Raw genomic sequence first — 62,222 nt, forward strand, 5'->3', positions numbered from 1 at the left:
GGACGAGGTGTCAAATAGTGATTTTGGGGAACTGTGGAACGATTCTTGGCACGTTCAAGGACGGACATATGTTTAAGTGGAGGAGAATGTAATGACCCTACCGGTCATTTTGAGCTCTAGCGCATCGTTCAGCGGTTTGAGGCCTTGAGTAGTTTCACTTCATGTTTTATGACTTGTACGCGAGGTCGGAATTGGATTTCGGGAAGTTCAGAGTTGATTCAAATGGAAAATTCTCAGTTTAGAAACTTTAAGTTGGAAGAGTTAACCAAGGTTTGACTTTTGAATAAATGACCTCGGAACCAAGATTTGAAGGTTCCAATAGGTTCGTATGATAATTTTGGACTTGGGGGTATGTTCGGGTTGGTAACGGATGGTCCGGGAAAGTTTCGACGCTTATTGTGGATAGTTGGCATTTTCAAGGTTTATAATTTCTTAAGTTTGGTTTGAATTAGACTATGGTGTTATCGATGTCCGTTTGGGATTTCGAACCTTGAAATAGGTTCGTATCGTAATTCGTGACTTGTACATAAAGTTTGGCTTCATTCAGGAATGCTTAAGTATGATTCAGACGCGTTCGTCAAAGTTGGAATGTTTGAAAGTTAAAAGAAGGATTTTGACCATCGATTCATAGTTTGGATGTTGTTTGGTGTGATTTGAGGCCTTGAGCACGTTCATGTCATATTTTAGGACTTATTAGTATGATTGGACGTGGTCCCGGGGGCCTCGGTTGTGTTTCAGGATGGTTTCAAACCATTTTCCTTTGTTTTGATTTTGCTGGTTGCTGGTGTTGGTGCTGTGCTTCGCGATCGTGAGTGGGATTACACGATCACGAAGAAGGATTTTTGGATGGTTGGGAAATGTTCATCGCGAAAGCGACGAGGTGGTTACGAACGCGGAGAAGGAGCTGTGTTATCCTTTGCGAACGCGACAGGGAGTCATGACCGCATAGTAGGATGGGGAGCTGGGGAACCTGGAGCCGTTAAGCCTTCGCGAACGCGATGCTTTTACCGCGAACGCGAAGCAGTAGGATCTGAAGGCTTCACGAATGTGGCCCTGTGGTCGCGAACGTGTATAGGAAATTTTGGAGGCAGTGATTTTGGTCTTCACAATTGTAATGGTTCTTCCGCGATCATGAAGAGGAAGGACGTGTGTAGACTTGATTTTTATACGGGATTTGGTTCATTTCTTTCCCATTTTCACTTGGTTGGGCGATTTTTAGAGCTTTTCAAGGGGAGATTTTCACCATCTATGCCAAGGTAAGCAATTCCCACATATTGTTAGTTAATTACATTGGTTGTACAAGGATTTAAACATGTAATTTTGTAGAAATTGTTGGATTTGGAAGAAAATCAAGAATTTTGTATTTTCGGATATTGATCACGAAATTGGACATGGAATTGGAAATAAATTATATATTTGAGTTCGTGATGTTATGAGTAATGTTTATCTTCAAAAACTTTCGAAATCCAGGCATATGGGTCCGGGGTCGACTTTGTTGACTTTTCTAGCGGAGTTGAGAATTGTTATAAATTGATTAATTATGAATGTTGGATTATATTTTTATTGGTTTTCATGATTGTTTGACTAGTTTCGAATCGATAGCATTGGCTTGAGGTGCTAGAGAGGTGTTGGAGCCGGTTATGGAACTCTTGAGCGGGTAAGTATCATGTCTAATCTTGTGAGGGAGAATTTACCCCGTAAGTATTATATTCTTATGTGCTACATGTTGTGGGAGCTACACATGTATGAGGTGATGAGTGTCCGTGTATATGCTAGGATTTCTAATTATGTCCAAGTAGACTTAGACTCATGCCAAACTTAAATTGTACTATTTGAGTTATTCTTGCCTGTTCAAATGCTTTAATTTACATTTAGCATGAGACTAGAAATTGTACTTGATTAGCCGTAGAAATTGTACTTCCCTTACGGATTTCTCCCGCGTTGTGCGTATCCATTGAAATATTTGTCTTAAATCTCATAACTCACACGTATATTCGTGAGTGGGTCCAAAGACCCATAAAAGCTTCATATTCTAATGGGATCGGGCTGAATGTCCCTGCAACACTCTCATAGGATCGGGTCATTCGCCTCGGTAGTATCATGTAACACACTCTTATGGGATCGGGACATTCGCCTCGGCAAGATATTGTAACTCACTCTTATGGGATTGGGCCGTTCGTCTCGGCAGTATCATGTAACACACTCTTATGGGATCAGATCATTCTCCTCGATAAGATATTGTAACACACTCTTATGTGATCACGCCTTTCGCTTCGGCAGTATCATGTAACACACTCTTATGGGATCGGGTCATTCGCCTCTGTAGGATATCGTAACACACTCTTATGGGATTCGACCGTTCGCCTTGGCAGTATCATGTATCATATTCTTATGGGATCGGGCCGTTCGCCTCATCATTTCTGTAAAACCACTCTTATGGGATCAGGCCGCTCGCCTAGGCAAAATCGTAATACTTGATTAGAAGTCTGCGTACTCATGAATTTTTGAAACTTGAGATGTGACCGTTGATCTGGTGTTGACCATTACGTACTCCATTTGAGAGATATCCAGTATTTGAGGAATTTGTGTTCACTGTTCAGTTGTAGACCATATTATTTGCCTATATCTGTATTCATTGTTTACTTACCATATTTCATACTTGTCTACTTATTTATATTTGCTTTACTGGACCACTAGTAAGTGTCAATGTCGACCCCTCATCACTGCCTCTTTGGGGTTAGGCTAGATATTTACTCAGTTCGTGTTGATTTACGTACTCATGCTGCACTTCTGTATTAAATGTGCACGATCTGACAGGTTCATTTGGTGGTCATTTGGGCGCGTAGGTGAAACTGCAGAGAAGATTTATGGTGAGCTGCATTTCCATGCTACGATTCGCAGCACACCGAGTTTCCATCATAAATATTTACTTTATCATGTCTATCTTGTATTCCAGACAGATGTTGTATTGTTATTGTACTTTCTAGTAGATGCTCATGCATTTGTGACATATGATTTTGGGGGTTCCTAGTGGATGTTCATTGTAGTTCACGTTATTAGTGTCATTTCACTTTATGATTTATATTCGGAATTTGGTAAAGGAAAGCACAGGTTTCTAAGAGTGCCGGATTTTATCCTATTTATTTAATGAAATTTCTGATTTTAAGAAAAAAATTTAAAAGGGATAATTAATTAGATTGTTCACTGTTGGCTTGTCTAACGACGACGTTGGGCGCAATCACGGCCTATAGTGAATTTTGGGTCGTAACATTAAACATGTCACAATGTTCGAATGGCTATAAAAGCTTTTCATTGAGAATAGAATTGAAAATTTAAGTTAAATAATTTTTAAATTTAAAAAGAGATCATTATTTTTGGAATGGATTAAAAAGAAAATAGGTTCACATAAAGTTAAACGTATGGAGTAGAAAAGATCACTGCCTTAACGAATAATAGCTTCAACCCGTATTCTCCGAGCATAATACATTACGATTCAATATCACTTAATAAATTAAATAATGCAGCATTAAAATATGAAGTTTCTTAATCCATAACAGCGAAACTATTATCACTCATACACATGAAATTTCACCTAAAAATGATAATGTTTCATACTAACGGTTTAATATTTTTAACCATAAAACAAAAAGAGGAGACAACGTCACTTGTGACAATAGAAGTGGCAACTACTTATTGAAGTAAGGTCGAAAGTATTACTGTCCTGGTCTTTGAAGAATAGTAAAACCCACCGTAAATATATAATACCCCAACCCGCTACTAATGATATTGTTTGCTTTGAGGTTAAATTCGTGCGTATTTAAAATGCGTCACTAAGGTTTAAGACTTGTTAATTTATATATACTCAACATTCTACTTGTGTTTTGCTGATGTGGTACTCTGTCTAAAATATGGGGTATTACATACACCCTCTCTTATGTACTCAACGTTCTTGCTGAGGTTTGCTCCATCACATGGGATTCGTCTAGAGTCAGCACTGAGGTTTACCCCGCCTAACCGGGATTCGCCTAAACTCAGTTGAACTCTAACCTATCATCGGCAAGGCTGACACAAGAGTGGCTCTGATACCATCTGTAACACCTCATCCCGCTAATGATATTGTCCGCTTTGGACCTAAACTCGTATGGCTTTAAAACGCGTCACTAGGATCTAAGGCTTGTTAACTTATATACCCAACATCCCTCTTGTGTTTTGCTGATGTAGGACTCTGTCTAAAATATGGGGTGTTACACCCACATCCAATTAGGTCAAGATAACTTCTTCAAGAAAACGAATATTTCCTTTCTAATCCTAACATATTACATTTACACAGTTTATATAATTGTAATAGCTCAACTCACTAGTGATTATTCGCTTTGCCCCTGTATCTCACACAAGGTCTAAGGCTTGTTTTTTTGTCGAATTTGCTTATATATGTTGACCCTCTCTTAGGGACTGAATGTCCTTATTGTTTGTGTCCACCACCCTCTCAAAGACGTGAGATTTGCGTAAATTCGGTTAAATATTTAGGTTTACCCCATTATCATCCAAAGTTACACACAGAGTGACTTTGATGTCATCTTTAATTGATAACTCACTAGTGATATTCTTCATTTTGAATCTAGGCCAACTCGACTTTACAAAGGTTTTAACACTTTTCTCCCTATATTCCCGACATCTCGCATATTAAAATAACCTAATTACTTTATTTCTTTTCCATTTCAAAGATCTTCATCTTTTTTTCCATATACCAAACATCTTCATCTTTTTTTTCCTCACACCAAAGATTTTAATATTGACTACACTTTTTTCAGCATTTGGGCAAATATTTCTGTAAAATTAGGAACACGTTGGGTAGACTATCTGACTTTTCATAAAAGATCATTTACCTTATATGAACATTTGTTTTAATGACAAATCACTCAAAATTAAATAACAATAGTGTTTTGACACGTTTAAAATAGTTCACCAAGAAAAATTACGTATACGAGTAAAAGATAGAATTTGCCTTTTCCATATTTAAATAGTAGGTCAATACTTGGTAAGAATGGCGGCCGCGCGTCTGCATAATATTTTTCTTATATAAATACTACGAAGGATAACTCATGCTACGCATGGGCCCAATAACACTATGCTTAGATTGTGCTAATTAGTATGTGTATATTTTCTTCTTAATTTATATGCACGGGTAATATAAAATTTTACTTAAAATATCAAGTTATTAAAATAGTTATGGATAGTTTCTTAGACGATGCTATCTCGTTCAAAATAAGTGTTTTTAAGTTTTTGACACACTCATTAAGAGAATAATTTAATAGCATTAATATAATCGTTATTTAACTAAGTTATCCTTCATATCTTCTTTAAATTAGTCTTTGTATATCATCATATTTTGTAGATCATTTATTGGTTCAAGGATAGTTTGAAAAATTGCCTTCTTGGATTTTCAAAGTGATAATTACTTTTGCCAAATTATTTTAGCTAAAATAAAATATATTTTTGATCATAGGGATATTTACAACTTAAATATTATCAAATTTATATTCCATTCTTAGAAATTGAAAGAGCATAATCCAGATTGCCATCTTTTATGACAAATATGTTTTCAAGACAAAACAGTATAAAAATATTAATATTTTAGGAAATCAGATAAAAATTTAAACAAATAATTTTCGGTAATTAATGGTGCTGCAAGTTAAAACGTTGTTGCATAGTTCAGTGGGTGTGACAGAGATGGTGCAAACCGTTATGTTGAAATAATAATTACTCAATTTTTTCTTTTCAAATAGAATTTATGTGCAAACACAATTTTAACTTTCAATTATATTTTTCTAACTTTAAGTAATTTATTTTTCAACTTTGTGAAATATTTGTCCAAATGCCAACAATAAATGTGTGCTTATACAATGCTTCTCTCATCCCCAAATAAAATTTGATTGATAAAAAATTTATAGTAACAAATAAATGATATTATTAAAGTACATAAATATTAAAAAACTACATAAAATAAAACTATAAAATATAACTTGTAAAGCTGAAAAATAGAATGTCGTGCCTGCATTTTGGGCCAAATAGTGTACAAAAGTGTGATGATAATTGATGTAATAATATACAAAAGCAGGGGCAAATAGATGTTCTATTAAAGCAGGGGCAAAACTATTATTGGTGAAGCAGGCATGTCAGCAAAGTAGAAACGCAAAGGGTATTTTTGTCAATTCACTGGACGACCCTAAGCTCCTCTTAGCCGCTTCTATAATAGTAAGGTAATGTGCTCTCTGCTGCTACTTTCATAATTATCTATCCCAGAATCATACAAAATACTAGCAAATATTGTCCTATTAGCCATGGCTTTTATGTTGCCAACAGTGATTTTTGCTCTTGTTATATTATTCATCTTCCATAAGTTACTAAATATCAAGAACGAGAAGAAACTAAATATCAAGAACAAGAAGAAACTTCCTCCTGGCCCAAAAGGGCTTCCCATATTAGGACATCTCCATCTTTTAGGTGAAAATCCAACCCAAGATTTCTACAAATTATCCAAAAAACATGGTCCTATTATGTACCTTAAATTAGGATTAGTACCAACTTATGTTATATCTTCTCCTGAATCAGCTGAAAAAATCCTCAAAACATATGATCATGTCTTTGCTAGTAGGCCTCATAATGAGACAGCTCAATACATCTCTTATGGCCAAAGGAATTTGATTTTTTCTAAGTATGGAGCTTATTGGCGTAACATGAGAAAATTATGCACAGTTCACTTGTTGAGTAACCACAAGATTAACTCGTATCGATCAACTAGAAGTGAAGAAGTTGCCCTTATGATCAAATCAATTAAACCATCAGCTCAAGATGGTGTTGTTGTTGATCTTAGTGCAAAGGTTTCATCATTGAGTGCCAACTTGAGTTGCTTAATGGTTTTTGGAAAAAAATTTATGGATGAGGATTTAGACAAAAGGGGGTTTAAATCTTTAGTCCAAGAGGTTACACATTTAGCTGCAACACCAAATCTTGGTGATTTTTTCCCTTTTTTTGGTGTTATTGACATCCAAGGACTTACGCGTCGTATGAAGGATATTTCTAAGGTATTTGATGAATTTGTTGAGAAGATTATTGATGAACATGTCCAGACTACAGACCAGAAGAAAACTAAGGATTTTGTAGATACTATGATGTCCATTATGCAATCTGGAGAAGCAGAGTTTCAGTTTGATCGTCGCCATGTCAAAGCTGTCCTGCTGGTACGTTCATTTACAATCTGAAATTTAAATTGTACTATAGCACTATTTTTAGTCAACTTAACTCGTGTAACGGTCGACAATCAATCAACAGAACCTCAATTGCTACGGCTATATGAATCCTTTATATTTGTAGATAATTCGTCATAATTAAATTATTTTCAATGCTAACAGTCAACTTACCTCAACTCTAATCCTTTATCTGGACTTGGAAGAAACATCGGCAAAACATGTTTAATGGTACTGTAATAATTTTTTTTTATTCAGGACATGCTTGTAGCATCAATAGATACATCATCAACTTCAGTGGAGTGGATGCTCTCGGAACTTCTCAAGAATCCTAATGTAATGGAAAAACTCCAAAAAGAGTTAGAAGAAGTGGTTGTCCTAGACAGAATGGTAGAAGAATCAGACTTAGACAAATTGAAATACTTAAACATGGTATTCAAGGAGTCATTTAGGTTACATGCTGCAGCCCCATTACTACTTCACGAAGCAATGGAAGATTGTATGGTAGATGATTTCTACATACAAAAAGGATCACAAGTTATTGTCAATTCATACTCAATTCATATGGATCCTAATGTTTGGCCTGAAGCTGATAAATTTTTGCCAGAAAGGTTTCTTGAAAGTAACGTAGACGTTCGTGGACGCGACTTTCAACTTTTACCATTTGGCTCCGGCAGAAGAAGTTGTCCGGGGATGCATTTGGCGTTAATTATTGTACGTCTGGTCGTCGCGCAATTAGTTCACTGCTTTGATTGGAAACTCCCAAATGGAATTCAGCCTAAGGATTTGGATATGACTGAGAAATTTGGTATTGTGACTGGTAGAGCCAAGAATTTGATGGCTATTCCTACTTATAGGCTACACAACTGATTTTGGGAAATAGTTTTTGGTACATCTAGTTTTATGACGTTTCACCTTGTAATAAAACACGTTAGTGTTTTGATTGAGTAACCTTTTTTGTGTGCACTTGTAATAGTACGGGAAAAACTAGAATAAATATGTTATCGTTTTTCGTTACTTCTAATAAATATATTTTAGAGGTGGAATCTTCTAGCTCTTCCTATTTGATCCAAAATCGATCAATCTAAGTGAGCTCCTTATGCTTCTGGTCCATATTGTTGTATGTTTTTCTAAGATTTGTGTATACCTCTTAAGAAAAATCTATAATAATAAACTTACGAGGTAAAGAGTGTTTGTCAAAATTATCTTTTATCTATCATTATAAATAAGGTGGATTTTGAGAAAAATAATAAATATTTCTTATTTTCTCTAACACGTCAAATATTTTAGGACAAATTCAATTGCTAGAAGATTAATATTTGGGACCAGAGGGAAAATTTTTCTATTGTAAGAGGAATGTATGTGTGTGTATAAATTTTTCATTATTTTACAAATTATTTGATTGCCTCATGTTTATCTGCTAAGATAGCATCTTGACTCCTATTAAGGTTGAAAATGATGAATCATCACTGAGATTTTCTACACAATATTATAATTCTCTATCTGTTCCACTTGAATTCATTTGGCATTAAAATATGCTTGTGACGGTTATGGTTCTAAATAATTAATTAATAATGTTATCCTAGTATAAGGACTGATGTTCGAATTGTTATACGACAAAAAGTAGAAGCAGTTCTTCACTCAACTGTCAGATTCTTCACCAGCAAACGAAGTATATATAAAATTGTGATACAAGTAATACTTGAAATGATGACACTCTGCCTCTCATGGAAAAAGAGACATGTAATATTTAAACTAGGAAATGTCATTGAAGAATATTATCAACAATAAGAAAAGGAAATTCTCTCTTAGTTCCTTTATGAAGTTGTGAAAATATGTCTCTCGACAGTAATAACTCAACAGAGGGAAATATGAAATCAATTCGGCTTTTTTTACTTTTAGCCCGCGTCAGAAATTAATTATATTTGGTAGTCGAGAAAATATATAAAATTTATATTTAGCATACAAAATGTATATATATACAAAAAATATATATTTTTGACTATTATTTTGAGAGTGCTACAGAGTGTCATTTTCCTATCAATCAATCAATAAAATTATGCCTAAATCCGGAACATAGTCGAGGTGGACATATAAATCTGCTACATATTCTGCTCTACTAAGAGGGTGTTTGGATGGGATTAAAAGCACATTTTAACTTGTTTGAGTGTTTGGTAACTTTAAAAAAAATCAAATAGGAACTTTTTACACGCCTAATTCCTTTCCAAAAAGTATTTTAAAAAACACATTAATTTAAGTTTATTCCATAAATAACAAATCTTTTTTACAATACTAGTATATTGTAAAATTTATGCACAATATCGATGAGTGAACGGAAGACATAAATTATAGGATCTATTTTTAACCTTATTGATGATGGGAGAGTAGCGACTTTGACTTTTCGATTTTTCCAAAGTCACAATTAAGTTATAGCTAATTTCTCTCGTGGAGCCTTCGATATTATAATTGAATCTACAACAAATCTTTTTCCAAATCTTTTCAACTGAGTTATTTTTTTTAATTTTTTTCCCGACATTTATTTCTTTCTCTCTCTCACACAACATGTATTATTCAAAGTATATTACTAGCAAATACCTTACAAAAAAATAAATCTAAAATTTTCATATGCCATTAATATGTGTATAGAAACAAAATATATCAGATAAACTTATTATATACACAAAATTATATATTCAAATATATATGTTATATTAGTGAAAGATATAAATGATATATTGATGATATATATTTAAATATAAATACGAGTATAAGCAATATATGTATATATACATGATTTTTCTTAGAAAATACATGATTTATAATGTGTGTGTGTGTGTATATATATATATATATATATATATATATATATATATATATATATATATATATATATATATATATATATATATATATATATATATATATATATATATATATTATTTTTTTCATAATATAAATTTATTTTATTTCTTTCAGAATATACGATATATAATTTCACTAGAGTTATGTTGTACAAATAGCCCATGTATTTTTTTTCTCGGTAAAAATATACAATGTATGGAAAGTAGAAAATTTGTTATGGAAAGTTTTCAACATAAAAATATAGGAAAATATATTATGTTATGGAATGTATTAGTTTCTAACCATTTAAATGTGTTAGGAATGGATTGGTTTCAAGAGAAGATATTAAAAAGTATTAGGAGTGTATTTAGTAGTAGCTTGATTGTTAGCTCGAAATTTATTATTATCACATCTGAATTGATTGGAATCTGTTATATATAAAAATATTTTACTGCCATACTTGTTAATCATTAACCGATGCTATTCTTTTGTATTATCTTTCTGTAGCCGTATAAAATTTGCGAAATTAAATTCATAAATTAATTTGGACTATATTTTAAATTCAAGATATATTAGTCCAAATAAATTTATTGGGCTAATATAATTAGATTAATTATATAAGTCCGATATAGATGGACTCAATAAATTAGTCCAAGTTCATCATGCTACAAGTGATGAGCTCACTTCACTAAGCCCAAAATGCCATCTTCCTAGAGGTCCAATTCGGTGCCACGTGTCAAATGATATGGCACGCCAAGTCAAACGGAAGAGCCAATATGATCATGCCACATGTCAAAATGACAAGGCATGCCAAGCCACATTAAAAGATCAATAAAATCGTGCCACGTGTGCAAGTGACATGTTCTAGCCAATCAAATGCGACCTTATCACACTTCAATTTGATTGGTCGGAAAGAGTTTGTTCTTATCATAATTCTTCTCTCCCACAACTATAAATAGAGTTCTTCATAACTCAGAAAAGGACCAGAAGTTATAACAAGAAGCAAGAGAGAGCTCGTGGATCAAATGTCGCAAATTTCTCTACAAGTTTCAAGCTTCAAGCAATCAAGTTCAAGTTCAAGAAATCAAGTTCAAGCTCAAGAATGAAGAACAAATCAAGATTCAAGGAGTACGAGTTCAAATCAAAGTTCGTACTAGTTGAATTCGAGATCATTGTTCATGGCAAAAACTATATATTCAAAATCAAGTTCGAAGGCCCTTGAATTTATTTATTATTGGAAATAAGAATCAGAGGATTCATAGAGATTGTAACACTCAAACTAGTTAAAATCAAATGCTATGATTGTTGTAATATTTTCGGTCTTGATTTTATTTTCTCAACGCAAATTTATTGTCTACAAATTCTGGCATGCCCAGTGGGGCAATCTCTACCTCTCATCTAAACTTTTCAATCACTAAAGTTTAACAACATCAAAATGTCTTCAAAGAAAATCAACCCCATTTCAACTTCCACCAGGGCTGCTAATTCCAAGTTTTACGCTTATGTAGAAAGCATCTTCGATGTTACCTTTGGAAGTTTTGGGCTAGTTACAAGGAGCAAAGCAAGCTCTTTAGGATAATAAGCACTCCAAGTGTCGTCTACGTCAACCCCTATTTTCGGATCTTCATCTTCAAAAGGAGCAATATCCTCTACAAGCACGACCCAAAAAGGGAACGATGTTGCCAAAAGGATCAAAAAGGTTCTTCCCCAACTTAGTTTATCTAAGTTTGAGAAACCTTTCATGCAAGCTTATGATGATGAGTTGAGCGCTGGATCTACTTTAGTCTCCATTAATGCGACCTCCAATCTCTATCCCGATAAGGATCTATTTCATTCTTTATCCTCTACAGACATCATGTAAGCAATGGTTATTGAAGTTTCTAACGTAGAAGAACAACTCGCAAATTTGACGAAAGCAGTTGAAGGAGAATAGCATAGTAGAAGGAGAATGTATATGAATACCTTTAAATCTTCAAAGGTTACAAGAGAAATGGGACTCCTCCGAATACGACCCGACCAGTCGTTTCGAGTATTTATATTTCGCTCGATAGATTGAGGGCATGAGTAGCTCCGTATGATATATTATGAATTATGTGATTTGTCGGTTCTGGTTTTCATGTTATTGTGAATCGATTTGGAATAATAAATTTTATGATTTAAATTTTAAGTTGGAAGAGTTGATCAAGTTTGACTTTTGTGAATTTGACCCCAGAACAGAGTTTTGATAGTTCCGTTAGGTACGGATGGTGATTTTGGACTAAGGTGTATGCCCGTATTTACATTTGGATATTTCTAGAAGGATTCGACACTAATTGGCAAAAGTTAGAAATTTGAAGGTTTGGAAAGTTTATAAGTTTGATCGGAAGTTGACTTTGAGGATATCAAATTCAGATTGTGGTTACGGGGCATTGGAATAGCTTTCTTATGTCATCTGAGACTTGTGTGCAAAATTTGAGTTCATTCCACGTGGATTTGATGTGTTTCGGCTAGTTTTGGAAGTTGAAAGTTCAAGTTCATTTAAGTTCGATTAGATGTGTGATTCATCGTTTCAATGTTGTTATGTGTGATTTGAGGCCTCGACTAAGTCCGTATTATGTTATGAGACTTGTTAGTATATTTGGACGGGGTCCCGAGGGGCTCGGGTGAGTTTTGGACGAGGTTCAGACCATTTTGTCGCATGTTGCATTTGGCTAAGGCTGCTGGTTCTGGTATTTCCGCATCTGTGGAAGAATGGACACAGATGCAAGTCCGCATATGCGGACAGCTGGTCGCATAATCAAAAGAATCTCGGCTGGGGATCATCGCAGATGCAGAGGAAGAAGCGCACCTGCGTGTGCGCAGAAGCGAAAGCTGTGATCGCAGAAGCGGTTGAGTGCGCAGAAGCGTGTCTTGTCTCACACCTGCACTTGTGCAGAAGCGGTACCTGTTGTGCAGGTGCGGAAGATAAGAACTCCAGGGTTTTTCGCAGAAGCGGGAATGTGATCGCAAAAGCGACGCCGTAGAAGCGGCCCTTTCTTCGCAAAAGCGAAAATGCTGGGCAGAAACTATATATAGGGGTTTTGGGTTCTTTTATCATATTTTAAGATGTGGGACTCGGATTGAGGCGATTTTAGAGGCAAATTTCATCATAAGGATTGGGGTAAGTGTTCTACTCTCGGTTTTGATTATATTTCATGATTTTATCTTCATTTTTGGTAATTGGATTATGAGTTTTAAAGGGAAAATTGGGGATTTTTGCCTAAAGCTTCATAGATTGAGTTTTTGAGCTTTGAATGTCTATTTGGAGTCGTATTTGAGTGAAACTAGTATGGTTGGACTCATAATTGAATGGGTTGTCGGATTTTATAAGTTTAGTCGAGTTCCGTGGCGCGATCCCGGGTTGGACTTTTGGGCTTTTGATTAAAGATTCGACTTTATCGATTGAGTTTGTTTCCTTTGGCATTATTTGATGTATTTGAGTTACTTTTGGCTAGTTTCGAGCCATTCAGAGGTCGGTTCGCGCGAGATGGTATTTTTTTTGGAGCATCACTTGGCTTGCTCGGTATTAGATTTAGCTTGTCCGAGGTAAGTAACACTTGTAAACTTGGTGCTGAGGGTATGAAATCCCGAATTATGTGTTATGTGTTTTGTATTGAGGTGACGCACATACTAGGTGACGGACGTGTGGGCATGCACCGTGTGAAATGTGACTCCATTATTTCTGTGGTACTTTGTAATTACCTGATCTTATCCGTAACCATGAATTCTCTACGTACTAGAGTTTTTGAGCTGCGATTCATGCTAAAAACCATGCCTAGGCCACGTGCTTATTCTGTTGGGACCCACCGAGGTCATTGCTGATGTTGATTTATTTGCTTACATTGCAATTACATACTCAGTCATATACATTCATTTACATATCATATCTCATTCTCTGTCACTATTTATTGATACATCACATCATCATTTTTGGGCTGATTTTTCATGGCATTGTGAGCTTGAGAGATTGGAGAGATTGATGACTGAGCGAGGCCGAGGGCCTGATTGTGAAGATATTGATTATTTTTGGGATCGAGCTGTATGCCGCAACATGTTTTGTTAATTTTTGCCATGATTGGCTTGTTATAACGCTTATGCTGAATGAGCCCCTCCGCAGTCTGTACACACCCCCAGTGAGCGCAGGTACCTACGAAGTGCGAGTGACGAGCATGAGTGCCGAGCACGAGTGCCAAGTGATTGGGAGGATTGAGTGACTCTGAGGATTGAGTGGATGAGAGGACTAAGTTACTGTGAGGACTTAGTGACTGGGAGGACTGAGTGAATTAATACTCTGAGGACTGAGGATTGATTCGACATGACGTTTTATGCACACTTGACATACAGGCATAAAGATGTATTTTCCTCATGCCATTTGTAAATGAAACATTTACCTGTTGAAAAGTTTTTGCAAAAAATTACAGTTTTCAAACTTACTCATAAATTTGGTGATTGTGATAAAGGATTTTGGTTTTCACTGATATATTTGAAAAGGCATGCCTATGTTTTTGGAACTGTGAACTAACTAGGAATTTTATCTCTGAGCTACTTCTTTTATTACTTCCATAATGTTGTTATGAACTGTTGTTGGATATTGGTGTTGGACCCTAACCTGTGTTTCAGCTCATCACTAGTTTCAACCTAAGGTTAGGTTTGTTACTTATTGAGTACATGAGGTCGATTGTACTGATACTACACTTTTGCACCTTGCGTGCTGATGTTGGATGTTGATGTTGTTGTGATCGACAGAAGCTGGATTTAAAAACGTACCGCGTTCCGGTGGTAGCTGCCTCTTGTTCATGGTAGCCTTACATTTATAAAACTTTATTTATGTACATTTCGAACAGATGATATATTTATTTATTTCATGCCAGCTTTGTAAATTCTAATCTTAAAAGCTCATGATTTTGTACTACCAGTCCTTGGGAAATGTATAAGATTCAGATATTTTCTTTTATTTATTTGTCTCATTAAATTTCATTGGAATTGGTTTATTGTCAATTAACTTAACTAGCGGGTTGGGTCAGGTGCCATCACGATTAGTTAGATTTTGGGTCGTGATAAGTTGGTATCAGAACTCTAGGTTTATAGGTTCTACGAGTCATGGGCAAGTGTCTAGTAGAGTCTTACGGATCGGTATGATGACGTCCATACCTATCTTTGAGTGGCTATAGCGAATTTAGGATAAAATTCCCTTCTTTCTTTCCTTATCGTGCGGTATTGATTCAGCTTGAAGCGTAACTCTTTGAATTCCTTCCATGCATTCGTATGCGCACATGAGCGCTAAGTATCAGCTGTGCATCGACGACTTGTGATTCCTTGGATGGGGTGCGAGATGTGATTTCTGTGTGCTGATGATGGGCCAGTCTAAAGGACTTGAGGTTGGGTTTTGACTGTAGCTCGAGCACAGGGATTTTGGTTGTGTGATAACATGCTTCTGGACTTATAAGTCCGGTAATGTCCCTATTAGTGGGATTTGTGGCTTGATGAGTGATTGGATGGCTATATGATGAGTATGATGTGACTGAGGGATGTGTTTAGATGGTTTGAAGGTGTCGAGAATAGTTTGCTTGAGATGTAAAAAGGACTATTGGGTGCTAGATTGTTGTCTTGATGTGACGCATAGTCTCAAGTTATGAGTGTGTTGAAAGATTTTTCATGTTGATTAATTGTGGAATGAAGTAGATTTTCATGTCTTTTTGATGATTTCGGACCTAGGAGGATTAAGTGATTGCGTAGTAGTTGTGGCTGTGAAATGATATAAAGAGATGTCTGTTTGAGGCTAGATAGGTAGGTTATAACCTGCGAGGTAATCTACGGATGTGGGATTTTTATGATGTTGTGTGGAGGTTTTCCTTTCTACTAGTGGGTTATATTTGTGCGATTTGAGTTTGGATCGGTTGTAATAGTTGACCTGACTGTCACATGGATGTACGCTAGCTTAGCAAATATTTAAGGTATTATATGGTTTGTGTTACGTGAGCTTATGAAGGATTTAGTTGGATTTGAGTATGGGATTATGGTAGTAAGAGAGTATGGGTATTGTGAGTTATCGACTGTGTTGTTATATGGCTTTGAGCCAAGTGGGGGAGTCTGCTATCGGCGATTTGATTGCATGGTTATGAGTTGTACTGGTTTCGGTTTGAGGCATACTAGTGAATCAGTTATGACTTGCAAAGGTTGAGATCGAGGATGACTCGAGTAAGGGAATTTATGGATACGGGGTATATTATACTTTATGGGTATATGGAAATCATGGAATGATTTGAGTTGTTATTCGTGACGGATGTAGTGCGCATGGAGTAAGAAATTGCTCGGTTGCTTAAAGGTGTGGATTACTTCTTAGGGTGTTGTTGTGCTAAAGGAGCACAGGTCGTTCAGCCCGTTTGGTCGGTACAATTGAGATTTGAGCAGAGTGGATGACTCTCGAGAAGGTTCTAATGGATTCAAGACTTATATGTAGCAATCGAGAATTTTGCAGATTTGTATATGGCTAGAATCTGAGATTTAAGTTGGATGGTGTCGAGATTTGTGGTATTTATATGTCATTATGGATCTTACATTTTGGTATCAAGAGGGTGAAGGAAATGACTTTAGACTTACAGAAGGTCTCTTTAGAGAGGGTGTCTCGATTGTGGTACTTTTGGAGTGCTTAAGGGGGGGAATACAACGGCTTATGGGCCTTAGGGCGGTGTAATTTTATTCTAGGATCTTGTGGGGTGAGGTTTGGTTAAGGATCCTGGCGTTCTGGCAAGAGGAAGTGTCACCTTGAGGGTAATTCGGAAGGAACTCGGAGAAATAAGACAATTTGATAGTAGGTTGGATTAGCACGGTAATGGGTATTATCAGTTCTTTAGGTATTTGTGATGTGGTGAGGCACTACAAGTGTTTTGGTGTCAATACTCTTGGGTTTTGGTAACCTTCGTGGCTTGGTTGAGTTAGAGAGACTTAGTTCTGATGGTTTGGTTATGGGCAAATGGGTTTCAAAGATTTATCGATGGTTTCTATCATGACTTGAGGTGGATATTTCCTATCAGTGTGGGGATCATGTTGCGTATTGTGATTTTCTCCTGGACGGGATCAAATGGAAGGTTTCTGACTGATCGGGTATGTATTATGCCTGTGACTCAGAGTTGACTATGAGATTCTCGTATTTTTCATATTTATGATAGATGCGGTAGGTTGCATGGGATTAAGATTTGCGTGTGCAAGGTCACGATTCAGTTTTGAAAGGAAGGGCATGAATTCTTAGACAACATGGGCAGTTTGAGATGACTAAATAAATGATATTACTACTTGGTATTGCCTGAGGAGGGCGTACATTTCAGAAAGCGCACTGAGTGTTGACTTACGAATGCTTCATTTGCATTACGGTACTCGCCTGGTTGATCGACTGCTGATATTCAGATTTTGCTATGTGGCATGGAAGAATTATAGAAGTATTCCTTGTGGGATGATCGTGTATGAGAGATGTGTTAGACATTCGGGCGGTGGAGTTGGGATCAGATATGGTGATTCGTATGGTCTATGGATTTGGAGACCAGGAGTTCTCAAAAGCAGATTGTTTCGTGGTTGTGGGCGGTGAAGATGTAGCCAAAGCTAGCTAGATGATAGTATAAGTTATGGTTAGGTCATTGTGGACTTTTGGATGATTATTTATCTATTTGTTGATGACTAGAGTTGATTTTGGGGGCCATTGGTAGGCCCAATGAGGATGTGTATCCTACATCTGGTCGGATTTGTTGACTCAGCACGGTTAGTATTGAGGGATGAGTCAGTCGGTTAGAGTTGAGCTTGTTCATGTTCTGATATGTTCTATGAGTTACTCTTCTATGCTACGAGGGGTTGTGATCCGTTGGTTATATGCACACATGGTGCGGTTCTATTTGGGCTTTATAGCGGAATTTGAACGGGATGGGTATTAGGGTGTTAAATGACTGATTGCGCATTTGGTGATGTTCTTTCCGGTATGTGGTATTCTGTTATTGGTTCCTCCGTACTTATGGTCATGCACCTTGGGTACTGGATGTCGAATTGTACGTGGTCATTGACTTTAAGCATTTTGGCTGGAGGTATTTCATATGGACCAGTGTTTGGATGGGGTCACGCATTGCAGCTGGGGTATGTCGGGGTATGATCCTTTGTGATTGATTCGTGTGTTTTGGTTCTACGGTGTGTGATGGGTTCTTAGCATTGCGTTGTGCTGGTATTTGTTGAGCTTGCGGGACAGTTCTCTCATTTGAGTAATTTTCTATGTTTGAGTACACTTTAATTGTTGCGTATTGGTGCACAGATTGCACGGGTTGTGGCTTAAGGTTGTGTTGGTGTGGCATGTCAATAGGATATATGGTCTTGATAAAGTAAGATCTTGGACCTAGAATGGGTGCTATCGGATTTGTTTGCGGTATATTTGGAAGGATAATGGCGTTGATCGGCTTAGAAATTAGTTATAGTTCTTGTCGAAGGAAAGGGAGCTCCATGGCTTGTTGATCTGATAAGTAGTTATGAGTTTCTGTATGTTTCTTCCATCATTGGTAGTGTACGAAGGTTTTAGAACGAGGTTTTGTTTGATATGAAGTTCATTACCGGTATTGGGTATGTTTTGAGCAGCTGCTGTGGTCAAACGTTATTGCTGTAAGCATCTGAGTTATGTGGTACATCATGTGATTACATCTTGGGTTATGGTTATGGCTTGATACAACTTGTTCAGACTTATAAAGTGTGTAGGTGCGAGATTTGGGTATTGTAAGCAATTCTGGATGTGAAAATTGGATTCTAAGGTTTACAGGCTAGAGTTGAAGGAATGATCTTCAGTTGTATTGCGTTGTCAGGCCTATATAGAATAGGGTGACATGGGATCACCCCCAGGTATGTGCATGGTAAGGTTACACGGCGTTTTGATGGCTTTGGAACAACTCTCAGCACATTCGAGGATAAACGTACGTTTAAGTGGGAGAGGATGTAACGACCCGACCAGTCATTTCGAGCATTTGCATTTTTCTCGGTAGTTTGAGGGCATGAGTAGCTCCGTAAGATGTATTATGACTTATGTGAATTTTCGGTTTTGGTTTTCAGGTTATTCCTAATCGATTTGGAAGAATAAATTTCATGATTTATGCTTTAAGTTGGAAGGGTTGACCAAGTTTGACTTTTTGTGAATTTGACCCTGGAAAAGAGTTTTGATACTTTCGTTAGGTCCGGATAGTGATTTTGGACTCGGGCGTATGCCCGGATTTGCATTTGAATATTTTTAGTAGGATTCGGCACTAATTGGCGAAAGTTAGAAATTTGAAGGTTTGGAAAGTTTATAAGTTTGACCGGAAGTTGACTTTGAGGATATCAGATTCGAATTGTGGTTACGGGCATTGGAATAGATTCGTTATGTCATTTAAGACTTGTGTGCAAAATTTGAGTTCATTCCGGGTGGATTTGATGTGTTTCGGTGCTAGTTTTGGAAGTTGAAAGTTCTAGTTCATTTAAGTTCAATTTGAGGTGTGATTCGTTGTTTCGATGTTGTTATGTGTGATTTGAGGCCTCGACTAGGTCTGTATTATGTTATGATACTTGTTAGTATATTTGGACAGGGTCCCGAGGGGCTTGGATGAGTTTCAGACAAGGTTCGGATCATTTCATCGCATGTTGGATTTGGCTAAGGCTGCTGGTTCTGGTGTTTCCGCATTTGCAGAAGAATGGAAGCAGATGTACGTCCGTAGATGCAGATAGTTAGTCACGTAAGCGAAAGAAGCTTGGTTGGGGATCATCGCAGATGCGGAGGAAGAAGCGCATTTGCGTGTGCACATAAGTGGAAGCTGTGATCGTAGAAGCGGTTGAGTGCACAGAAACGTGTCTTGTCTTGCACCTGCACTTGCGTAGAAGCGGTGCCTGTTGCGCAGGTGCGGAAGATAAGAACTCCAAGGTTTTCCGCGGAAGCGGGAATGTGATCGCAAAAGCGACGCCGTAGAAGCGGCCCTTTCTTCGTGAAAGCGAAAATGCTGGGCAGAAGCTATATATAGGGGTTTTGGGTTCTTTTATCATATTTTGAGATGTGGGACTCGGATTGAGGTGATTTTAGAGGCAAATTTCATCATAAGGATCGGGGTAAGTGTTCTACTCTCGGTTTTGATTATATTTCGTGATTTTATCTTCATTTTTGGTAATTGGATTATGAGTTTTAAAGAGAAAATTGGGGATTTTAGCCTAAGGCGTCATATAGTGAGTTTTTGAGCTTTGAACGTCGATTTGGAGTCGGATTTGAGTGAAACTAGTATGGTTGGACTCGTAATTGAATGGGTTATCGGATTTTATAAGTTTCATCAAGTTTCGAGGTGCGGGCCCGAGTTGGACTTTTGGGTTGATTTTGGTCTTTTGATTAAATATTTGACTTTATCGATTGGGTTTGTTTCCTTTGGCATTATTTGATGTATTTGAGTTGCTTTTGGCTAGTTTCGAGCCATTCGGAGGTTGGTACACGCGAGATGGTAATTGTTTTGGAGCATCTCCTGGCTTGCTCGATATTGGATTTGACTTATCCGAGGTAAGTAACACTTCTAAACTTGCTATGTGTTTGGTGTTGAGGTGACACACATGCTAGGTGAAGGGCGTGCACCATGTGAAATTTGACTCCGTTATTTCTGTGGTACTGTGTAGTTACCTAATCTTATCTATAACTATTAAATCTCTACGTACTAGAGTTTTTGAGCTGTGATTCATGCTAGAAACCATGCCTAGGTCACATGCTTATTATGTTAGGACCCACCGAGGTCATTGTTGTTATTGAGTTATTTGCTTACATTGCAACTACATACTCAGCCATACGCATTCATTTGCATATCATATCTCAGTCTCTATCACCATTTATTGATACATCACATCATTATTTTTGGGCTGATATTTCATGACATTATGAGCCCGAGAAACTTGAGAGATTGATAACTGATCGAGGCCGAGGTCTTGATTGTGAGGATATTGATTATTTTTGGGATCGGGCTGCACGCCGTAACATGTTTTGTTGATTTATGCCATGATTGGCTTGTTATAGCACTTGGGCTGAAGGAGCCCCTCCGGAGTCTGTACACACACCTAGTAAGCGCAGGTACCTACTGAGTGCGAGTGCCGAGTAATTAGGAGGATTGAGTGGATGTGAGGACTGAGTGACTAAGATGATCGAGTGACTGGGAGGACTGAGTGAATTGATACTATGAGAGTGTGCATAAGATTTTATCACCGAGTTGCATCGCATTCGTCATGCACACTTGACATACAGACATATAGATGTATTTTCCTTATGATGTACGGTATCACGTCATTCATGAATTTTCATGAACACTTGACATACAAACATAGAGATGTATTTTTCTCATTCCATTTGGTAATGAAACATTTACTTGTTGAAAAGTTTTTGGGAAAAATCACAGTTTTCAAACTTACTCATAAATTTGGTGGCTTCGATAAAGGATTTGGCTTTTCACTGATATATTTGAAAAGCAGTCCTATGTTCCTGGAACTGTGAACTAATTGAGCATTTTATCTCCGAGCTACTTCTTTTATTACTTCCATTATGTTGTTATGAAATGTTGTTGGCTATTGATGTTGGACCCTGACCTGTGTTCCAGCTCATTACTAGTTTCAACCTAAGGTTAGGTTTGTTACTTATTGAGTACATGGGGTCGGTTGTACTCATACTACACTTCTGTACCTTGCGTGCAAATGTTGGATGTTGATGTGATCGACGGGAACTGGATTTGAAGACGTACCGCGTTCCGATGATAGTTGCCTCTTGTTCATGGTAGCCTTAGATTTATAAAACTTTGTTTATGTACATTTCGAACAGATGATGTATTTATTTATTTCATGCCAGCTTTGTAAATTCTAATCTTCGAAGCTCATGATTTGTACTACCAGTCCTTGGAAATGTATAAGATTCAGATTTTTTTTTTATTTTTCTCATTAAATTTTATTGGAATTGGTTTATTGTCAATTGGCTTACCTAGAGGGTTGGGTTAGGTGCCAACACGACTAGTTGGATTTTGGGTCGTGACAGCAAGCAACAACAACTAAGGAGATCCAAGTCTCCGCTGGAGGTCTAATTCCCGATGAGAAATTGATCATGAAGTCTATCAAAGTTAAACATGAGTCGTCGTCCAAATTATCACTCACATATGCAAAGCCGTATACGCAAAGAATTGACAACTTGAAGATGCATGCTGGTTATCAACCTCCTAAGTTGCAACAAATTGATGGCAAGGAAAATCCGAAACAACATGTAGCGCACTTTGTTGAAACTTACAACAATGCTGGAACGTACGGTGATTATCTTGTCAAACATTTAGTTCTATCTCTCAAAGGTAGTGTATTCGATTGGTACACAGATCTTGAACCTGGATCCATCGATAGGTGGGAGCAATTACAACAAGAGATTCTTAATCGTTTCTATAGCACACAACGCATCGTAAACATGATCAAACTTACAAATGCTCATCAACGAAAGGATGAGCTAGTTATTGACTTCATCAACTGCTAGAGGAGCTTAAGCCTCAACTGTAAAGATCGCTTTAGTGAAACTTCTAGCATCGAAATGTGCTTTCAAGGCATGCATTGGGGTCTTTTCTATATCTTATAAGGCATAAAGCCCAAAATATTTGAAGAACTAGCAACTCTTGATCATGATATGGAACTAAGTATCGCCACAAGTGGAGACCAAGAGCTACTTGTCTTTGAACCTTACGATGTAGAAGAAGAACAAGAAGGCGAGGATGGGGGCAAGTTTTCATCCGAGAATGAAATCGAAGAGTCTATGCATGTCACTATGCTCTTTGACGCATACAAAGAGCCTAAACTGCAAGTTGTAACGCTCCTTAACGCATGTGCCTAAACTGCAAATTATAATGCTCCTTAACGCATGATCCTAAACTGCAAGTTATAATGCTCCTTGATACATGAGCCTAAACTCTAAGTTATAACACTCCTTAACGCATGAGCCTAAATTGGATGTTATAATGCTCCTTAACGCATGAGCCTAAATTGCAAGTTATAATGCTCCTCAACGCACGAGCCTAAACTACAAGTTATAATGCTCCTCAATGCACTAGCCTAAACTAGAGGTTATAATGCTCCTTGGCACATGAGCCTATATTGTATGTCACGAAACTCTCCAAATTTGAACTAAATCTTTAAGACGTAAAGCTCTTCAAATTCAAGCAAAGTCTTCAAGTTGTAAAGCTCTTCAAATTCGAGCAAAGTGTTCAAGTCGCAAAGATCTTCAAATTATAGCAAAGACTCAAGTCGAAAGCTCTTCAAAGTCGAGCTAAATCTTCAAGTCACAAAGCTCTTCAAATTCGAGCCAAACTTCAAGTTGCAAAGCTCTTCAACTTTGAGCTAAATCATCAAGTCACGAAGCTCTTCAAATTCGAGCTAAACTTGTAGTTGCAAAGTACTTTAAAGTTGATCAAGTCTTCAAGTTTTGAAGCATTTCAAAACTTGAAGACTTTTAGTTGCAAAGTACTTTAAAGTTGATCAAGTCTTCAAGTTTTGAAGCATTTCAATTATAAGCTAAATCTTCAAATTACAATGCTCCTGGACGCACGAGCCTAAAAATGCATGCCATGAAGCTCGTCAAATTTGAGAAAAATCTTCAAGTTGCAAAGCTGATCAAAACACGAGCTTAAATTGCAAGTCACTGCGCTTCTTAACCTGAGAGCATAAACTGCATGTTACTCCTGGAACACAAGAGTATAAACTGTGTAGGACCTAAAAACCACTCACCCATTCTGAACTACGGTATGACTTGATCCTATTCACTGAGGTACGTAGGCAGCTTAGAGTTTCATTCTAAGTTCAGTCGCATGAGTTCAAAAGATACATAGTGCCTCAATCGTTGTTCGAATGAAGTACAATGGAATGTAATCCATTCAATCACCACTTGAAAATCGAGCTAAGATACCATTCTTCTATTAAACTTTAGATCTCATTTGATTTGGGGGGGGGGGAAGACTCTATGGTAAATTGGTCTCTTCAATGAAATGATTATAGTCTTTTAGGAGGCTACCAAGTATTTGTGTTGAAGTACAAGGGTTCACTGTGTCTTCATGTTCGCCAAATCTTTAAGTCTGCCGGCCTTCAAGTCGAAATATTTAAGCCCTCCAAGTCTTCAAGTTAAGGTCTTCAATTCTGTCAGTCTTCAAGTTGAAGTCCTCAAACTCGCCGGTCTTCAAGTTAAAATATTTAAGCCCTCTAAGTCTTCAGGTTAAAGCGTCAAAGTCCGTCGAATCTTCAAGTTCATCAAAACTTCAAGTTTGCCGATCTTCAAGTTGAAGTCTGCAAAGTCCGCCAAGTAGTTAAAGTCCTCCAAGTGTTCAAGTTGATGTCATCAAGTCCACCAAGTCTTCGAGTTGAAACTTTCTTATTTTCCAATCTTAAGGTAGATATGTTAGTCCCTTTGCACCTTAAGTTGGCTTCTTCACGGGTTTGTTCTTAAAAGGAACTATAACTTTCCAATCTTAAGGTGTACATTTAAGTCCCTTTGCACCTTAAGTTGGCCTCTTCCTGGTTTTATCCTTAAAAGGAACTATATTTTTTCAATCTTAAGGTGGACGTTTAAGTCCCTTTGCACCTTAAGTTCACCTCTTTATGGATTTACCCTTCTATATGATGCCATGGATTTGTCCTCCATATGATGTCGAGGATTTGTCCATCTATTCGTTGCCATGGACTTGTACTTCGATATACCGTATGAACCTTTGCGTCCTGAAATGGCCTCCGATTTTTGGGTGGGGATGAGTATACATCCCTTCACATCTTGAGAGCAATCTCTCCGATATTCATGCTACTTTGAGAGTAATCTCTCTGATATTCGATCCATGATGAGTATACATCCGTTGTAATCTCTCCGATATTTGGGCCACCTTGAGAGTAATCTCTCCGATATTCGGGTCGTGATGAGTATCCATCCTTCACACCTTGAGAGTAATCTCTCTGATATCCAGGCTACCTTGAGAGTAATCTGTCAAGACCCTAAACCAATCTGTCGTGATGGCGCCTATCATGGTACTAGGCAAGCCGAATATTCAGACATTTCCAACACTTTAAAAAAATATTGAAAGATACTAAAACAGTTTAAATAAAGGGAAAAAAATCTCTTAAAATAGGATAGGCAATCTTAATTCAATACATAATCCTTCCCAAAACCGGGGTGTCACTGAGCACATGAGCATCTACGAATTAACAAGGTCTAATACACTGTCTGGAAGTAAAAACATAATAACTAAACTCAAAGATAAGGGAAGAGAGTCAAGGTCTGCCAATGCCAAGCAGCTACCTCGATGATCTTCGAAGGTCTGGCCTCTGCAAATCAACAACCGCCGAAATCGAAGCACCTGCATCTGCACACAAGGTACAGGGTATAGCGTGAGTACAACCTACTCAATAAGTAACAAATCCAACCTTCAGACTGAAAGTAGTGACAAGTCTAATTATTACGGTCCACTTTCAACATTTAACAGTATGAAAATTTACAGAAAATATAGCAATTATATCTCAGATATTTGTATTGTATATGTAAAGGTACAAGAAATATAAACATGCTTTCAACAAGAACTTAGACATGCTTTCAGATTTCACAACAGAATTTAACACATAACAGGGCAGATCCAGCCCAAATGCAAGTAAATAGGGCAGATCTAGCCCAAATGTCATAACTGCTAGCATTGCGCCCACTATGGGTGTGCAGACTCCGGAGGGGCTGATCCAGCCCAAGCGCTATAATAAGCCAAATCTTAGCATGGATCAATAAACCTGCTGGGACTTGCAGCCCGATCCCATAAATACTACTCACAATAGGCCTTCACCCAATAACTTCTCCAGTCTCTCGGGCTTACCAAAATCATGATATTCAACCCACTAATGATGATACGATATAACAAATAAAGTCAACAGAGACTGAAACATAATATGCAAGCAATAACTATGACTGAGTACAATTTGACAGATTAGGCAACTAGTTCAGCAACAAGGTACGACCACTGTGGGTCCCAGTAGTACCATCATATAGCCTAAGCATGGTTTCTAACATGACTAACAGCTCAATAAATGTAGCACATGGTGAAACTACGGGTAACAACAAGATTTAACAACTATTCAGTTCTATGGAATCGACCAAGTCACAATTCATACGGTGCACGTCTACATGTCCGTTACTTAGCACATGCGTCACCTCAACACCAATCACATAATACGAAATTCGGGGTTTCACACCCTCAGAATCAAGCTTGGAAGTGTTACTTACCTCAAACCGTGCAAATCTCTACTCCAACACGCCCTTTCCTAGCGAATCGACCTCCAAATGCCTCGAATCTAGCCACAATTAGTTCAATACAATCAACACGAGCTAAAGGAACAAATTTCATATAAAACTACTAAGTTTTTAATTAAAAGTTAAAAAGTCCACTCAAAAGTTGGCCCCAGGGTCCACGTCTCGGAATCCAATAAAAATCACAAAACTCGGAAGCCCATTCAACCACGAGTCCATCCATACCAAATTTACCAAAATTCAACACCAAATCGACACCCAATCCCAAATTTAAACTCTCCAAACCTCTAGCCTCAAACCCCCAAATTACACCTCAAAACCACACAATCTAGGTGGAAAATTCAATGGGGAAACATAAATATTGAATAAATTTAACCACAAGTGACTTACCTCAAGAAACCCCTCTAAAATCCTCTCAGAAATCACCTTAGACCGAGCTTGAAATATTTAAAATGGTGAAAATCACGGAACCCTCGTTTATAAAACATTGCCCAGGCCTCCTCGCACCTGCGACAACTTATCCGCTTCTACGGTGTCGCGGAAGCGCTCCATGTTGATATCCAATTTTGCCCTCATATTTTTATAAGTATCACATATACTTTATTTTGCATTATTACCTAATTTACAAGGTTCATATAAGTATTTTTCATGACTTTCCATAATTTTGAAGCTTTAAAATGTATTTTCTTGCATTTTAATTACTTGAATATGTATTAATTCCCCCTTTAAATTATGTTGTGATGACTTAATCATCCAAAGTTGTTATTTTCATCCACATATATATATTTCATAATATTTTACTTTTTTTATAATTATATTTGCATTTTTAGCTATTTTACATAATTTTGCAGTAATAGCCTATATGTTGCGCATAATTATATTTTATTATATTATTTGTGCCAAATAGCATTTTATATCTGTATAATGTTGAACTATTATTTTAAAGGTATCTTAATGCATAAATAATATTTTTATTATTTGCTAATTACCTCTTATAGTTATTTTTTGTGTATTTAATTTGTAGCCTAATTTTAAGCCAAATTCTGACTCAATCTATCAGACCACATGCCGAGCCAGCCTAATAACCCCAAATCCCAATCCAAACGACCCCTTTGACTGACCCAGTGATGACCCACTTCAAACGACCCACCTCGCCTATTCTTTAATCAAGACCGTTGATCTTGCCTTTTAATTACATCCGCCCCAAACCCTAGCCCCATTCTTCAGAGACAACCGCCTCTGAACCCTCTCTACTCCTCTTCTCTCTTCTGAAGAACCCTAGCCGCCTCTCCTTTAATTCTCTCTCCTAATCCCGTTAATAATGAGATTCAACCATTATTTGCTTACCATATCTATGTTTCTCCGCTACTGGTCACACGTTTATGGTATTACTTAGGTATTTGTCCAATTTTGACAAATACCATCTCTATATCGGACTGGATTCAACCTCAATCTTTGATATTTGGACAATATTCCGTCCATGTACATGAAAAAGGGCCTGATTTTTCATACTAGTTGGCCGATTTTCGAGTATTAAACATTAACTAGGGTTTGGAGTTTGATTTCGTTCCTTTCCGGTTACTTACTGATTATATGTGATATTTTACTCTTTTTGTTCATGTTTACTTGATTTCTTTTCTTGTTTATTGCCTGATTCAACACTATATAAACCCCTTTCATGTCTCCCTTAGAGGAGGATTTTTTATGAATTAACTACTGTTACTATTACTATTCTCTCACTCTCACTCATTCTATACTATTATAAGACTTTGATTTTGGCCGGCTGAAAGCCAAGGACACTGGAATTTGTTCATTAGCCTCCTCCAATGCAAGCACTGCTCGAAGCCCACTTCTAGGCTCTTGTGAACTCTGAAGCACTCGAGATTTGAGGTTTCATTATTCTCCAACAATTGTTGTTATTCATTAGAGTTTGAGTTTCTCATTCTTTATTTCGTTTCTTTGCAACTGGTTAGTATCTTATACTCTCGCAATTCTACTTCTTTCTGTTTATGTTTATGTTATGTGCACTAGTGCTACTTGGATTTCCTTGAGTTAATTTCGATATTATGTGACTTCATATACAATTCTGCTTGTTTAGTACTACTCTATAGTTCCACTAGCTCCAATTCTTTTCAGGTCTTGATTTTAACTCATATGTGGCTAGCTAAGTTGATTCATGATGCCTGCCAGATTCGTAATTAAAACCTAATTGATGCTTGTTGCACCGTATTTTGATTTTTTGTACTAAAACCCTTAGGAAACTATGTCCTTGCTTAGAATTACTTTCTTCATGTTGAATCCTTATACATAACTTGTTGTTTCTCTGCAAATCATGTGATAATACTGCCTAAATGATTAGCCTAATATGTTCTTCTGCCACTGTTAGCCATAATACATGTCCATTATAAGTGTCCAACCTAATTGATTGCTCATATTCATGTTTAAATATAACTAATTACTTAAGGTTTGTTGCTTATCATGGATCCATGACTTAGATTCTCTTAGGGAATTAATGCATGCCCACAATTTATTTGAATGTGTGTTTGCTAAGACTTTCATGTACAACCTGTTGCCTCCCTGAAATCACCTTGTGATTATATGGATTCCCTATGCCAATATTGTTACAATTCCCAGGCATCCTTATTTCTTTGCTCTAATGTTGTGTACTCACTGACTGCTTAAGACTCCTAGGGTGAATTCCAATATATGTCTAGTCTATTCTCCCTATGAATAAGTCCTAGCTCTCTTCATGTGAAGTATATTTTGCCATACTAATATGAAGATTAGCTTATTCTCATTTGTCATGGATGTTTACCTGTTGGATTTAGAACCTTTGTGTTATTTGCCTGAACATTTCACATGTTAAGTTCTACAAGTTAGTTATGATCATTAGGCTCTATTGTCAAAGTTTTTCTTATGAGACTGTTTCCCCTTTGTTTGTTCTAATTATGACACTTGGACTCCATGTCGAGAATCATACGTCTAGAGTTATACTGATATTAGTTTGGAATCATGCCTACCTTGAATTTCTGCTTTTGTTGTCCTATGATGTTTAAACCTGTCGTTGAGAGCTTGTTTTTATCTATGCCATATGTGCATGTAAGGAATTTTGTGTAGCCTCATTTGTGTGTCTTGGTCTGGAAACCTCTACTCTCTGTCACCTGTAGTGTTAAGGGATAAAGTCCCTAAGTCTTAAAGTTTGTATAGCTGACCTAGTACTTAGCTTGTCACTTGTATCGTTATGGCTATCTAAGTATTCCATGGGAAAGCAAGGCAGCGGTCTTATGGTTTGGGCCTAGCTGTTGGGCTAGTTGGATACTCAGAACTGAAGCATATTAATAACCATCTGGATTGTGGGTCTGTTCATCACCTAAGGCTCCTGGCTTAGTTGAAGGTCCAGAAGCAGACGGTGGGTATTCTGTATTTACGTTGGGCCTGTGGTGTTTCTAGTTGGGCTTGTGATCATTCTTTTGAGCTTGTAATTATTTTAATCTAGGCTTCTAATAATTTGTAAACAAACAACTGGGGGTGTTAATGAAATTGGAGGGAAACAAGTATCTTCTAATGCTCGCATAAACGGGTAGAGAGCATGCCTATAGGATCTACTTGCTTTGTTTGCTACCTTGTACAACATGCTTTATTTTTGTACACACATAGAAACCATGCCTATAGGAAATCACACACTTTACTTAACTTGTCTAATACCTGTACATTATGCAAGGCATGTTAGTGTGAGTAAGTGTTGTACCAGCTTCCATGGCTACTGTTGTGCACTATTAGACAACATGTATATAGGAACCAAATGCCCATAACTACTTGTTCAGTTATTAGACAGCATGCCTATAAGGTGCAATAATACACGATTCGATTACACTCATCTAGATACCATGACTATAGGGTTAATTAATCAATCAACTGCTTCTACTATTTTAATTATAGCACCCCACTTAGACGACATGCCTATAGGGATAAGAGTTATAAAATCAAGTCCAATTGTCAAATGTTAGAAATACTACCTATAAGATACTCTCACTCGCCTAGAAGAAATATTTTATCAACACTGGGTTGTCGAGCTTTTTCACTGCCTCACTGCGCAACATTTAGATATCATGCCTATAAGGTTTGTAATACCTATAATCTACGAATTCATAAATAACAACGTTGTTTCAAATGCTGGAAATCAGCATCACCTAGAAATTATGCCTATAAGACTTAATGACTATAATGTCTCTTAATTCTAAAATTGCCCAGTTTTGCCCGCGTGCATTCCTTGCTTATGTGTGGAGGTGAACTTGAGTCGTTTGTTATTTTTATGTGAAGTCCTATATGTTTTGAATGCGCGATTAGTTTTATCATTTTGAGCAACCTATATGAAGCCTAGAACCACCCAAATAGAGGTCCAAAGCATCCTGGTCCGCAGGTATGGGACGGGTAGTGCACGCATAGTGTATGGTTTAGAATTAAATTAGAGAGCCTTTAAGTAACAACTTCGACATAGTAATTGGGTAGCAGGAGATGATAGTCTGTGCCCGCTGAATAATATGAGCAACCTCCTACCTTAAGGGAGTTGCGAAATGTTATTTATGTTGTACGGGGAGATCCTTTAGGCTAAAAAATTTAGGACCCCCCTTTCTTTATATACTTGTTATTTACCATTAGTTACCTAACATAGACCAATGTAGTTGTATCCTTGCAATCATTAAAGGTTTGTACCGATTCTCATGTGTTATGAAAAGACTCTTCGACTTCTATATTTCCCTTAGTTTATTTGATCACCTAGCTTAATTACATAATCCGCATAGTTTAAAATTTGGCTTGGACCCATAGTTGTGGACCTCGAAGAGAGCCTAACACTTTCTCTTTGAGGTAATTTGAGCCCTTACCCGATCTTTGGTGACATGGACTAGTCAAACAGAGTTATTTACAAATAGGTGCCCTAACGCACCTTAAAAATAGTTAGGTGGTGACTCTTCTCTTTCAATACCTCCCTTTAAAAGAGTTGTCACACGTCGAGGCCCGCTTTCACAAGAAAATAGGGTGTGACACTCCATCTCCCGCTACTGCGGTTCCCTCCGCTCTTGCGGCCCATAAGAGTGCACCAGCGGACTCGCTTCTATGAGCCACACGACCACTTCTGCGGACCGAGCCCCCGTCTCCATTTCCTCTTCTGCACTCCATCTTTCGCACTTGCGACTCCACAGGTGCGGTCAATCTCTTTGCACCTACGAGCACTGCCCAGCTCCAGTCTTGGCCACTTCTGCACAACACAGCTCGCACCTGTGATCCAAGCTCCGCAGGTGAGATTACACCAGCAGACTCCCACCTTCAACAATCTTCCAAACTCCAAATTCAATCCGTTAATCATCCGAACTCCACCCGAGGCCCCCGGGACCTCAACCAATTATACCAACAAGTCCTAAAACACGATACGAACTTAGTCGAGCCCTCAAATCACATCAAACAACATCAAAAACACGAATCGCTCTACAATTCAAGCCTATTGAAGCTAAGGAAATTCCAACTTCTACAAACAATGCTGAAACCTATCAAATCATGTCTGATTGACCTAAATTGTGCACACAAGTCACAAATGACACCACAGACCTACTCAAACACCCAAGACCCCAATCAGACCCCGGTATCCACAAAGTCCACTCTCGATCAAACTTCCAAATTTCAAACTTTTGCCATTTCATGACTAATTCCACTACGGACCTAAATTCGATCCCGGTATCCACAAAGTCCATTCTAGGTCAAACTTTCAAATTTCAAAATTTTGCCATTTCAAGTCTAATTTCACTACGGACCTCCAAATCACAATCTGGGCACGCTTCTAAGTCAAAAATCACCTAACGGAGCTCACAGAACCATCAAAACTCCATTCCAGAGTCGTCTACGGATAAGTCGACACCCAATCAACCTTTTCAACTTAAGTTTTTCATCCTTGATACTACGTGTCTCAATTCATTCCGAAACCTCACCGGACCCGAACCAACTACCCCGACAAGTCACATAACAACTGTAAATCATAAAATGAGCAGTAAATGGGGGTACATGGCTACAACTCTCAAAACGACCGGCCAGGTCATTACATCCTCCCTTTCTTAAACAAACGTTGATCCTCGAATGGGTATAGAAATATACTTGGAGTCTCAAATAGGCGTGGATATCTCCTCCGCATCTCCCCCTCGGTCTCCCAAGTAGTCTCCCCAACCGGCTGAGCTCTCCATTGCACATTCACTGAAGCTATGTTCTTTGACCTCAACTTTCGAACCTGCCAATTCAAAATGGCCACCGACTCCACATCATAAGTCAAATCACCATCCAACTGAACCGTGCTGAAATCCAAAACATGAGATGGATCACCGACATACTTTTGGAGTATAAAAACATGAAACACCAGATGCACACTCAGCAAACTAGGTGGCAAGGCAAGCTTGTAAGCCACCTCTCCAATCCTCTGAAGTACCTAAAATGGCCCAATATAACGAGGGCTCAACTTGCTTTTCTTTTCGAACCTCATAACACACTTCATCGGTGAAACATTGATCAGTACCTTCTCCCCAACCATGAAAGCAACATCCCGAACCTTTTTATTAGTGTAACTCTTCTGTCTAGACTGCGTTGTGTGAAGCCGATATTGAATCAATTTAACATTGTCCAAAGCATCCTAAACCAAGTCAGTGCCCAATAACCTAGCCTCCCCAGGCTCAAACCAACCCACCGAAGATCGACACTGTCTCCCATACAAAGCCTCATATGGAGCCATCTGAATGCTTGATTGGTAGTTGTTATTGTAGACAAACTCCGCGAGCGGAAGATCGGATCCCAAGAAACCCCGAAATCAATGACACAACCGCATAGCATGTCCTTCAATATATGAATAGTTCTCCTAAACTGTCCATCTGTCTGAGGGTGAAATGTTGTATTCAACTCAACTTGGGTGCCCAACTCTCGCTGTATCGCTCTCCAAAGCTACAATGTAAACTGCGTGCCCCGATCTGAAATGATAGACACCGGCATACCATGAGAACGAACAATCTCGCGTATGTAAATCTCAACCAACTGCTCTGAAAGATAAGTAGTCCCAACTGGAATAAAGTGCGCAGACTTGGTTAGCCGATCCACAATCACCCAAATAGCATCGAACTTCCTCGAAGTCCGTGGGAGCCCAACTACGAAGTCCATGGTGATCCGCTTCCATTTCCACTCTGGAATCTCTAGCCTCTGAAGCAACCCACCTGGTCTATGATGCTCATACTTCACCTGTTGATAGTTAAGGCACTGAGTTACAAACCCCATTATATCATTCTTCATTCTTCTACACCAATAGTGTTACCTCAAGTCCTGGTACATCTTCGCGGCATCCGGATGAATGGAATACTGCGCACTGTGGGCCTTCTCAAGAATCAACTCATGTAGCCCATCCATATTAGGCACACAAATCCGACCCTACATCCTAAATACCCCATCATCCCCAATAGTGACATATCTGGCATCACCATGCTGAACCGTGTCCTTAAGGACAAGCAAATGGGGATCATCATACTGGCACTCTCTGATGCGATCATATAAGAAAGTCCGAGAAACCACACAAGTTAGAACCCGGCTGGGCTCCGAAATATCTAATCTCACGAACTGGTTGGCCAAGGCCTGAACATCAACTGCAAGCGATCTCTCACCAACAAGAATAAATTCAAGGCTACCCATACTCGTCGCCTTTCTACTCAAGGCATCGGCCACCACATTGGCCTTCTCTGAATGATACAGAATAGTGATATCATAGTCCTTTAGCAGCTCCAACCATCTCCGCTGCCTCAAATTTAGATCCTTTTGTTTGAACAAGTGCTGAAGGATCTGATGATCCGTAAATACTTCACGAGACACATCGTAGCGATAATGGCTTCAAATCTTGAATGCATGAATGATGGCAGCCAACTCCAAATCATGAACAAGGTAATTCTTATCATGGGGCTTCAGCTGATGTAAAGCATAAGCAATCACTCTACCTCCCTCCATCAAGACACACCCAATACCGATCCGCGAAGCATCATAATACACTGTATAAGAGCCTGAAGCGTAAGGCAAAACTAGAATTGGAGCTATGGTCAAGGCAGTCTTGAGATTATGAAAGATCTCTTCACACGCATCTGACCACTTAAAAGTAGCACCCTTTTGGTTCAATCTGGTCAAGGGCGATGCAATTGACGAGAAACGCTCCACGAAGCGACAATAATAACCGGCCAAGCTGAGAAAGCTCTGAATTTCCGTAGCTGAGGACGGTCTGGGCCAACTCTGAAATGCCTCAATCTTCTTTAGATCCACCTGAATCCCTTCACTGGACACCACGTGCCCCAAGAACGCCACTAAACCAAGACAAAACTCGCACTTGGAGAACTTGGCATAAAGATTCTCCTCCCTCAACCGCTACAACACAATCCTCAAATGTTGGGCATGCTCCTCCTGGCTACAAGAGTATACCAGGATATCATCAATGAATACTATGAGAGCCGAGTCGAGATAAGGCTGAAACACACTACTCATCAGCTGCATGAATGTTGTTGGAGCGTTGGTCAGCCCAAAAGACATCACAAGGATCTCATAATGACCATAACGGGTCCTGAATGTTGTCTTTAGAATATCCGAGTCCCGAATATTCAACTAGTGATACCCAAACCTCAAATCAATCTTAGAGAACACCTTAGCTCCTTGAAGCTGGTCAAATAGATCATCAATGCACGATAAGGATACTTGTTCTTGATTGTTACTTTGTTCAGTTGCTTATAGTCGATGCACATCCACATAGTACCATCCTTCTTCTTCACAAACAGAACTGGTGCACCCCAAGGCGACACACTAGGCCTAATAAACCCCTTATCAAGAAGTTCCTAAAGTTGTTCTTTATATTCCTTCAACTCAGCTGGTGCCATACGATACGGAGGAATAGAAATGGGTTGAGTGACCGATTCCAAGTCAATACCAAAGTCAATATCCCTATCGGGTGGCATGCCGGACAGATCTGCAGGAAACACATTTGGATAATCTTGCACCACCGGAATAGAATCAATAGTAGGAGTATCACCACCAACATCTCTCACAAAGGACAAATAAGATAAATAACCCTTCCCAACCATGTGCCAGGCCTTCAAATATGAAATAACTCTGCTAGGAACATGGTCTAGAAAGCCTCTCCACTCAATCCTTAGCAACCTCGACATCGCCAACATCACGGTCTTAGCATGACAATTCAGGCATGGCATGGAGTCAACTAATCCATACCTAAGATCACGTCAAAATCAACCATACTAAGCAATAAGAGATCAACCATATTCTCTATCCCCAAATAGTCACTACACAAGACAGATATATATTGTCCACAATAATAGTATCTCCCACTGGCATAGATACATGAACAAGTGAAACTAAGGACTCATGAGACATATCCAGATAATGAGCAAAATACGATGATAAATACGAATAAGTGGAACCAGGGTCAAATAATACAGAAGCATCTCTGTGGTATACTGAGACAATACCTGTGATCACTGCATCTGATGCAACAATATCTGTCTTGGCAGGAATAACATAGAATCGGGCCTGACTGCCACTTGATTAGCCTCCCCCTCTTGGGCGATCCCTAGCTGACTGAGCCCCACCCCGAGCTAGTTGGTTGGGTGGTTAAGTAACTGGTGCTGAAGTCGTGGCTTGACTTCTCTGCTGAACTGGATCTCCCATAAGGCGGGGACAGAACCTCTTCACATGACCCTACTCTCCACACTCGAAACATCCCTTCTTAGAAAATGGTGGCAAATACTGAGGCGGACCCCGTGAACCAAAATAACTACCAGAAGAACATGGTGTAGACGAACCCTGAACTGAAAGAGCACAGGATGAACTTTGAGCTGGAAGGGCACTGAGAGATGACTGACTCTGACGAGCACTGTATGAACCATGGCTGGATAATGCACCACGGGGAATTGGATGAGCCACCTGAGCAGGCCTATACGGACGACCCCTGCTGTGGTAGAACTGACCCCCAGAAAGAACACCACCGAAACCACTCGATCCACGAGGCCTCTTGGCCCTCCTTTCCTCATGATCTTGACTACGGACCATCTCTAATTGTTGAGCAATATCAACCACCTCGTCGAGCTGAACACCAGATATACTCTCCCGAGTCATAGGAAAATGCAACTGATAGGTGAGGCCATCAATGAACCCCCTAATCCTCTCCCTCTTGGTGGGAACCAACCAAACTGCGTGACAAGCCAACTCTGAAAATCTCACCTCATACTGGGTCACAGACAGGCCGTCCTTGCGTAGCTGCTCGAATTGCCTGTGCAGCTCCTCCCTATGGGTCGGTGGCACAAACTTCTCCAAGAAGAGAATGGAGAACTCACGCCATGATAGTGGTGTAGCATCGACTGGCCTGCTCCTCTCATAGGCCTCCCACCATCTGAAGGCAGCCCTAGAAAACTCGAAAGTAGTGAACGAGACCTCACTGGTCTCTAAAATACCTGTTGTGTGAATAATCTGCCGGCATCTATCCAAGAAGTCCTGGGCATCCTCAGACTCAGCCCCACTGAATGATGGAGGCTGGAGTCTCCCAAACCTCTCAAGTCTCTTATGCTCATCATAGTCATAACGGGACCTACCTGGGCCTGAACAGCTACAACCGACTGGGATAGCAATACCCCCGGCGTCTGAAGTCCCTGCATCACCTGCTCTGGAGTATGGGCGGCAGGAGTCTGAGTACCTCCTTCGGCCTGAGAAGTGGCTGGCTTGGTCTGAATAGAAACTGCCTGAGCAAGGCTAGTGCACACCGTCAAAATTTGAGCCAAAGCCTCCTGAAGTCCTGAAATCATAAAGGGCACAGCTGGTGCCTGAGCTGGCCCTACTGGCTCCATCACATCTGGGACCTGCTCCTGAGTTAGAGCAACTGGTGGATCTGCAGGTGCTACTCTAGCTATTGTATGAGCTGCATCTCTTCCCCTACCGCGACCCCTACCGCGACCTCAGCCTCTCGTGGACTTGGCTGGTGGTACTATTGGTTGTTCGTCATGTCCAGTAGCACGTGTCCTCACCATATGTGAGAGAATAGAATAACAGAAGTTTTAGTTTTCTGGAATCAACAAATCAGCACGACAAGAATATAAGAATGTGAAGTTTCCTAAGGGTTCGTCAGCCTATCGAAGATAAGTATAGATGTCTCTGTACCGATCTGCAAGACTCTACTAAACCTGCTCATGACTCGTGAGACTTATGTAACATAGGCTTTGATACCAACTTGTCCCTAAACCAACCCATCGTGATGGCGCCTATCATGGTACTAGGCAAGTCGACTATTCAGACATTTCCAACAGTTTAAAAAAACTTGGAAAGATACTAAAACAATTTTAACAAATATAAAACAAATCTCTTAAAACAAGATAGGAAATCATAATTCAATACATAATTCTTCCCAAAATCGGGGTGTCCCTGAGTACATGAGCATCTATGAATTAACAAGGTCTAGTACACTATCTGGAAGTAAAAACAAAATAAATAAACTGAAAGATAAGGGAGGAGAGTCAAGATCTGCGAATGCCAAGCAACTACCTCGATGATCTCCGGAGGTCTCGCCTCGGCAAATCAACTACCTCCGAAACTGGAAGCACCTGAATCTGCACACAAGGTGCAAGATGTAGCGTGGGCACAACCAACTCAATAAGTAACAAATCCAACCTTTGGACTGAAAGTAGTGACAAGTCCAATTATTACGGTCTACTTTCAACATTTAACAATACGAAAAGTTATAGAAAACATAACAATGATATCTCAGATATTTGTATTCTACAAGTGAAGGTACAAGAAATTTAGACATGCTTTCAACAATAACTTAGACATGCTTTCATATTTCACAACAAAATTTAACACATAACAGGGCAGATCCAGCCCAAATGTCATAACTGCTAGCATTGCGCCCACTGTGGGTGTGAAGACTCTGGAGGGGGCGATCCAGCCCAAGCACTATAATAAGACAAATCTTGGCATGAATCAATAAACTTGTTGCGGCGTGTAACCCGATCCCATAAATACTACTCACAATAGGCATTCAGCCAAAAACTTCTCCAGTCTCTCGGGCTCACCAAAATCATGATATTCATCCCACGAATGATGATATAATATAAAAATAAAGTCAACAGAGACTGAAACATAATATGCAAGCAATAACGATGACTGAGTAAAATTTGACAGATTAGGCAACTAGTTCAGCAGCAAGGTACGACCACTGTGGGTCCCAATAGTACCATCATATAGCCTAAATAGGGTTTCTAACATGATTGACAGCTCAATAGATCTAGCTCATGGTGAAAATATGGGTAACAGCAAGATTTAACAACTATTCAGTTCCATGGAATCGACCAAGTAACAATTCATACGGTGCACGCCTACATGCCCATCACTTAGCACATGCATCACCTCAACACCAATCACATAATACAAAATTCGGGGTTTCACACCCTCATAACCAAGCTTAGAAGTGTTACTTACCTCAAACCGTGCAAATCTCTACTCCAACACACCCTTTCCTAGCGAATCGACCTCCAAATGCCTCGAATCTAGCCACAATTAGTTCGATACAATCAACATGTGCTAAAGGAACAAATTTCATATAAACTTACTAAGCTTTTAATTAAAAGTTAACAAGTCCACTCAAAAGTTGGCCCCAGGGTCCACGTCTCGGAATCCAATAAAAGTCACAAAACTCGGAAGCCCATTCAACCACGAGTCCATCCATACTAAATTTACCAAAATCCAACACCAAATCAACACCCAAATCCCCAATTTAAACTCTCCAAATCCCAAGCCTCAAACTCCCAAATTATACTTCAGAACCACACAATCTTGGTGGGAAATTCAATCCTGAAACATAAATATTGAATAAATTTAACCACAAGTGACTTGCCTCAAGCAACCCCTCGAAATTCCTCTCAGATATTGCCTTAAACCGAGGTTGAAATGTTTAAACTGGTGAAAATCACGGAACCCTTATTTTTAAAACACTGCCCAGGCCTCTTCGCACCTGTGACAACTTATCCGCTTTTGCAGTATCGCGGAAGCGCTCTATATCCCGCTTTTGCGGTTCCCTCCACTCCTGCGGACCAAAAGAGCGCACTAGCAGACTCGCTTCTGTGAGACACACGACCGCTTCTGCGGACCCAGGACCTGTCTCCATTTTCGCTTCTGCGCTCCAACCTTAGCACCTGCGACTCCGCAGGTGCGGTCAATCTCTTCGCACCTGCGAGCACTACCCAACTCCACTCTTGGCCGCTTCTGTGCAACACATCTCGCACCTGCGATCCATGCTCCGCAGGTGCGATTACACCAGCAGACTCCCCCCTTCAGCAATCTTCCAACCTCCAAATCACAATCCGGATACGCTCCTAAGTCCAAAATCACCAACGAAGCTAACAGAACCATCAAAACTCCATTCTGGAGTCGTCTATACATAAATTCACACCCGGTTAACCTTTTCAACTTAAGTTTTTCTTCCTTGAGACTAAGTATCTCAATTCATTCTGAAACCTTACAGGACCCGAACCAACTACCCCGGCAAGTCACATAACAATTGTAAAGCATAAATGAGTAGTAAATGAGGGAACAGAGCTACAACTCTCGAAACAAGCGACCAGATCATTACGTAATCTCTCCGATATTCGAGTTGTGATGAGAGTAATATCTATGATATTTGGGCCACCTTGAGAGTAATCTCTATGTTATTTGGGCGGGGATGAGTACTTATCCCCTCACGTCTTGTGATTATCTTCTTCATGTATGGACCATCTTGTTAAACAAGAACAAATCCTTCTCATTCGACCTATAAAAAAAGACAGAAAACGCAGAAAAATTAAAGAAAGAAGAATTACCTTTGCGCAGTCTTCCTAAACGTTAGAGGTCGAAGTAAGATCGACTTTGAGAATGTCGCGGGTTTATACTCAATACTAGATGATGCAAGCCCGTGCTTAGCACGGGCACAACATTGCACTTTACGAAGAAATTTATTATTATTTTTCTTAAAGAAAATAAAATTCTTGTTTTATCAAATAGATCCAGAGATGTTCACTTAATGGTAGCAACTTTTGCTGTTATTTCCGCACGATAAAAGTCACGAAATTTACTTTTCTAATGTTCAATAAATTTCCATTATATCACTGCTAGATGAGATTATCTCAAGGGCAAATATTTTTAAAATAGCATAACTCATTATAAATATAAAGCAAGGTATTTCCCATAACAAAATCAAATTCAAATTTCAAATTAGGGAAAGTGCAGTCGCTTAAAAAGTACATTAGTACATCTGCTATAGAAACATGTAGAACGCATGCACATTTGGACACTCCTAACAATATTCATCTACTGAATTGGACAATGGCAAAGGTATTGTTGCAGTGCCTGGAAGTTCATCACACCTTTTAGACTCTCTGTCTAATCAGAAGATAGTCTTGGGGAGAAAAAGAAAAGAAAAATAATTAGAAGAGATGTTCGAATTGGATGACAGAAAAATCCTATTATGATTCATGAAAAGTCTCAGTATTCACTATAGCACGCCTCCGCTTTGAGCGCCCTAAATACATGCTGGAGGCTTTTCAGTAAACCATATCTACTTCAGCTAGATTACTTTTTATATAATTTAAAAGAATAGAAATTAAATTTTTTTTACAGAAGATCTTCTAGTAGAAGGGAATTCATATAGCAATTGGATGACGAAATCTTAAACTGAATAGAATCTCATTCTCACAAATTAATCTGTCATGATAAGGTTGAATCATGATCTTCCTTCAGTATTTTCCACACTATACTGATACCATAAAAACACCATAGCAAAAGAAAATGCAGCTCTTGCATTTGTTTTGTTTGAACGATATACTCGGAATCACAATCTAAAGTTTTCGAACTGCCAAGCGAACCAATATAATTAAGGTAACGCAAGAGCATATCAAAATTTCTATTAGGGGTAGTACAAAAAATATTTCCGACTTCATATGATATCTCAGTTTGCCCTAAATTTAGCACATGGCAGCAGTTTCTCTTACGCGTTTATCCGATTTTCAGTTATAGAAGGTTGTACTCAAGTAGATTAACAATAGTTGGTATCTACTATTGCATTTTTATTTCAAACTCTTATGTATATGACAAACTTGTCTAATTAAATAATTACCAACTGAGATGAGGCAGAAGCCTAGGCAAATATGCACACAATCACGACTAATTGTAGTGTTATAGTAGGGTTTAAATTGTCAGCATGTGAAGTACGAGCATCAGAGATCCAGCGGATTACTTCAGAGACTTGAAATTTCGAAGTGGAAGTGGGAGCGTATTACCATTGACTTCGTAGTTGGACTCCCAAGGACTTCGAGAAAGTTTGATGCTATTTGGGTGATTGTGGATCGGTTAATAAAGTCCGCGCATTTTATTCCAGTGGGCACTACCTATTCTTTGGAGCGTTTGGCTGAAATCTATATCCGCGAGATTATTCGCCTTCATGGTGTACCTAGGTCCATCATTTCATATCGGGGCACACAATTTACATCACAGTTGTGGAGAGCAGTGCAACGAGAATTAGGCACACAGGTTCAATTGAGTACAACATTTCACCCTCAGACGGACAGACAGTCCGAGCACACTATTCAGATATTGGAGGATATGTTACGCGCTTGTGTTATAGATTTCGGGGTTTCTTGGGATCAGTTTCTACCGCTTGCAGAGTTTGCATATAACAACAACTACCAATCGAGCATTCAGATGGCTCTATATTAGGCTTTGAATGGGAGACGGTGTAGATCTCTGGTGGGTTGGTTTGAGCCGGGTGAGGCTAGGCTATTGGGTACTTATTTAGTTTAGGATGCTTTGGAAAAGGTTAAATTTATTTAGGATCGACTTCGCAAGGCACAGTCTAGACAAAAGAGTTATGCCGACTGGAAGGTTCGCGATGTTGCTTACATGGTGGGAGAGAAGGTGCTAATCAGAATTTCGCCTATGAGAGATGTTATGAGGTTTGGGAAGAAGGAAAACTTGAGACCTAGGTATATTGGGCCTTTTGAAGTACTTAAAAGGATTGGAGAGGTGGAATATGAACTTGCATTGCCGTGAGTTTATCAGGTGTTCATCTAGTGTTCCATGTATCCATGCTCCACAAGTATGTCGGAGTTCCATCTCAAATTTTGGATTTCAGTACGGTCAAGTTGGATGGAGACTTGACTTATGATGTGGAGCCGGTGGCCATTTTGGACCCGCAGGTTCGAAAATTGAGAGCAAAGAACATAGCGCCGGTGAAAGTGTAGTGGAGATGCCAGCTAGTGGGAGAAGCCACCTGGGAGATTGAGCGGGAGATGTAGAGAAAATATCCACACCTATTTGAGATACTAGGTATGATTCTAAACCAGTTTGAGGACGAACGTTTATTTAAGAGGGGGAGAAAGTAACGACCCAGCCGGTCGTTTTTAATATTACAGCCCAATTTCCCCATTTACAGAATATTTTATGCTCAATTGTGATTATGTTATTTGTCGGGGAAGTCTCGAAATGAATTGGAACACTTAGTTATAAGATTTAAAGTTTAAGTCGAAATAGTTGACCGGATATTGACTTATGTGTAAACGACCCCGAAATAGAGTTTCGTTGATTCCAATAGCTCTATATGGTAATTTTGGACTTAGGAGTGTTTCTTTGGAAGTGCGTAGTTGATTTTGGCTTGAAATGGCTAAAGTTGGAAATGAAAAGTTAGGAAGTTTGACTAGGAATTGACTTTATTGTTATCGGGGTCGGAATCCAGTTCTGAAAATTTTTATAGGTCTGTTATGTCATTTATGACTTGTGTGTAAAATTTGAGGTCAATCGGATAGAAGTTGGAGTTCGTTAGTTTTCATCAGGCTTGAATTTGGTGAAATTCATGTTATTAGCGTTGTTTAATGTAATTTTAGGTATCGACTAAGTTCGTATGATGTTTAATCCTCTACATGTTTGACAACTTAGGCTTTATTATAATGGGATAGGGCTACACGCCGCAGCAGGCCTAAATAGCTTAGTATAGCGCTTGGGCTGAAGGAGCCCCTTCGGAGTCTGCACACCCCCATCACAGTGAGCGCAATTGATATTATGTTGAGTGATGGATCTTCCCCGTACAATACTGAGTGATTGAGTACTCTAAGTGTGCAAGTACGTGAGATTTTTCATTATGTTGTATCACATATGACATGTACATTGGCATGTGCACATAGAGATGTCATATTCCTCATATCATTAAGATTTTGATCTATGTTTCTTGTATTGAGTTTAACTGTTGAACTTTAAAGCATGCCTACATTTTTGTACTCTTATTTTCTATGATTGGACTGTAATTGTTGAGCTCGTCACTACTTTCAGCCCAAAGGTTAGTCTTGTTACTTATTGATTACATTGGGTCGGTTGTACTCATACCACACTCTACACTTCGTGTGCAGATCCAGGTACTTCTGGATACGACGATTGCTAGATTTTTGGAGATTTATTTGTTGGGGACTATCGAGGTAGTTTCTTGGCGTACGCAGACCTTGACTCTCTTCTCTATCAGTTATTTGTACTGTTTTATATTTTCAGACAATATTTTTATCAGTCACACTATATTGTCATTTAAATGATCATGTACTTGGTGATACTAGGTTTTGGGAGTGTAATGTGTAAAGACAATATTTTGTATCAGATATTGTGGGATTTTACTCTTAAATTTATTTATTGTGTTTTCAAACTTGAAGGAATTGTGGTTTATTTAGGTTGTCGGCTTGCCTAATATTAAGATAGGCGCCATCACGACATATGAGATTTTGGGTCGTGACAAGTTGGTATCAGAGCCTAGGTTACATAGGTCTCATGAGTCATGAGCAGGTTTAGTAGAGTCTTGCAGATCGGTACGGAGACGTCTGTACTTATCTTCGAGAGGCTGCCGAACCCTTAGAAAAATTTCACTTTCTTGTATTCTGTGGTGCGAATTTATTGATTTAGGAATTTAAATTTTTATTATTCTATTTTCTCACAGATGGTAAGGACATGTACTACCAGATTTGATAGCCAGCCACCGGTGCCACCAGTTATGGCCACGAGAGGTCGGGGTCGTGGTAGAGACCCAGGTGTAGCTCGTACAGTAGTTAGAGCAGCACCTGTAGAACCACCAGTTGCTCCATCCCAGGAGCAGATTTCAAATATAGTTTAGCCGGTGGGGCCAGCTCAAGCACTAGCTATGCCTGTTGTGATTCCAGGCCTTCATGAGGCTTTGGCCCAGATATTGACTGTTTGCACTGGACTTGCTCAAGTGGTTTCGGTTTAGGCTGCACTAGCCACTTCTCATGTCGGGGGAGAAACTCATACCCTTGTCGCCCGTACTCTAGAGCAGGTAGTGCGGGGAATTCAGATACCGGGGGCACTACTAGTCTAACCGGTTGCAGCTACTCAAGCCCAGGTGGGTTCTATTATGAATGATGAGGAGTAGAAGAGACTAGAGAGATTTGGGAGACTCCATTCACCATCACTCAACGGACTGAGTCAGAGGATGCTCAAGATTTCTTGGGCAGATGCCACCGGATTCTTCATACAACGAGTATTCTAGAGATCAGTGGGGTCTCATTCACTACTTTTCAGCTGACTGGGGCAGCCTTCAGATGGTGGGAGACTTATGAGAGGGGCAGACCAGTTGGTGCAGAACCACTTTCATGGCATGAGTTCTCCATATTATTCTTGGAGATGTTTGTGCCACAGACCCGTAGAGAAGAGCTGCACAGGCAGTTCGAGCATCTACGTCAGGAGGTCTTGTCCGTGACCCAGTATGAGATGCGATTTTCAGAATTGACTTGTCATGCAGTTTGGTTGGTTCTCACTGAGAGGGACAAGGGTTGATAGTGCTCGGCAGCTAGAGATGGTCTGTATTTTGGAGCATGAGGAGAGGGAGGCCAAGAGTCCTCGTGGTCCGGGTAATTCTAGCGGTGTTCCTTTTGGGGGACATCTCTATCACAGTAGGGGTCGTCCTTATAGGCCCGCTCAGATGGCTCATCCAGTTAATCGTGGCGCATCAGCTAGTCATGGTTGATACAGGGCTCGACCGGGTTAGTCTTCTCTTAGTGCACTTCCAGCTCAGAGTTCATCTCGTGCACCATTAGTTCAGGGTTCATCTGTACCAGGTTCTTCTGGTATTTATTATGGTTCTCGAGGTCCGCCTCAGAACTTGCCGCTATTTTTCGAGAAGGATTGCTATGAGTGTGGAGAGCTGGGTCATGTGAGGAAATATTGTCCCCGCCTTTCGCGAGGTCCAGTTTAGCAGAGGAGTCAAGCTACAATTCCTGCACCAGCTGCTATGCCACTTGCCCAGCCAGCTCGGGGTGGGGAGCGGGTAGCCAGCGATCGCCCTAGAAGGGGAGGTCGATCAGGTGGCGATCAGGCTCGATTCTATGCTATTCCTGCTAGGCCATATGTCGTTTCTTCAGACACAATGATCACAAGTATTGTCTCATTATGCCACAGGGAAGCTTCTATATCATTTGACCCTGGTTCCACATATTCGTATGTATCATCATATTTTGCACGTTATCTGGATATACCGCGTGAGTCCTTACTCTCATTTATTCATGTATCCACTCCCGTGGGCAATACTATTATTGTGGATCGTATATATCGATCATGTGTAGTGACTATTGTGGGACTAGAGCTTATCTCTTATTGCTTAGTATGGTTGATTTTGATGTAATCTTGGATATGGATTGGTTGTCCCCATGTCATGCTATTCTGGACTATCATGCTAAAACCATGACGTTGGCGATGCCGGGATTGCTGAGGTTTAAGTGGAGAGGTTCTCTGGATTATGTTCCCAGCAGGGTAATTTCTTATTTGAAGGCCCAACAGATGGTTGGGAATGGGTGTTTGTCATATTTGGACTTTGTGAGAGATATTGATGCAGACACTCCTACTATTGATTATGTGCCGTTAGTGCGAGACTTTTTGGATGTATTTCCTGCAGACCTGTCGGGTATGCCACCTGACAGGGATATTGACTTTGTTATTGACTTGGTGTCAGGTACTCAGCCCATTTTTATTCCTCTGTATCTTATGGCACTAGCTGGGTTGAAGGAACTGAAAGAGAAACTTCAGGAACTTTTTGATAAGGGTTTTATTAGGCCTACTGTGTCGCCTTGGGGTGCACCAGTTCTATTTGTGAAAAATAAAGAAGGTACTATGCAGATGTGCATCGACTACAGGCAGTTGAACAAAGTTACAATTAAGAACAAGTATCCTTTGCCACATATTGTTGATTTATCTGACAAGCTTCAGGGAGCAAGGGTGTTCTCTAAGATTGATTTGAGGTCTGGGTATCACCAGTTAAAGATTCGGGATTCGGATATTTTAAAGATGACATTCAACACCTGATATGGTCACTATGAATTTCTAGTAATGTATTTTGAGCTGACCAACGCCCCAGCAGGGTTCATGCACTTGATGAACATTGTATTCCAGCCATATCTTGATTCATTTGTCGTAGTATTTATTGATGATATCTTGATGTACTCACGTAGCCAGGAGGAGCATGCACAACACTTGAGTATTGTGTTACAGAGGTTGAGGGAGGAGAAAATTTATGGCAAGTTCTCCAAATGTGTGTTTTCGCTTAGTTCGGTGTTGTTCTTAGGGCACGTGGTGTCCAGTGAGGGGATTCAGGTAGATCCGAAGAAGATAAAGGCAGTCCAGAGTTGGCGCAGGCTATCCTCAGCTACCGAGATTTAGAGTTTTCTCGGCTTGGCTGGGTATTATTGTCCCTTTGTGGAGGGCTCCTCGTATATTGCATCGCCCTTGACCAAATTGATCTAGAAAGGTGCTCCTTTTAGGTAGTCGGATGAGTGTGAGGAGAGCTTTCATAAGCTTAAGACTGCCTTAACCACAACTCCAATTCTAGTTTTGCCTTCAGCTTCAGGCTCTTATATAGTGTATTGCGATGCTTGTCGGATTGGTATTGGGTGTGTCTTCATGCAGGAGGGTAGAGTGATTGATTATGCTTCGCGCCAGTTGAGGCCACATGAAAAGATCTACCTTGTACATTATTTAGAGTTGGCAGCCATTGTTCATGCATTAAAGATTTAGAGGCACTATCTCTCTAGTGTGTCTTGTGAAGTATTTACGGATCATCGGAGTCTTCAACACTTATTCAAATTGAAGGATCTAAATTTGAGGCAGCGAAGATGGTTGGAGTTGCTAGAGGACAATGATATTACCATTCTGTATCATTTCGGGAAGGCTAATGTGGTGGTCGATACCTTGAGTAGAAAGGCAGTGAGCATGGGTAGCCTTGCATTCATTCCTGTTAGTGAGAGACCTCTTGCAGTTGATGTTCATGCCTTGGCCAATCAGTTCGTGAGATTAGATATTTCGGAGCAAAGTCGGGTTCTAGCTTGTGTGGTTTCTCGGTCTTCCTTATATGACCGCATCAGAGAGTGCTAGTATGATGATCCTTATTTGCTTGTACTGAAGGACACAGTTCAGCACAACGATGCCAAAGATGTTACTATTGAAGATGATGGGACGTTGAGAATGTAGGGTCGGATTTGTATGCCAAATATAGATGGACTGCGGGAGTTAATTCTTGAGGAGGCCCATAGTTCGTGATATTCCATTCATCCGGGTGCCGCAAAGATGTATTAGGACTTGAGACAACATTATTGGTGAAGGAGGATAAAAAAAGATATAGTGGGATTTGTAGCTCAGTGTTTAAATTGTCAGCAAGTGAAGTATGGGCATCAGAGACTGGGCAGATTGCTTCAAAGACTTGAAATTCCGGAGTGGAAGTGGGAGCGTATTACCATGTACTTCGTAGTTGGACTCCCACGGACTTCAATGAAGTTTAATTCTATTTGGGTGATTGTGGATTGGTTAACCAAGTCTGTGCATTTTATTCCAGTCGGTACTACTTATTCTTTGGATAGTTTGGCTGAAATCTATATACGGGAGATTATTCACCCTCACGGTGTGCCGGTGTCCATCATTTTAGATCGGGGCACACATTTTACATCACAGTTTTGTAGAACAGTGCATCGAGAATTAGGCACATAGGTTCAGTTGAGTACATCATTTCACCCTCAGACAAACGGACAGTATGAGTGCACTATTCATGGGATCCGTTTCTGCCGCTTGTAGAGTTTTCATATAATAAAATCTACCAATAGAGCATTCAGATGGCTCCATATTAGGTTTTGTATGGGAGACGGTGTCGATCTCTGGTAGGTTGGTTTGAACCGGGTGAGGCTAGGCTATTGGGTACTTATTTAGCTTAGGATGCTTTGGAAAAGGTTAAATTGATTCAGGATCGACTTCGCATGGTGCAGTTTAGATTGAAGAGTTATGCCGACTGGAAGGTTCACGATGTTGCTTACATGGTGGGAGAGAAGGTGCTACTCAAAAGTTTTCCTATAAGAGGTATTATGAGATTCAGGAAGAAGGGAAAGTTGAGCCCTCGGTATATTGGACCTTTTGAATTACTTAAAAGGATTGGAGAGGTGGCTTATGAACTTGCATTGCCGCCTAATCTATCAGTTGTTCATCCAGTGTTCCATGTATCCATACTCTGGAAGTATGTCTGAGATCCATCTCATGTTTTGGATTTCAGTACGGTCCAGTTGGATGGCGACTTGACTTATGATGTGGAGCCGGTTGCCATTTTGGACCGGCAAGTTCCAAAGTTGTGATCAAAGAACATAGCTTCGGTGAAAGTGCAGTGGAGAGGCCATCCAGTCGGAGAAGCCACCTGGGAGATTGAGCGGGAGATACGGAGCAAATATTCACACCTATTTGAGATTCCATGTACGATTCTAAACCAGTTGGATGATGAACGTTTGTTTAAGAGGGGAAAATGTAATGACCCGACCGGTAGTTTTTAGTATTACAACCTCGTTTTCCCATTTACAGAATATTTTATGCTCAATTGTGATTATATGATTTGTCGGAAAAGTTTCGGAATGAATTGGAATACTGAGTTCCAAGATTTAAAGTTTAAATCAAAATAATTAACCGGAAATTGACTTATGTGTAAACGACACCGGAATAGTATTTTGATGATTTCAATAGCTCAGTATGGTGATTTTGAACTTAGGAGTGTGTCCTAATATTTATTTGGAAGTCGGTAGTTGATTTTGTCTTGAAATGGCTAAAGTTTGAAATGGAAAGTTTGGAAGTTAAATCGGTAGTTGACTTTATTAGTATCGGGGTCGGAATCCAGTTCTGAAAATTTTTCTAGGTCTGTTATGTCATTTTGAGGTCAATCGCACATAATTTGACAGGTTTCGGCATCCAATATAGAAGTTGGAGTTCGTTAGTTTTCATCAGGCTTGAATTGGGTGTGATTCATATTTTTAGCGTTGTTTAATATAGTTTGAGGCATCGACTAAGTTTATATGATATTTTGGGACTTATTGGTATATTTGGTCGAGGTCCTAGAAGCCTCAGGTGGATTCCGGATGGTTAGCAGATTAAATTTGGACTTGAAGCATTTGTTGGAATTCTGCCTTCTAGTTCAATCGTACCTGCAGAATTTTGCTCGCAGGTGTGAGCTTGCAGAAGTGAGTATGGCTGCGTAGAAGCGAAAAGAGGCTGAATGAGACAGTGGTCGCAGGTGCGCATGGATGACCGCAGAAGCGGAGTCGCATCTGCGACAGGTCCATCACAGAAGTGGAAAATGGAAGGGGCAGCTTCTTCGCAGAAGCGAGTCCGTAGAAGTGCACTGAGCCGCAGAAGCATTGGAAGACCTTGCATCTGGGAGAGCAAAGATGCGGCCAAGTTTATCGCAGATGCGAAAACACTGGCAGTGTTAAAACAAGGGGTTCCGAGATTCTTTCTCATTTTTGGACTTCAAACACTCGGTTGGGGGCGATTTTGCAGAGGGAATTCACGAGAATTCTTGAGGTAAGTCACTTGTGATCATTGTTAGTCAATAATATTGAATTATCATTGAGTATTCTGACTAGATTACGTGTTTTTAAGGTGTAATTCGAGAATTTGGGCATAGGGATTTTAAAATAAGAATTTAAGATTTGGAGGTCGAATTGATGTTGGAATTTGGTAAATTTGGTATGATTGGACTCGTGGTTGAGTGGGCGTTCATATTTTGTAACTTTTATCGGGTTCGAGACGTGGGCCCCGCTGTTGATTTTTGGGTAGATTTTTTGATTTAATTGGAAAGTTTAGTATTTTCATATGGAATTGATTCCTATAATTTGTGTTGACCGTACCGAATTAATTGTGACTAGATTTGAAGTGTTCAAAGGCCGATTCGCGAGGCAAAAGCTTATTGGAAAAGAGAATTTGCACAGTTTAAGGTAAGTAACACTTCTAAACTTGGTTATGAGGGTATGAATCCCTGAATTATGTGGTATATGAATTATTTGGAGGTGACGCACATGCTAGGTGACAGATGTGGGCGTGCACCATAGAAATTACGACTTAATTATTTCTGTGGAGTTGCATAATCAAATAATGATGTCATTAACCACATATCCTCTACATGTTAGAGAAATTGAGCTGAGACTCATATTAAAGATCATGTTTAGGCTACATGCCGATAAATTTCATACTTAGTCATGTTCATCAAGTTGTGAGAATATTTATGGTATCGAGCTACACGCCGCAACAAGCTATATTGGCTTTATATATCTGCACGCCGCAGCAGGCCATATATATATATATATATATATATATATATATATATATATATATATATATATATATATATATATATATATATTTATTATGGATCGGACATGCACGCTGCAACATGACTTATAGGCTTTATTATTATATGGATCGGTGTTGCACGCCGCAGCAGGCCTTATAGGATTTATTGTTATGGGATCGGGCTGCACGCCACAACAGGCCTAAATGGTTTATTATAGCACTTGGGCTGAAGGAGCCCATTCGGAGTCTACACCCCCCTCCCCCACAGTGAGCGCAGTTGATATTATGTTGAGTGATGGATCTTCCCCGTACAATACTGAGTGATTGAGTAATCTAAGAGTGCGAGTACGTGAGATTTTTCATTATGTTGTATCACATATGACATGTACATTGGCATGTAGACATAGAGATGTCATATTCCTCATATCATTGAGATTTTGATCTATTTTTCTTGTATTGAGTTTAACTGTTGAACTTGAAAGCATGCCTATATTTTTGTACTCTTATTTTTTTATGATTGGACTGTAATTGTTGAGCTCGTCATTACTTTCATCCCAAAGGTTAGTCTTGTTACTTATTGAGTACATTGAGTCGGCTGTACTCATACTACACTCTACACTTCGAATGCAGATCCAGGTACTTCCAGATACGACGGTTGCTAGATTTTTGGAGATTTATCTGTTGGAGACTATCGTGGTAGCTGCTTGGCGTCCGCAGACATTGACTCTCTTTTCTATCAGTTATTTGTATTATTCTATATTTTCAGATAGTATTTCATTTTGTATCACAAACTGTGGGATTTTACTCTTAAATATATTTATTGTGTTTTCAAACTTAAAGGAATTGTGGTTTATTTAGGTTGTCGGCTTGCCTAATATTAAGATAGACGCCATCACGACATGTGAGATTTTGGATCGTGACATATGCACACAATCACGACTAAACGTAATGTTATAGACTATATTGATGATAAGAAATGGTACTTTGTAACCTCTTTAAAGAAGGAAAGATGAGTCTATTATGGCATTAAAAGGACGATGAAATACCACTTGAATTATTAACAACAAAATGTTCCAAAAGCGACGACACAGATTTCTCACATTGTCTTAATTTTATCCCAGAATTCATAATTTCACCTTAATAATGCTAAGCTCTTATTCATTGTTTATTTAAATCTAACACCAGATATCTGATAGAGACAATTGAAAGCACGGTCTCATTCAAAGCTTGCACGATAAAGCAAACATAGACGACATAAATTATACCATGGTATTACTAATATGAAGATCATAAATTGCTTAATAGTGATACAAAGCACACTTAATTCATTTCAATGATACATACACAATAATAATTTATTTCAATTATGTATAAAGTCATAGTTTGTGCACTGACTGCATTAAGTAAGATAGCAAAAACTTATCTTTTTTAGGTTGACGGTACCTGTAACTATAATTCAGAGTTCCTAAAAATAACAACAACAAATAACTTTATTATGACAATAGTTTGTCTGTAATATTGAATAAAAGAATGTGCAGTAACATGTTCAGTTAGGAAGTTACAAAGCTAGGTGTAATAAACGGTTAATCTTAATCAATACAACTTAGTAGTTCAGAAAATATTGAATACAACAACATTTCATCTCTATACAAAAAAGCAAATGCAGTCACCTTTTGTTTCGCTTGTATTAATATATTAAATACTGTAAAAAGTATACGACCCAGGAATATGATTATGTCACAGCAGTCCATTTGATCGACAAATAATGAAGAGAGAATTAGATAATGAATTGGCGAGGACAACCATTCCTTCTCCTTTTTAGTATGTACTCTGTTATATATCTAAAGGCATAAGCTCAGAGTTCCAACGGAGGAGCATCATAAAAAAAAATAGCCTATATGAAATCTAGAAGAACAACAAAGCAGAAATCAAATTTCAACGACGAATGTTTATAGGTAATCCTTTCGCGGTAGTAGAAAGTTGAAGTGTTGACACATAACATGCATAGATCTTGTGTCTGAAATGTACTACAATCAAGACATCTTTTCAGCTGATGACAGATTTAAGAAATTACCAACTTGAAAATTCACATCAACTTCAAGGAGTATGAATTAGCATAAATGAGTAAGACCGAAGAGAACCGGAAGAAAAAAAGACATCTACCACTAACTCCAACTATAAACTGGGAAGATAAAAGAGAAATGGAAGAAATTTTGGCAAAAAATAAAAAAGCATGTCTGAAATTAATTGTAACCCCAAGCCGAGAAGACGAAGCGAACTGGAAGGGTAGTCTTTGGAAGACTGAAGAAAAATAAAAATCATGCAAAAGTAAAAGATTTAAGGCGAAAAGAGAAAAAAAAAAGAGAAGAAAATGAAGGTCGAAGAACATTGAAAAGTGAGGCAGAAAATAACAACATCAGCCATGAAATTGAGTCCGGGAGCATTTCGAAAAAGTTGGCATTTTAAAGATTTTAGAATTACTATATGAAAAAGTCTTATTAGGGACCAAATATTTAGGACAATTGGAAAATCTGGTGCCTAAATGTATATAAATAGTGTCAATATTATTTTCGCTAAATTGGCGAAGAGATTAAATCTGGTCAGTACAATTATATATATTTGGTCCCAAGTGTAAAATAAGCGGGAGACACCAGAGAGTGAGGCGCTAATCGAAATAACAATTAAATAAAAAATAACATTCCAATATAACCTCTTTGTATTATCGAATTAAACCTCTTGTTTGTCAAAGTTTGGTTCTTCAACTCCCTAAACCCTTTTCGATACACTCGATCTAACAATTCATGCTACTAACCCATGTAAGCCCTCTTGTTCCGGAGATAATATATGCAAAAACTTCCTAGAAACCTGATCTCCATTTGTTCCGTTGCTGATGATTTAGGCACGAAAACTACAAAAGAGATGTAAGTCCTTATATATCAAAAAAATTCTTCTCCACCCCCCCCCCCCCCCCAAAATCGTAATTCTATGTAATTTATAAATGGTGTATATTTTGTAACTTTTGTGATTTATTTGTGAAAGAGTGGCGGGGGTTTTGCCATTATAAATTCGTATGCCATTTTGGAATATCAACGAGGGGAAAAATGGGTAAATCACATGTGAGAAAGTCTACTTTTCCTAAACCCAGGAAAGATCGAAATAAAATCTTAAAATTCCTTCAGATCTGGTTATATATATTGGGATTTGGCGAACTCGTCCTTTATTGCATTTTTTGGGGGATTTGGGTTTGTATTGTTTCCTCTTAGCAATAATTTACCCTACAGCTCGTGCTGATAGGACTCTCAACTTTTTGGATCCAAGATTTATGGTTGTTCTATGTCATGATCGAGCTTTGGAGAAGCGTAGTGATTTCAGTAAGAGATACTCTTTTGGGGGTTCGCTAATCAAGTAAGTATATGTTCATCCTTTCCTGAAAATCTTTGAGAACTAGATGGAGACGATGATTCGTATCATAATTTGGTACAAATAGAGTCATATAGTTTGGGTGAATCTTGAGATTTTTGGTGCTTTCTTTACTATAGTCTTATTGTGCGAATAATCCAATAAATTAGATTCTGATATTCTCTAGTTTGCACACCACTTTGTCATGATGATGGTTGCTTCTGTAGTTTTGCATGTTAAAATTAATCTCTTTATAGCAGGAATAGGTTGATACTTGATACCATTTGGGTTGTTCGTGGGGTAGGGGAGGGGAGGTGATGGGAAGGGAGGAAGCAACGTGCTGGATTTTGCGATTGAAAATCCAGATTTTATTTTTCAATAGAAAAGGTAAGAGAAAGCTTAGCAAAAGTGTAAAGTTCTAAAATTTTTCTCTAGCTCTATTTAATCGGCCTTTTAATGGTTGATAACTTAGCTAACAGTTCAATTTTTTTTGCCAACTATAAAATATTATTTTCTTTCTTGATCTACTTGTTATTTTTTATTGCAAGTTGATCATACCAAATTTTTTTAAGGTTCCATTATGTTCTCTTGGTGTTATCATTCTTTGACTTTTGTGCTGGCCAGTTATACTATAGTTATTAACAGATGTCTATGTCTAAATTGTCATTGTCCTTGATCTTTGGTGGGTGAAATCCGTTCATTTTGGATCAAGTGCCATTTTTCTACTCTTTAAAGGTCTCATTATTTTAGTTTATTGCCTTGATAAACTTGATTCTATAATGTATATTAACGTGCTAGTGTTGAATGAATCTTTATTTCACAAACATATAGGTCTTTTTAAGTGAGAATACTGCATTAGATTTATCAGATCTTTACTTAAGCATGATATCGATTTAAGAAATGTTAGAGCAATTTACGCGCTGGCGCTAATGGTTAGTGAATGGTGACTCTAATTGCTTTAACAAAATGTAATATAGGTCTGATGAATAATTTTTATAATTTGAGTAGTAGAATACAGTAAAACACTTTCTTTCTGTCATTAAATTTTTTTTATCACAATTGTAGTAGGCAGCAATGGAGCTGAAAGATGGTAACTTCATGGTGGAGTTGTTCTTGTTATTGGAGTACTATGGGCATAGGGTAAGCAACATTTCAAGCCCTATCCATTATTCATTTTCTCTATCTTATGAAATTTGTGAGTTCTTTCATTTTATTTATAATGTTCATTGACTTTTGATTCTTCTTCTTTACTGATGCATTAGACATGTCATCGTTGAAGAATTTTTAAGCTTCGGTGTAGTGATTTATACACGTTCATGAAATAAAAAATATTCTGATGAATGTTTTGGAGAAACTGGCAAAAGAAGGGGTGTAAATTAAAAAGGTCTATATGTGTCTTGTTATCAGAAGATCAATGACACTGGTAATTGTAAAAGCCACTAAATACTTCAGTGGAAAGCTTAATATCTCTGTAAATGAGATACCTTAAATTGTTGTGAAGTTTATATTGAATCTTTAATTGAAGATTACTAATTATGTAATTTCATATTGAATCTTTTATTATAATGCTCCCTGCATTCAATGACTTGATCAGTTTTTGGGACTCTTTCTAGTTTTATGTTTCTTATTTGATTGTACATCTTAGAAAACTATTATGTCTTCTAGTTTATTTTGAGATTCGATCTTGTTTATATGAAGCTGTCTTTTAATATAGTTAGCACATTTGGTACTTGTTTATGGATTAGCTTTAAATACTTGATCTCAAAATTATATATAGACTGTAGTTTGGATCCATATCATGTTAAATTTCAGCTTCATGTTTCTTAGTGTATATTGATCAGTTTATAAAGTTTTGCTCATTTTTAATAATTTGTGTCAATAATAAAAGGATGTCAGCTTTTACTTGTCATGATCCAAAATTCAACTAGTCGTGATGGTACCTAACCCAACCCATTAGGTAAGCCAATTAACAACTATCCAATTCCAATGAAATTTAATAAGGCAATTAAGTAAAAAAAAATCTAAATCCTATACATTTCTCAATGACTGGTAGTACAAATCATGAGCTTTTAAGAATAGAGTTTACAAAGTTAAAATGAAGTAAATACATCATCTGTTTGAAGAGTACATAAACAGAGTTTTATAGATCTAAGGCTACCATGAACAAAAGGCAGCTACAACCAGAACGCAGGTACATCTTCAATTCCGGCTTCCGTCGATCACATCAATGTCAGCAGTCAATATCTGCGCCCAAGGTGCAAAAGTGTAGTATGAGTACAACCGACCCCATGTACTCAATAAGTAACAAACCTAACCTTAGGTTGAAAGTAGTGACGAGCTAGAATAAATGTCGGGTCCAGTACCAATATCCCACAACAATTCATAACAGCATAGTACAACTAATAAAAGGAGTATCTCAGAAATAAAATGCTCAGCTCATTCACAGTTTCAGAAAATAGGCATACTTTTCAAGTATCTCAGTGAAAATCCAAATCTTTTACCGAAATTGCCAAAAATATGAGTAAGTTTGAAAACTGTGATTTTTTCTAAGAATCCTTTCAACAATCAATAAGATGTTTTATTTTCCTTTCATATAGCAAATGTAAGATGTCTCTCTATGCCCATATGTCAAAATGTATGAGAAGTCATAAATGACGCGATACTATACAGCATGAGAAAAAATGCATCTCTATGCCTGTATGTCAAGTGTGAATGCCAAATGCGATGCAAATCAGTGATAAAGACGATGTGCATACTCTCAGAGTACCAATTCACTCAGTTCTCTAATCACGCCCAACTATGCCTTATAAAAAGGACTAAGCGGTCGTTGCAAATATATTCCGGCTAATAAGTCCGGAGTCGAATCCCACAGGGAATTAACCTATCAAACACAACTACTAGACTCGCATGAACTTACGCAATCAATCTTCAGAAATATTTAAGTGACAATTTGGATGTTTACTAACTAAATATTACGTAATGAAAGTACAACAATTAATAACTAACTACTGCGGTTTGTAGACAAGAATTGGAATGATCTAAGGTTATGATTTCCCCTAGTGTCAGAATCCTTTTCGCTACGTCTTCTATAAATTTGCCTAAGTCTTCTCTATCGATCATGAGCACTTTGACTGTCGTAACTCTCTCTCGAGTAATTACGACAATTTACTAGACATATTCTCCAGAATTACGCTAGTTGGCATTAATTACGGCTCACTCAGATCGCACCAAGATTTCGTTATCGCTAATCATACCTTTAAACCCTTCGTATTGATCCCTCATATACGTTAGGAGTGATGTTGTTCAACAACTACCTAAATATGCACTCTCTCCCGAGTAATACACACAAAATAGGCACAGTCCATTAAGGGTCCTTCAATCAACAACAATAATAATATAGTTGAACAAATAGAGAAAATACTACGGCAAATCTATATTAACGTAATATGAAAATCATCCTCCAATAGGTTCCATCAAAACCCTAGATTAGAAGTTTAGCTACTCATACTCATAGTCACAATATCCAAAGTATTTTGCATAATTAAATTACAAAGTAAGGATAAAGGGATGTAGAAATCAATGAGTCTAACTCCCAGCGGTTGTTCCACGAGCTATCCTTGCCTCCGGTTGCAAAAGTCCTCAAAAGTGGCGTTTTAGGTCTATTTATATGTGTAAGAAAAGATCTCAACATGTAGTCCAAGTCCTAGTCAAACCAGGAGACGAAATAAGTCTTTAAAACTCAAAATGTGCACGCCCAGACCTGGCCTCGCGAGGTTTACCGCCAGCTTGAGCTCGCCCTACGCCTGGCGTCGCCAGCTCCAAAGCCTGGTGGACCCCACTTTAGGCTTGGCTTCGCCAACTTCCTCATTCGTAGGCTGCTCACTTCTTTCTTTCTTCTTTTCAGCTTTTTTCGAGCACATTTTAGACTTTAAGTATTCCTTTTGCTCTACTTTCATCTCCAATTCACCTACACATAAAATAGACTCAGTTACGCACAATTAAAGTGTACTTTATCATTAAAGCATATAAAATGCAAGGCAAATAATGTACGAAATTATGGAATTATAGCCACACATCAATACCCCATACTTAAATATTGTGTGTCCTCGCGCAATCAAACCACACTTACAGACACAACCTCGCTAAGCAATTCCCTTAACTCATTGTACCAAGAATATTTAAAATAGTCTAAGCACCAAGGTGTAACATCCTCGCCTCAAGATTTGACTCACAAATACCATGACTTATTCACAATTCACTTACTTGCTCTAACATGGAGGTCAACGACATTATCTTTCCTTTATGAATCATGTGCCATCACCCAACAAAGAGCTCAGTTCCACATACAATGGATTTAAGAACGTAGGAACTCAAGATAGGAAAAATTCACTCGCTCTCAGAAATAACATTCATATACCACAAATGATGCACCATAGGCTTGCCCGTAGTGTAATACTTTACTAATCGAGCTCATTCAGTCTAAGATCAAGTAGAACTTTGATTGGTTGTAATGTAGGTTGCGGGTCGGGTAGGATATATTTGGATATAAGTGACTACACCTCCCTTAAGCACTTTAATACATACACTTTAACATTCAAGTCCATACTTATGTCAAACCAAAACTCCACCTTAACTTCACTTTATATTAGCCCCTACTTCTTTAAGCACAAGTATATCACTGGCCACCATCATCAAGAATTATTTTTCATACAATACACTATTATCATTTTTCTCTCATCTTTTTTTTTTCTTTCTTTCTCTTCAAGTGCCTTTTATTGACATCTTTATTTTTTTCAAGACAATGCACCTTTCACCTCATTTCAATTGTTCCACTCAAAAGCCAACCCACCACCCCACACTTTAACTTTTACATAATTCATCACAATTCAAGTACTCATGAGCAGTGACAAAGTTCAAATTTATGATCAATTCAAACAAAGGGGTACGACTTGTAATGTGGTTACCAAAAAAATATGATTATAGGCTCAAAGGGGTTAACTACGATATATTTACGTGGGTAAACTATATATATCTGGCTTAACAAAGAAATGCCTATATCAATTCCTAAACTGAACAAGACTACTATTTCGCTTTGCACACACATGGGGTAAGTTCTAGACATCAAATATAATGCACAGAATACATATAAAAACTCACACATACATAGCACATAACTCACTCAGGATTGATTTTATCGCGACACTCCAGTCCAAGCAGGTAAGCAAAATTAATAATCTATGATTTAAGGTACTTATACTAGAGTCAAAAATCGAGCCTAAACGTCACAACCATAGTACTAACTATTCTCAAGGCATAACAAAGCTAAGAGATATTGCTGCAATTAAATGCATAGCCATGTGGTTCCTACTCCTAAAAATTAAAACTAACTACACCCTCTTCAACTAAAAGCCCTTGGTAAAGAACCGTGGCCCAAATAAAAACCAAGGGAAAATTACTACACTACCTACAAAAAAAAAAACTTTTTGGTATTTTTTTCTAAGACTTACTTCCCTCAAGAAAACTGTCTAGAAGATCCATCGTCGGGAAGAATCCAATTTTTCTATATATATATAATTTTTTTTCTAACTAAAACAAATAACAAAAACAAAGCACTAAAACCAAATCACTAAAATAAATTCTTAAAACAAATAACTAAAACAATTATCTAAAGAAAACGACACTTACTAAAATAACATAAACAAGCAACTACAAGTAATTTCTACAAGTCGCCACCCCACACTTAGATCATGCATTGTCCTCAGTGCATGCACAAATTGATAAAACAAGAAAAATGAGTAGGGTGCAAGGAAACTCCCTGATCAAACTGCGTCCTCATCCTCTAGGGCTCTCCACTCTTCATCATGTGCTTCCTCCTCATCCTCATCATCGTCCACATCATCTGACTGCTCCGGCTCGACCTCAGACTGCTCAGGTGTGTTGATATCCTCATCATCGGGGAGTCTGTAGCCATCACCTATCCCAACCAGTTGCTGGGCATGAGCATTGAGCGGGTATCGCTGGAGGCAGGCGGGGTTGTTCTTCGCGTTCGCGATAGGGCATCGCATTCGCGAAAGGAAAAGGGCTGGCCAGGAATTTTGCCTTCGCGTTCGCAAAGGCCAAGCCAGGCAAGCATCGCGTTCGCGAAGGGCAATGTTGGACGGCACAAATTTGTGCTTCGCGAACGCGAGGCACTGACCGCGTTCGCGAAGAGTAAAAACCTGGGAAACAGAAATTAAGTTCTGGAAATGAGATTTCAACCCATTTTCCATCATTTTTGATTTTGAGCTCGGGTAAGAAGATTTTTGGGCGATTTTCACGGGAAAACATTGGGGTAAGTGTTCCTTATCCTATATTAATTATATTTCATGAATCCGTGAATTTATGGAAGAACAATCATATTTTTATAAAATCTTCCAAAAATATAAAATGAAGATTTGAAAGCCAATACGATGTCGGAATTCGATAATTTTTGTATGGTTGAACTCTTATCGGAACGGGTGTTTGTATTTCACCAGTTTTTCTGGGATTCGAGACGTGGTTCCCACTGTCGAATATTAAAATTAATTTTGGATTTTTATCCGAAAAATTTATATATTCATAAGGAATTAATTCATACGATTTGTATTGAGTATATTGAATTGTTTATGACTAGATTTGAGGATTTCAGACACGAATTCGTGAGGCAAAGGTTTATTGGATTCTTGAAATTAGGTTGCAAAGCGAGATAAGTGTCGTGGTTAACCTTGACTTGAGGGAATAAAACTCTTAAATTATTTATTATGTGAAATGCATGTGAACGACGTATAGGCGAGGTGACGAGTGTCTATACGTCGTCAAATTAATTGTTTGCATAATTACTTGAAAATCGTAAATCATTTTAAATCATGAATTAATTATTGTATTAACTGTTTCTCTCATGTTATTTGCTCAATATCATGCCTTGAACCCCTTAACGTATGCTTGTTGTCTTATAATTTTATATTAATTGTTGCATTTATTTTAGTAATTTCTTTTATAAGAATTTGTAAATCATATTATTGGAGGAGCGGGTTGCACGCCGCAACAGAATTGATTGAAATAAATATATTGGAGCAACGGGTTACACACCGCAACAGAATTGATTGAAATAAATATATTGGAGGAACGGGTTGCACGCTGCAACAAAATTGATTGACACGAATATATTGGAGGAACGGGTTGCACGCCGCAACAGAATTGATTGAAATGAATATATTGGAGGAACGGGTTGCCAGCCGCAACAGAATTAGTTGAAATGAATATATTGGAGGAGCGGGTTGCATGCTGCAAACAAATTGCGTGTGAATATATTGTGGGATCGGGTTGCACGCCGCAACGGAAACTAATTAAAATAATAATTTATTATGACTTCCGAGTTGGCTTCAATTGTTGAAAAGAGATACCTGTTTTATTTCTATTATTGTTATTATTATTATTATTATTATTATTATTATTATTATTATTATTATTATTGTGTACAGGTTAATGTAAGTGACCTGCCTTAGTCTCGTCACTACTTCGTCGAGGTTAGGCTCGACACTTACCAGTACATGTGGTCGGTTATACTGATACTACACTCTGCACTTCTTGTGTAGATTTCGAATTTGGTCCCAGCGGTGTACCATATACTTTCTCGAATTCAGATACTAGTAGAGACTTGAGGTATAGCTGCACGACGGTCG

At 38.6% G+C, this 62,222-nt stretch overlaps 2 protein-coding genes and 1 long non-coding RNA gene across 4 annotated transcripts; 2 read left to right on the plus strand and 1 right to left on the minus strand.

Moving 5' to 3' along the window:
• The first annotated feature begins 6,305 nt into the window (after window positions 1–6,305).
• Window positions 6,306–8,279, plus strand: LOC104121297 (cytochrome P450 71AU50-like). The gene is made up of 2 exons (XM_009633259.4): window positions 6,306–7,241; window positions 7,506–8,279. Exons 1-2 carry the CDS (start codon window positions 6,342–6,344, stop codon window positions 8,115–8,117), a joined length of 1,512 nt encoding a protein of 503 aa, XP_009631554.1. The 5' UTR covers window positions 6,306–6,341; the 3' UTR covers window positions 8,118–8,279.
• A 27,892-nt stretch (window positions 8,280–36,171) lies between these two features.
• LOC138892966 (uncharacterized) lies at window positions 36,172–37,313 on the minus strand. Its single transcript, XM_070176726.1, has 2 exons — window positions 37,062–37,313; window positions 36,172–37,002 (listed from the first exon to the last, which is right to left on the minus strand). Exons 1-2 carry the CDS (start codon window positions 37,311–37,313, stop codon window positions 36,172–36,174), a joined length of 1,083 nt encoding a protein of 360 aa, XP_070032827.1.
• Window positions 37,314–54,100: 16,787 nt separating this feature from the next.
• On the plus strand, window positions 54,101–56,104 carry LOC117273685 (uncharacterized). 2 transcript variants are annotated; one of them, XR_011407980.1, is made up of 3 exons: window positions 54,101–54,528; window positions 55,588–55,662; window positions 55,785–56,104. It is a non-coding gene; the product is annotated as an uncharacterized lncRNA (long non-coding RNA). The 2 variants fall into 2 exon arrangements; XR_011407979.1 differs by having other exon boundaries at window positions 55,588–56,104.
• The last annotated feature ends 6,118 nt before the right edge of the window (window positions 56,105–62,222 follow it).

The sequence above is a fragment of the Nicotiana tomentosiformis genome, chromosome 5, assembly GCF_000390325.3.
Source record: "Nicotiana tomentosiformis chromosome 5, ASM39032v3, whole genome shotgun sequence".
Lineage (NCBI taxonomy): Eukaryota > Viridiplantae > Streptophyta > Magnoliopsida > Solanales > Solanaceae > Nicotiana > Nicotiana tomentosiformis.

Coding starts and splice junctions, on each gene's coding strand:
- LOC104121297 (XM_009633259.4), top strand. CDS start 6,342: ATGGCTTTTATGTTGCCAACAGTGATTTTTGCTCTTGTTATATTATTC. Junction 7,242..7,505: donor ATGTCAAAGCTGTCCTGCTG/GTACGTTCATTT, acceptor TTTTTTATTCAG/GACATGCTTGTAGCATCAAT.
- LOC138892966 (XM_070176726.1), bottom strand. CDS start 37,313: ATGGAGCCAGTAGGGCCAGCTCAGGCACCAGCTGTGCCCTTTATGATT. Junction 37,003..37,061: donor TTGTAGCTGTTCAGGCCCAG/GTAGGTCCCGTT, acceptor GGGAGACTCCAG/CCTCCATCATTCAGTGGGGC.